Consider the following 72,089-nt stretch of genomic DNA (forward strand, 5'->3'; position numbering starts at 1 on the left):
TACACAAAACTACATTGTATAGAAAATTTATTGAGAAAATTTGTATCAATTAGTTATAAAAGCTAATCTAGTTTATGTATAAGCTTAAAACATGAAATATTTATTTAAACTTATTTTAGATAATAATGTATTTATATATTCACATAAAAAGTATTTTCGACAAAGGTATTTTTCTATATTTAAGCTTTTTGTGTTAAAAGAGTGACTTTTTAGCACGAAATGACAATTTAGCACAAAAAAAAATTTTGCACAGAGTGTCTCTTTTAGCGCTGTGTAACTTTTGCATGGGTTGACACTTTCGTACAGAAGCTATTTTGTACGACTCCTTTCTTAAGCATATATAAAATTTGAACTTTAAACTTTAAAATATAAAAACAAACAAAGCAGTGTGCAAACTGAAATTTAACAAGCTTTGAATGTGTTACAAGTTCAAGCTTCAACTAAAACTTCATGCTTGAATGGTTTTACTAGTTGTTTTAAAATAAACCTTACTTTTTTACTGATAATTTAAAAGAAAAAAGAAAAATTTTGATAACTTATTTTACTTATGAATGTCAACGGAGATATTTTGATGTTTCTAGCTTTTTTAAATCAAACTATTTTTATAAAACTATCTATAAACATGAGCTCTAGATTTCCTAGACTTTTTTTAATAAGCTCAAATCATTTTTAGTTATGCAAAACTTTAAGCATAATTCTTTTTAAATGTTAAAAAAACTAAAAAATAAATATTAATAAGCTAATTACGCTTGTTTTTGAAAACTCTGAAAATTTGACAATCTTTAAATGTTTACTTAATTTATTTTTGAGTTTATAATTTTTGAAATATAATTTTTCAAAAGGATTTTAAGTTCCTAATAGTTTTATTATGTTTAAGTTTCGTAATTTTTTTGGTACTTATCTATGTGCTTTATAATTTATATACAGCTATATACTACAAGGGTAAATATATTTGATTTAATAATTTTTCCTTTTGTTTAGTTTTTTTGCTATTTTTAGTATTTTAAAACTTTAAGACACTGCTTAGTTTAAAGTCCTACTTGTAAAAACTTTAATTTAAATCGTTTAAAGTGAACTCTTTCAAAACTCATTTTGTTATCCATAAGATAGTACTGATTTTTAGCTTGTTGCAACAGCTTTTTAGTTGTTGACTAATTAAAAACAATTTACATGTGCAATTTAAATTTTTTTATTTTACTGTATTATAATTTGTATACTTATAATATACTTATAAGTGTGTAGGGATAAAGAAGTTTGCTTAACTCAAAAAGTTTGCGTACTCACAAGGATGTTGACTGTATTAAGTTAAGTTTTAAACATGATTTTTTTTAATAAAGTCGGAATTACTTAAAAAAAGTATTGATTGCGCTTAAGTAAAGCTTCATGTAAAGGTTGCGCTCCATGCTTAAGTGTCTATACTGCGTGCAAAACTTACACTATGTGCAAAAGTGTCTCTGTGCAAAAGTGGAGCTGTGCAAAATCGACACTCCGTGCTTAAATGTCGCTCCGTGCTAAAGTGATGCTGTACTTTTCAAACCAGCATTTAGCAATAGTTTATAACAAGTAATTAAAAAAAAATCCTTAATTTTTCTGCCCACTAAAATTAAACTTGTGTCAGCAGACCTTTTCTCCAAACCTGGTTTTTATAACCCTGTTATGAGTTTTTGTAAATTTAATTAAAAACCATTTTGTACCGCCAGTTGGCGTTAAGCCTTAATTTTTCAATAATTTTTTTTTTGGAATTCAATATAAAATTGAGGTTAGAGTTTTATTATAAAAATTTGAAATTAAACTTGTACACTAAATTTTATTGCTAAACACAGTTGTAATATTTTTAAGAATAGTTTATTCATTTAATTTGTAGTTATCTAGGTATAAGAATTGAAACCTATATTCAGTATTAATATATTTTTAAGTTTATATTAGTTAAAAAGTATATTATTTTTAAAAGTCTTAAAATAAAACATGTAAGGTTGACATTAGTCAATATAAGACGCTATAGCTATAAATTTAATAAACAAATATATACATCTGAAAATTCTTGCTGGTTTACCTGCAGAGAACAGAGTATCTAATACAGTTTTGATTGAATAATTATATACTGGTTTTTAAAGAAACCATGTTAAAAATTATGAATACTTCACAATTTTTCATAGTACAGATATTTAAATATAGTAGAACTATTTTTTTAAAGAAATACTATCTGCTTTTTCTACATTTTTATCCCTTTCTTCTAATTGACATGGTTTGTAAATATAAATTATTAAAAATATAGAGTACTACAACTTTTTTTAAATTAAATGAAGAGTGTACCATACCATTTGATCAGTAAATAATAAACATTTACTGCTTTTTTCATTGGATACAAAGTAATTTTTTTAGTTAAAAAAATAGTGTTATATCTAATTTTAATTGGTATATATCACTTATACTTTAAAAAAATTTGAGTTTTATTTATTAGTCAAATTATATATTATACTTTTTTTTTAGTAAAAAAAAATTGTACTAACACTTATATGCATTTTATTATATTGTAAAATTTATAATCAATAACAAAATTTTAAAAAAAGTATTTGTATAAAAAACCAAGTTAATTATGTTTAACTAGATTTAATTTTATTATTAAGTATCAAAGTTAATTTATTAAATACTACAATTTTGGTTATTACCACTCTGGAATTTTTTTTTAATAATTACTAAAATGTGGATGCAAAAAGTTTAGGTGTTTTAATAGCTTACTATCTATTCTAATTATTCAAGGTTTTGTACTGTATATAAAAGTTAAAAATAAGACTAACAATATTAAGTATTAAGAGCACAGAATACTGCAGTCTGGAAACAGATAAATATACAAACTAAAAACATGAAGAAGTTTTGTATCTTTTAAACAAATTCAAGTTTTTTTAACTAAATCATTGTTTTAAAAATGTTGAACAACAATTTAAAGATTAATAAAAAGATTAGGCTCCCCATTTCAACAAACAAAAACAAGATGTAGAAATTGATACTCATAGTTTAGTAGATCAGTTTGAAATGTTAATTAATTTATTCAAATTCACCAAATTTATTCATTAACTAATCTTCACCTGCAATTATACTTTTAGCATCAAAAAAATTGTTGTTTGAAAATAATTTTAATTATTTATACTTGTGCTGGCTTGATAGAGTCTGGTTGTAGTTCGAAGGATTATAAATACTTTTGAAGTCAAAATCTAAAAAAATAATATGTAAATAAGCGATATATTTCATTTAAAAAGTTCTGTAAATTAAAAAAAATAACTATTTTATAACAATTTTTTCTTATTTTTTTGCAAACTTTAGAACATGATTTGCAAAATACTTATTCCAGCAACAAAAAGTATTTTTTTAATCAAAAATAATGTATATTTAAAATAAAAACTCATACATAAGCATTTCATCTGTAACCTAAGTTGACTATACTATCTAGTTTCAAAAAGAAATATTTTATCTATTACCCTGCATATTGGAATCAACTTGAATGGCTATAATACAACTTAAAATCTAATTTCTAATGTAGTTTGAAGTATTTTAAGAAAAAAACTAGGGCTGTTTGATAGTTAAGTTATGTAGAAATTTAAACCATTGTTGTTTTGGTTGATTCTCGTTCAGAATATATTAGTTTGTAAGACTTAATGATGGCATTCTTCAAATTAGTAAATTTATTTAACTTTATTCAACTTAATAAAAAAATACAGTAGAGTATTTTTCGATTATTAATTATATAGTGCTTTAAAAGATATCCACACACTATGGCTTCTATAAAAACACAGACTATGGTCACATTAAACTTAAAACAACTCAGGTCAGTTTTTATGTTTCACATATATTACTAAATATGATTTTTTTTTTATACTAACCTTTTTATAAGTCAATAATCTATTTGTAATAGATTTTTCAGCTTTTAAGCTTAATTTAAAGTTATCTAAAAAATTCTTAGATCAGTTGAACTATATTTTTTATCTAACTCAGATTTAATAACTTATGTATCTTACTTACTAGCCAGTTATTTTTTCATCTTCATAAAATACATGGACACTTTTTTATATGTAATAAAAGTTATCTTGATGAGATATTTATGATTTTTTTGAATAGGTAAAGGGTTTACTTTATTATTATTATAATTACAATACACACAAAAATGAGGGAGTGTGCCTAAATGTAAATTTTTTTTGATACTTTTCCTGAATTTTTTTTTCACATTCAAAAGAAATTCATAAGAACTTAAAATGATAAACTACCTTAAAAAAAAAATTAAAATCTATCGAAAATTCAGGCTCAAATCTACAAAAACTGTTTTTTTGTCTTTTTGTGGTTAAAAAAATAATGATGCTGTCTCGATCTTTCAAAACTTGAAAGAAAAAACTCAAGTATAACTGAACATTTTAAATAACTTGTTTAAGCAAAAGAGCCATAGAGCTGCGGTAAAGATGGGTGTTCGCGAAAATGGCGTTTAACAAAAATGGCGTATAACATAAATGGCGTTTAACAAAAATGGCGTTTTCGAACATTGCATATACGCATTTAACGGGTATTAAAAGTGGTTTTTAAGAACTTTCATTATTATATTATCGTGTTTTTATTATATCAATAGTTTTAAAAAACAAAATTGTTTTAATAGTTTGTATCTTAAAGAAAAATTTTTTTTTTGAATCTCTTTTTTTTTTAAGAAACAAATTTTTTAACCTAGAGTTTGAGAAATTTTCAAAAAAAGCTAAATTTTCGAAGAAAAATCTAAAAATCCTTAATATTTAACCTGTTTTTGCATTCATAGTAATGAAAGTTGATTAGATACTAACAATTTCTGAAAATAAAATAATACCGTGTATCATTAAATACGTTTAATTAAAGAATACATTTTTAGTAGCTTTATAGTCTAGATTTCCATCACATTAACAAAAGGACTTTGTTTTTTTTGTGTCGGCTGCAGTTAAATTTTTTTGGAAATATTTTCTTACACAACATTATGCAAACTGATGCAATGTAGATAAATTGATAGCACAGCAGAACATTAAAAAAAAAACTTATTTCTTTTTCCTTAGCCCACCTCACCTAAATTTTTCAATCTTTATCCTTGACCCTGACCCATCTTACCCAAATATATAAAATTAAACCAAAAAAAAGGTTTATAAGTCAAAACTTAAAATCAAAATAAGTAAAATTATGGCCAAATATATGAGACTTTTGAAATGATCGCTTTTTTAATCGTTTATCTTGATAAAAATTATATCCACGTTATTATAAGTGTCCGCTTTTCTATAATTTTTAATCACAAGTTATTTAGAATCATTTAAAAGTTATAAATTCGTCCCAGGCAGAAATTCACAAATTCATTTCCACAATCGCACCTTGTCAAATCAAAAAAAGATATATTTACGCTATATTCAGGGTTGCCACACACTCGGGGAACTCAGGGAATTCAGGGAAACTGAGCGAATTTTAGAGTTATAAAAAATCTCAGGGAAACTCAGGGAATTTTGATTCTTTTTTTTAAACTCAGGTAAACTCAGGGTAATATCTTTTTTTCTAAAAATTTTAGGGAAATTATAAGATTTTTTTTTTAAAATCTCAGGGAAGATTTTTTCTAGATCTAAAATGACATTAAGTTAATCCAGTTTCAAAGTTTTGTTCAAAACAGTCAATTTTATTAATTTTAAGTGCTTATTTAGAAATTTTTAAGCCTTGCGGCTAGTTCTTCAATATTCTTAGAATTAACATTGTAATTTTTTGATAAGTAATAATTTTTTTAAGGATTTAAAAAATTCAGGGAAACTCATTGAAGTTTAAGGTTACTCAGGGAAGTTTCTAGTCACTCCGGAAACATTTTTGACCCAAAGAGTGGCAACCCTGTATATTACCTAAAATATCTGATAAGGATTTCAAATTTCTCGTCACCTATCCCTCATAATCTCTGAACTACTTTTTATTATGGGACCAAAATTTTATATAAAGCTAGTTGTTGCCGCCTTAATATCAATCATCAACTTGCTAAATATCTCTTCTCAATCGCTACAAAACTTCAAAACCGCCCTCTTCCGCCCTTTTTATACCCCTTGCGACAAATTAAATAAAAAACTTCTCGAAAGAGCGGTATCGTCTTATTTGGAAAACATTGTTTGAGGTGACGATGTTCAGTTAAAGGTACTCTATACTAACCATGTAAGTGAAGTAAATAATAAAATTCAACAACAAAATCTAATCAGTTACACAATAAGTAATGAAATACTAAATAAGAGTAATGAAGTTATGATTTATTTCGTAAACTAGTATATAAATATGTTTAATAATTTATTACTTTTGAGAAAAAAAACTAATAAGTTTCACGCAGAGCGGATTTTTAAATTGTAGGTCTGTAGTTTAATAATAATGGTAAAACTGACTACTAATTAGAAATTGGTTTGATTTAAGTTTTTTTACAAAATTAAAATTAAATAAAACATTAATAATAATAGTAACTTAAGAATCATGTTGATGCTAAACAACCTTTAGTTTAAAAACTATTAAATTATAGTCCATAAACAAATACATTTAAACCATGGTATACAGTGGGGAATTGTATATAATGGATTTAAAACAAAAAAAAAACACTTTACAGAGTTAGAAATTATAAAATTGTAAATTAATGTTATTAAGCACATTGTACTAAAATTAATTAATAATGTAATAATGTTTAAAATAAAACATGTGGGTAACACTAGAAAATTTTTAAAAGCAATGTTGTTGTTGTTAACTTAGTTATATTATGATGACACAGAATGAAAAGGTCTCTTTGTGAAATATATTTGTTAAGCGAAAGATAATATGAGGGTTAGACCTAAGATGTTAAACTGAAAATATATATATTCAGTTGAGAAATAATGAAAGAGAGTATAATCTACTAATAATCTAAAAAAAATTATAATAATTTAACTTTTTTAAATAATGGTTTAAAACTAGAAATGGGTATGTTATAAAACACTCACAAATTATCAAATATCTTAATAAAATATAGTTCACTAATAAACTGACTTAAAAAAATATATACATATAATAATTTAAAGTTAATGAAATAAAACTACTAAAAATAAAAATAGTACTAAAGTACATGCACAAATAATCAAATATGTAAAAAAATATACTTTGTGAAATATGATATATAAATATTCGTTTAAGTGATATGGGCATTGGGTTATCAGTTCGTTCCTTTTGTTTAAGGTTTTTCTTTTGTCTGCTAGGGCTATATAAAGTCTTTCTAGGTTACATAAAGTGCATGTTATTATGTACATGCACATGTCAGTATGGTTTATGCTATATGTTACTGATTCTACTATTTTCCATTCAATTTAGTATTTTATATGGTTACTGTTTAGATCGCATAGGTTATTTGCAAGTCTGTTAGAATTGTTGGGTTTGCTTTTAAAAGGTTTTGGGAAAGAGGTTTTGTATTCATCATAGCTAAACTTGAATGTTCTTTTGGTTGAACCAATGTAAATTGTGTGGTCGTTTACGGATGTAGAAACTTAAGCTCGATATATGACGTTATTTAGGCAACACTTGTTATCTAGGGTGCAGTCTATTGTTGATCTACAACAACAAAGTTTTTCGTTTTTATCTAATTTTTTAATAATTTTTTGTTGTGTGAATTTATAAGGGCCATAACATTTGGTGTGCAGCAGTATGATGTTTTTATACTATTTCAGTTAATAATTTTTTGTGGTGAATGCTGTCTTTGTTAAAATGATTATCTATTAATTCCAGGAAAAGCTTGTTAATCTTGGTCTGTACAGATTTACACAAAAGTGGGTTGTAATAAATTCAATTTCCTTTTCTATTTTTAATAATATTTGTACTATTAAATTGTTTGTAGGTTAAATTATATTTAAAAATACTTCTGTTAAATGCATTTTGGTATAAGCCATCGAAGTTATTTAAAGCTTCTTCATTTTTAAATTGTTTGAATAATCTTTATGAATAATTTTAGGTATATTGTTACATATACTTTTAGAATTGTTGGAATTGTTGTTGATAAAGTTATTTTTGGAGTTAGGTTTACGGTAGGGATAGTAGGTGTTTAGCGATAGGTCCAGAGAGACGTCAAGAAATTTTGTTCTAGTGTTAATAATGTCAATTGTGATTTTAAAGCCTATTGAAGACATTTTTTGTTCATTATAAGGTCACCAAAAATAAGTTTTATATTTTTTATTAAGTACGGCAAATAATTGATACATACAGTAACCTCTCACATCTTTACGCACTTATTACGTTACGCACTTTCGTTTTGTTACGCAGTTTAAAGTTCTAAAAAATTCAAAAACAAAACTTTAATTTTTTAATATTGCACAAATTAGGTTTATTGTATACTTTTAATTTATAATATGTTTTTAAATGGATATTTTTGCGGAAACAATGTGCGTAAATAAACGAGAGGTTACTTTACGTGATTTTTTTTTGTGTTAATGTACATCATAAACTTGAATTTTTTCTATATAAGTTTAAAATTTCATTTTTAATTATGAAGCATGTTTTTAACTATATCCAATAAAAATAGATGTATATTCAAACAAATAATGTTCGTTCAAAAGTTCGTTTTAGACTATAGTCAGTAACTATTATAGTTTATTTAGAACGATGATTTATAGATAAAAATTTGCGCAGTTGGTTTAAAGGTTAATATTTTAAATATAATAAAAGTATTTTAGTCCTAAATTTTCAATTTTTTATTTGTTTATAAAATTAAACTTATATGTTTCCATTTAGCATTGCCAAAGGTTGAAAACTGGAAAGAGTATCTGCTTAACATTGTGTATTTTTCTACAAGTTTAGGATGACTCATACTACTTTCTGATCACACATGCTCCAATTTTCGTTTGAAGAGTGTTCTCTGTTACTGTAAACAAAAAACGTTTATACAGACATGTCAGTCACTCTGATACTCACCATATTTCAATCTTACTTAAACTTTTCGTATCTCCTCGGACTAAATCACTATTTTTACCTGTAAACTTTACAAATATTTAATAACCCTTCTATAAAAGCTTAGGTTGACTAAAGCTAGTAAAATTTGTAATTAAAAACTAACGTAATTTATATATTTTTAAAAGAAACAAAAATGCTTAGATGTTGAGATAACTTATCTACATCAAAAGCACACGATCTGAATCATAACATTTAACGTTAAATTTCCTGTAAATTAAAAAATAGTCTTAAAAATATACTTTCTCTTAAACAACTAAATAAGTATATTAAGGTAAAAACGTTTGCAATATATGAAAAAAAAAACTATTGTGAAGCGATAAAAACAATTAACAGTTATTCTTTTTATAGCAAATTTTATTTTTTCAGTTTAAAATGTTTTTATTTGATATTTTTAAAAAGTCAAACATAACGTTTTTTTTGTCAAAGTTAAATTTATACTAAAAATAAAACGATTGTTGTAACAAAAGGCTTTTAAATAATCAGTTTGCATTTCGAATTGACCTTTTCATTATAAGCTTAGTAAGCTTTCCGAACCTTTCTAATAAATCTTATTACAAATAATAAATTATAACGGTGAAGTTAGACTATTGGATCTTGAAAGTTATATTAACGCCTAAATCTTTTGCTCATTTAAGCCTTTTCTATTAATCATTTAATTATTGTTAAAATTAATAGTGAAGAATTTATTTTTACAACCCATGGTTTTATTAGTTTCAAAGTCTTATTTTGGTAAATCAGACTAATAAAACCATATAATTATCAAATATAAAGCAGGATTTTAATAATTGTACTTAGTGTTTTCCATTCAATATTAATTTGAATGGTTGCATTTAAAAACCACAGTAGAAAAAAATATTCTAAAACTAATTTAAAAATAAATTTTACAAAAGTTCTTTGTATAACTTCGTTTAAGTCTGACAGTTTTAGTTGCAGGAATGTCTTATAGTAAATAATATAAATTAAGTTTATAATTAATACCTTTAATTATTTTTACAGAAGTTTATTAAAGTTTTTCTAAAATGGCTCCTTCTCAAAAATCCAGAAAAAAGATAACGGAAAAGAATATTAAGCAAAGGAAGAATAGCATTGTAAGTTTTTATTAATTAGTTTTATTAACCAGTTCTATTTTTTTTATCAATTTAAAAGCTTATAGGAAAATTTTTTTTTTCGGCTGTAAACTTTGACTTATAATTTAATTAAGTTTTATAAAGTTTCTGAAATTTTTTCTTTGTTAATCACGTTTTAAGCATTAATAGTAATTTAAAACCGTATTATTTTATGTTATTAAGTGTTAGATTTGATTTTTTTTCATAATATCAACAATTTGATAAAATAATGCTATTATTAACTATATTTTATCATTTTCTTGTGTTCCGTTTGTAAAAACCAAATTTTTCATTGTAAATTAAATTTTTGTAATTTTTTTCTATACTTGATTTTATAAAATCGAAATATAATTTTCTACAAAGGTAATTTAGCATAGACTAACTAGTTATCAATTATTTGCAAACTATGAATAATTTAATTTAAATTAAGAACCGGTTAGGACTTCATTTTAAATCAAGCTAGAATTAGTCAAAAAATTTCATACATTAAAACTTTAAACACTTAAAAAATGTAATACAATTTTAATATATATTTAATTTATTATTATCAAAATAGGTTTGTTAAGGCTTTTTATCAATTTCATGCCTAAAAATAATTTAAGTTTAATAGTTAACATAAACTTATTATACAAATTTTACATTTAAAAAATCATTACAAAATGATTAATTGTATTTAAACAAGCGACATTAAATAGATAAATTATTGATAAAACCCAAACTTTAAAAAATAAGTTTTAATAGATATTAAAGTTTATAATCTGATAATTTAAAAACCTTTTGCTTTTTGTGCAATAAACTTTTTTTTCTTTAAGTTGAAAATCATTTATAAATTCTTAAGTAACTAATAAAGAATAAAATAAAAAAAGAGAACATTAAAGTGTTATTAGTAAAATAGTCACTGATTTATATTACACATTTTTAGTTCTACTTTAAATTTGTTTCTACATGTTGATGTTTACGTTATTTTATTAATTGAAATGATTTTAATACTTGTAGACTTTACGGCTACTAAAATTTTTAAATATTTAAATCTTAAATTAAATTTTAAAATATTTAAGATGTTTGTAATTCAACTAAAAAATTAAAAGCATAAAAACTCAAGTATATGGAAGCTTGTTAAGAAATAAATAAGCAACATTAAGATAGAGTTAATTACAAATAATTGGTCATGTTATAATAATGTAAACATTTAAAAGTTAATTAAGTTTTATTGTTAATAAAAGTTTAGTAAAGGACTATTAAAAGAGTTTAATTTTTTTAATTATTTTCCTTCTAACTTCTCGAAAATAAATACAAAATTGATTTTGTTTTGCTTTATGAAACTTTTAATAGCTTAAATTTTCATTAATATCATAATAAATAAAATGAAGAGAGTGAAAAATTTAAAACTCATTTTTGTTTGTTGAAATTAAATTAATTTATTAAGACTTTAAAAAAGTTATGTTTTAATTTGTTATACGTTTTGATTTATTATTAGATTATTTTCGTGTTTTTATACCATATGAATGTTAAACTCTTATACTTAAATTTCTATACTTGCAAATAGATGTGTACCTAAGCTTTAATTTTTACAATTATAAAAAAAAATTGTAGATTTTTAATTTTTGTAATTATAAACTTGGCAATAGTTTAAAAAGATCCTCCACTTTAATTAGTTTTGCCCTTTACTCTTTGACTACTGTTTTACTTATTCTGCCCTCACTAATTATTACCCCTTATAACTAACACCTCTACCAAGGTGCCTTGTCGTCCACTCTGGAAAATCAAGATTCATATACCTAAGATAAAAATTATATGAAGTTGATTTTAAAATACCATTGATTGTTTTTGAAAACTTTCTAAACTTGTTGACAAAATATTTAAAATAAATTTATTAAAAACTAAAACTTTTCATAATTTTCCATAAAAAACGCTTTATATATACTTTTAAATACATTTTAGGATTGGATTCCGATCTCCCAAGACTTAGTTGATGCCGCCTTCGGAACAAGCAATGGATTCTGGCTCGCCCACAAACATCGCAGGACTGACAAGTGGAATAACTGGCAATACAAATACACGAGTCCTGCAGGCAAGAAACTCAGGTTTGTTGAACTTCCTTATTAAAATTTTTGTTTATAGTTTTCTAGAAAAAAACTTTTAAGATGAGAATTAAATAAAAACTAAAATATATAACAACGAGACCAGTATGTCTAGGGACATTTTATTTTATTTTTTTCATACACATATAGTGTTAGAAGTTGAGCTTTAAAGGTAGAGATGTTGATTACATTTTTCTTCTTAAGTCTACGCTTTCTATTTTATATGAAGTAAAATAATTAAATTTTTCAGATTATAAACTTTTGGACTAAAAAATTTTGGTTAATTATTTATCTTACTGTCAATTAACTGAAATCCTGTTAGTTATAGTCGTATGCGCCTATACGCTAATGAAATTTGTTTTTTTTTATTCTAGGTATTAAAAAAAAGGTAATTAATACGTTGGTTACGGTCATGTTCAACTTTATCAGATATTCAGATTGTCTATTTAAATAAAATCCTACAACATTACGTTAGTCAACAGAATGACTACCCTGAATAATTTTTTTCTATGAAAAACCCAACAAGCATAAAATTTTTACTGAAGAGTTGTAATATTAATTATTAAACCAAACAGTTTTCCTATTTATGGTAGCATTTTTTTTGGGTCGGTATCAGTTATAAGGTTTTGGAAATTTTTGTTTATAACATCATGCAAGTTAAGTAAAGTGATGATTCAGCATTGTGTTAAATACATAACACTTATTCCTAACCAGACTTAATCAAATATATAAAAAAAACCAAAAAACATAATTAAACCTTAAACTTTGAAAGTGTAAGAAATTATCCAATCAGAATAGCCATTGATTTGCAGCTGACGCGTTTTTTTTTTACGTCACTTATGTTTTTATAGTAAATACTTGTATCCATTGTAATTTAGTTTTAAAGTCCCACTTTTGAAATTCGTCTTGAGATACGTTTGTGTTTGTCAAGTAACTTATTCATTTATTTACTTATTTTATAATTAATTTTTTTATTACAACTAATTTCTGATACATTGATCCACAAACAAAAATTTTGGTAAGTTTAATGCAAACGGTGTAACTCTTGAGCCCACCTTTTTTCCAAAAATTAAATCGTTCAATGTCAAATCCTGTGATGCACTTCAATAAAAACTGACAACGCTTGAGCGACTTAACCTACCATATAAACATTTATATCAAGATTCCACTTCCCACCAAAGAAAAAGTTCGTAGTAAATAAATATTAAATATTAGCCGAATTGATTATTTACTCATACCCTATAGTTCTAAATCACAACAAAGTACCAATTCAATTTTTTTTCTTTTACGACATAAACTTAGTGTATCAAGTGTTAATACAAGTGTTTTATCTGTTTACGTGTAGACCATGTAAATTAATTGAAAGATATTGCATGTCTGAAATTAATTTATATCAGAAATTGTTTAGTTTCAATTGTTTGCTTGATCATAAATATCTACTTTTAAACGATTTATAAAAAACATTCGAAGTTTACTTTTATGTACTATAAGTACGAACGTACTATAAACTTTTAACAAGCATATTTAATCACAGGTCCTTGAAAAAAGTGAAAAAGGATGTTCATCTTGCACAAATTTATAAAGACAACCTGAAGTGTTACAATAATGATTTAACCATGAAACCAAATGCAGTGAAAAGATCAGGTCTGATCAACGAGACAGGAAACGGTGTCGAACAAAACGGTGTTACTAGACGCAACCAAAACCAAATTAACGATTTAGTTGTTCAAGAAGGCATGGAAGTTGAAAATCTAACTGCAGAAGGTCTAACTGCAGATCAGGTTGCTAACAATGATGGCAATGATGATCATCAAGATTCTGACATCTCATCAGTTGCTACCGTCAGTGAGGCTGGTTTAGTAGCTAACAGGAAAAGAAAACCAATCGTGTTGAAGCTTAGGCCTATAAAGAATAGAAAGAAGTCATCTTATGAAGTTGTTTCTGCTTCGGACGACGAAAAAATTGCGGACGATGGAGTTGAAGAAGCTCAACAATACCTTCATCGACAAGCTGGGAACGGGCATGACTCAGGTTTAGAAGGTCACAATGAGCCAGGAAGGCGTGGAGTCATCGATCAGCAAATAGCTGAACAGCAGAACAGTAGCGCTGGAAGAAGCAGAAGAAAGAAAAGACGAACAAAGTTTTTTGGGTTAGTTTAAGTTGCGCTAAAACTAAAAGTTTGTACTTGTTTTTTCTTTTAGACCCTTTTAAAGTCTAAGTGAAGTAAAAACCTTAGTTAGTTTACTTATTTTAAAAGGTTTAGTCTTATTAAAGAGTAAATGCTTTAAGAGTAACTTTGTATAAATCACCGTATTAATGTGCAACATATTAGAGATTACTTAAATAAATAATATTACTAAGCAACAACCAAAATGCTGCGGCAATCAATGCAATGCAAGCGGAATTTAATGATTCAAATGTAAATGAGTTGGTAGGAAATGATCTGGAACGCGTTAAAAATGCTAATACAATAGGGATGGTCAACGTACGGCCCGCAGAGTGAAAATGACCGGCCTCCAACCGTTTTTTAAACTTTAATGGGAAACGGGCCGCAAATGAAAATGATCGGCCCGCAAGCGAGTGATAAACCCGCAAAGGGTCAATATTACAAAGTTTTTTAAAACTTTGCGTCATATTTATACAAATCAAAACTGTAAGAATTTGACTTTAAAAACATGCTAAAAATGACTTTGTAAAATAATGTGTACTAATAAATATACCATTTTTGCCTAATATTTTGTGTTGTTCTAACTTAGTTGGAATATCGTTTTGTCAAATTACCCCTAGCAAAGTGTTTTTAAGTACGATATTTTACATACGTACCTTTGTCAACTACAATGTCAATTGTATTTATAGACATTGCTTTAATATCTGACATGTTTCAATATATATCTAAGTTTTCAGACTTAAGAAAGATTAGTGAATTTTAATGATTCAAAAACGCTATCCACTGTATCAATATAACTAGATTCCGACCGGATCCGAAACTTATATTTTAATTAGAATCTGACCGGATCCGGATCTCGTCTTAAAATTAGTATTCAGTCGAATTCAGATCTAAAAAGTCATTATTCGACTAGATCCAGTAAATAACTAATTAAAAATGCTCCGGCCAGCAAAAGACTAAACATTTCCGGATCCGGCCCGTTGATCAAAAAAAGTTGCTAAGTCCTATAATAGAAGGTTCAATATTTGTAAAACATTAATTTTGAAATAACATCCATTTCTGCAATAAAAAAATGATAACTTAAATAATAAATAGTTAATAATTTGTTTAGACATCAAAATTCTTAATGTAATGAAATCGATGTACAACATATTTTTTATTACCTTTGCTTCTTGTTTAAACATACATTTAAGGAAAAGACAATCTTAGTCTGATACAATAAAAAAAACTCATTTAAATTTAACTCAGTTTTGTTCTGGGAACAAGCAAACTAATGCTTGTCAAGAAAGATACATATGATACTAGTCTCATATAATAAGCCATTAAAAGAATTGTTGATGGAACTTTTCTCAGGAACAAGCAACATCTTGCTGAAACTGATTCCATGCAAATGGAAAGTCCAAATGTGAACCGAGCAAACGAAAAAAATGTTGAAAATAATGAAGCAAGGTTTAACGTTTAAACAATATAAAGCTTAAAACTGAAATATTTTGTATAATATAAACAACTGTAAACCTACTTATTGTAAGTTTAAAACATTAAGACCCTGCAAAAACTGCTATCTAATATAATATGATATTTTGTTCATAAAAATACTAGCTGTACCTAGTATGAATAATTAACCATTCAATAAAAGTAAGCGATATTTATCACGCAGTTACAATCATAGAGATGCGGACAATGTTTCAACCCAAGCTGATCAAGAAGTTCCAAGTGTGATCCAGCATTTACCAAACGAACCAGCTGAGACTCTAGGAAGGTAAAACATGTTTACTGTGTTTACTTGAAATAACACGTTTTACACGACACAAGAAAACAAAACTCTTAGTTTTAGTATTATAAAATTCTTTAGATCACAAAACTTTAAATAAAAAGTTATTTTTTAAGAAAAAAATTTTCATAGGTTTTAATTTTGAAAATTTAAATGTCAATACAAACATACTTTAGCCTAGTGAGTCACGATTAGCTGATCAAAAAAAAGCAAGTTAATTTTCACACAGTTACTATCATAACGATGCGGTCAGAATGCAAGCTGATACTCAGCAAGAAGCTCCTAATGTAAGCCAGCCAGAACCACAGGAACTGGTAGTAGTAGAGAACACGGTAGAACGTCGTGTTACAAGGTTTGATATGTATTTTAGTTTTACTATTTAAAATAAATATGCTTCATACGACACAGTAAAACAAAACTGTTATTGATATAAATATTACAAACAGACTAAATATGTTGCAAAAAGTTTAATTGCATTAATGTAAATATTTACTAAAACTAAGTTTATTTAAGTAATACTATAACTTAAAATTAAGTTTGATACCTAAAAGTATAAATTTGCAGTATTCTCTAAGTTTATACGTGTCTGGATGTAAAAAAAGTGTTTCTCATATAAACTACATATATTACAAAAGTGTATAAACTTTACCATTTAGTACTTTTTTTTTGAAGAACGATTGTATTTATTTTCTGCTTTACCACTGTAACGTAGACTGTAATGTATTTACTTTATTTGCGGTTCGTCATTAAACTACTAATTCGTCTTTTTATGTTGCTTATCTGTGTAATGTTTCATTTGATCATTTAATATGGTTTAACGTCTAGTTTAGTATTATAATGTAATTTATTAATTGATACTACGTTTCAACAAGTTTAACTCAATTTTTCTGACATGAAAACCTTAAATTATTTCAGATCACCTCCAGCAAACAATCTGGTGTTTCTGGACCCTCTCAACGTCCCAAATCAACCCTCCGGACAAAATTATGATCCGGCATATCTGTCCCTCCTTTACGACTCTCTCATGGCGTCCATAAGAAGAAAAGGAAGCATGGCCAACTACCGCAACAACTACCACCTGCTGAGTCACATTGTAGCCACCAATTTCCACCAGAACCCTGGCTTACGCAACTTGCCAAACGACCACAGTGAAGAACGTAGGGTTCTGTTTGCCCCCATTTTCAGGGACTCGTGGAACAAAAAGGGCTTAAAAGGGTAATTTTTAATCGCGTACTGCTCATTCTACTGAGTTTTTTTTATTTTGCTTTTATAAGCCTTTTAAGTGATGCTGATAGCTTGCCTAATAATTATAACGATAAGCGACATGACTTTATTTACGTTTATATAAAGGCACAATTTTGATATAAGAATTTTATAGTGGTTAATTGTGTATTTTCTAAAAAGGTTAATTTAAGCATTTGTGAGCCTTTTAATAGATTATTGATTTTTTTCTAGACCATTTTTCTGTTTAGAGGTTTAAATAGTTTGTTACGTTCGTGATAACAGAATCTGAATAATGTTGATTGCTAATAAGGTCATCTTTTAATTGATTATTAATACTTTTTTTTCTTTTTGACAAAATGTCGCTGTTTTAGTTTTTGAAGGTTACTTAGAAAAAAAAGTTGTTACGTAGTATGAATTCTCAAGTACAAAAATTTATTGTCGATGTTTATAATATTCGTATTTTCTAATAAAAAATGAACTTAAAAATAAAGTTATTTGTAGTCAAACTATAGTTACACTTGCATTTTGTTAAGAATAGTTTAAAACTGTTAGTTTGTTTTTACCAAAATAGACTGTCGTCCATTTATATGTGTTATTTTTGTATTGTTTAAGCTAGGAGAATAAAAACTAGTACGAACTATACTATAAGTTTTTTTTCATCTACGTTTAATATTTTACTATCTTAGCAGAATAACAAATACATAATAATAAATAAAAGCTCTATATATACATGTTCTTTCCATAAACTAAGTTTCACTTTTTTAGCAACTTATTGTTATATTCTAATTATACGCTACTCGCTCAAGTTATGGTAAATAAGAAAAAGAAAATAATACTTTTTTTTTTTGTGATAAATGTTCTACTCGAGTGGCTTATATTTAGATTAAAGCTTTTCGAAAGAATCGATCTGTAAAATATATCATGAATCGGTTTCAAATAACTTTTAAAGCAGTTCAAGGACTTAAAATTTACACAAAAGAAAATTTGTTTTAACAAGTATGTTATAAGGTACAACAAAATTAAAAAACTTACTCTATTAATTCTTAAGTTTTTAGGGAATATGTACCCTTCTTTGGACAACTGTAATATCAGTACACACTACACAGTTCAAATTACAGTTTCTTAAATTTTTATCATGTGGCCCTATTTATTGAAATAAAAATAAATAATTGGCCCCCTCTGACAAAACTTCTCAAAAAACTACCACCATATATGCATAAAACTGTTTTTTTTTGTTAATTAAACTATTTTTTTGCTTTTCAACATCAAATCAAAAATATCTAGTGTAAGTTATAAAATATTGGTTCCCCCTTTTACAGCTGATACCCCTTTAAAATTTCAAAACTTTCCTACATTAAGTTGCAAAAATATCCCTAAATGCGTTTAAACTTTTTTTCCTCGTCATTATCGACTTCAAGATATAAGATAAAAGTTTCAAAGTGTTGCCTCATGCCCCCCTTCCCTTTTTAATCCATTTGCTTCTCTAAGGGGGCCATATGGCCAACTTTGGGCAACCCAGGTCTAAACTCTAAAGAAATTAAAAAAGGTTTTATAAAAAAAGGTGGTAATAAAAATAAAAAATAAAGTAAGAAGTCTATGGAGATTAAAACTGGGGATTTTACAGAGTGACCCTAGTAAATGTCTTTTACGTTTTTAATTTTGAAAAAAAGATTATATTTTATTAATACTTTTTACTTTTTTTACTGTTAACATTAAAAAAGCTACCTGTTCAAATGATTTAAACAACTTATTGTTTTAATAAAAAAAATTTATACCAATTTAAATTTCTTTGTTACATGACTAAATTAACAACAAATTAAACTAACCTATGTTTAGTTTTATGCAGTAAAATAACTAAAATAGGCACACACTTGCCCTAAGCTCTACTTAAAACTATTTAAATTAAGTTTTAGTTTTAGTGCACTCTATTTTTTTTTAATTGATTCTAATTTTTTTTAAATAATTTTTAGCATCAGAGCCGTTATAAATAACAATAAATTAAATGTAGTTCATTAAAAACTTTATTTTTTGCTTTTGTGTGGAAAAAATAAACGCTAGATAATCTAAGTTAATGAAACTGTAGTATTTACAACCGCTGTATTTACGCAACACACAAATCCTGGCAGTTATGCTAAAATTGAATTGTAGCTTACTTTTAGCTAAAGCGCTGTAGTGTTTTTTTGGTAAAGAGCAACAATAAAGAAATATATATAATTACCATGTAGAAAACCATAAATTAAATTTTTTTTTAGATTTTGTTTGGTGTATACCAGGGTTTCCAAAAATCATTTTCTAAATCGCCCCCTTTTCAGAAACTTGAAAAATAATCGCCCCCCACGATTTTATAAAGTAGTTTTTCTCTTGAGTACAAACTTTTAAGCCGAAAAAGTTGTAAACGAAGTGTAATTTAGTCTGGTACTTCTTATGCACGCACTTTTGGGCTGTGTCCAAAGTAGTTTACAGGGCTTGAGAAAATAAGTTACATTTGTTTTCTTTTAAGCCCAGTAAAGTGTATTAAAATACTTAATTATAAAAAACCTTGTTTAATCTGTAATCAATCCTGTTTAGATATGAATTGTTTTGAAACTAATGAAACTTTTAGGGTAGTGGTGGAAAACTTTTGTAGTCAGCAATTCATATTTACTAAAAAATCTTTTCTAGTTTCAACTCGTTAAAAAAATGTAATGACGGGCTGCATAATTTAAAAAAATAACGTATAAGAAAATTAAAAAACTCGAGCAAAATTGTAATAAAATGATGTAGTACTATTTTGATTTAGGAAATATTATTGTGAACTGAAAACCAAATTGAAAGTGTATTTCAAAAAACCAAGTTTTGTTTATTTTGCACAATAGTTTTCAAGTTACTTATCGGGTCGAAATTTGACTGGATCTGGATCGTATGTTACCCATCTGAAATCTTAACTGAAACCTGACATTATAATAATCTCCCATATAACGAATTTCGGACATTAATAAGTTAATACTAAGTAACTTATTTTATCTGCACAAAATACTTAAAATATTTTATAAATAGGCACATTCTAAAATTACTATACCAGAGATTAAAATACTATAAAAGAATGAACAATTTATTTTACACATAATAAAATAAATCTCAAAACAAATTTTCTTATCAAGTTTGAGGAAGTTTGACCGACTGGTTGATTATTTCACATGAAAAGTTGTTTCATCAACAGCTTCAGTTAATGCAGTAGAATTATTATTTTCAATGCTAAGATATATTATAAGCAAATTAGTTGTAAAATTAAAATTTTAGTTTTAAACTTTTTAAACTATATGTTCTGTAGTAGAATACCATTAAATAGTATTTGAATTGAAATAACCTTTAGGAAACTAAACCTTAATTTTATCATTTTCTTTTGTCCTAATTTAAATTCAAAAAATAAATCAAAAGTTTTACAGTTAATTCTGTGAACAGAAAGTAATCGATTAAAAAATTGTTTTAATTAGGTTAAAATTTTGTTTTGTAGCTCTAGCAGTCTATTTGATGGCTTATTTGATACTGTTAAAATTTATTTTTTTTCTCTAGTTATTAGCCTTTAACAATTTACTAGAAGAAAATAATGAAAAACTAAAATTAGAGTTAAACTATTAAAATAAACAACACATTCTAATAGCTAATATATTAAAAATTAAGATAAAACCTAAAACAGCTGTATTAATAATTTAAAATTCCCTAATATATTGATTTTTTAACAATAATAAATCAAGTTAGAAAATAAAATTTAGTTTAAGAATGTTTTAAATGAAAAGTTAAAAGTCATATCAAATATAGAAAACCAAAAAAAAAAATTTGAATTAAAAACTTTAATGGTCATAAAATCTTTTTATTAATACAGATTAAACAAGTAATAATAAAAATATGTCAAATAAATTTTTTTCAAACAAATACTTTAATCACTGTGATACAAAAACTTTTAGTGTAATGTAAAACGACGAATACAAACTACAAAACTAAGCAGATCAAAATAAAACTATTAACAGATTTAAAAAATAAACCATTTAATAAATACAGTAGACTTCCGTCTGAGTTCGCACTTTGAACTAAACCAAAAAGTGCAAACGCAACAATTATTACCATTTATTTTTACAAAATGATAAATTAGAAAATGGTATATGTAATAGCTTTATGAAAAAACATGAAATCAACTAAAACATAAAACAAACATTCAGCAAAAAATAGATCTATATAAGCTATTAAATATTATGTAGTTTTTGTTATATTAATACTTAGTTAATAATAGACTATATTTAATTAAAATTTTAGAAAATATAAATTTACACTTTTTTTGGTAAAAAGTTCAAACTCAATCGGAAGTCTACCGTAATTAATATTTATAAGGCATTATGCAAACCTGTTGTAGAATAAAGAACCCAAAAATTTTGTTTTTATAAAAAGAATACTGAAATACAATACAAACCAGGTTAAATAAGGAGTATTTTAAAAGATCAAATAAAATTTAAAAACTTCTATAAAACAGTGTCTGCTACTGAAGTCTAATTTAATGTGAAGGATAAGGTTCATGACTGCTAGCAAGTTTTTCTAATTTGATTCTTAATCAGTAAAATTAAGCCTTCTTTACAAATATATAGATTAGATCTTTTGCTCAAGATGTTGATAACTGAACTGAAGCTTTCTCAACAACATAGCTAGATATAAAAAACAATCTGAATTCCTCTCAAATGATTGGAAACTTTCGCCTTAGTTTTCGTAGATTGCAAAAGCTTTCATATCGTTCTTTGGAAAAATTTACTTTAAGTTCAAGGTCAGTTTGTAAGTCTGAGAAGGTTTCCTGAAATTCGTTTACTTCAAAATAATCTGCCTCGAAGGGATCCATATTTTTATATATATGATAGCTTTTATGTGTCAAATCGAAATTTTACTACCTAATATGTTGAAATTGTTAAAATTTCCATATTTTTTTAAGTTTTTTTGCCTAAATTGTCAAGTTCCAGATTTTTTCACGTTTTCTAAGTAAATTGGCAACCCTGTATAGTTTTATTTCTTAGTCTAACTTAGTAACTTTTCAAAAAAAAAAGAAATGAAAGAAATATTATGAACTGATAATTAATAATATATAACATAGACATATATATAACATTTACAAACCATTTATGATCCCAAATAACATATATGTCAGGTTATAAAATGGTGAGAGGAATTCCGATCGTCTATGATCTATGTAATTGTTAAATAAGAAAATATATGAATGAAAATATGTAATTTACTTTAAAGTAGGAGTCATAAGTACTTGATTGTTTTCTCTGTACTTCAAATAAAAAATATAAACTTTTTTTGTTTAAGTTTTACCTCAGGGTCAAATATCTAATAGCAAGCTAAAATTAGTAAAATAGCAAGATAAAAAGTAAAAATTTTTTATGACAGCCCAAAATTTTAAAATTGCCCCCTTTTCGCCCCCTTACTAGTTATCGCCCACCCTTTCGCCCCCTTACTAATTATCGCCCCCCGACTTACTAAAATCGCCCCCAGGGGGGCGATATCGCCCACTTTGGGAAACCCTGCTTTACACTCTGACAAAATTAAAACTATTTTTTAAATACTTAAAATAAAACTAAACAAAATGTAATCATTACAGTGAGCAGATAACCTTTAACAAACATAATAAATCAAAAAAAAATAAATATAAAAATTACTAAGCTTATACTCCAAAAATTTTGAAGTCTAACAATTTCAGTGACAATTGATACAATTTGTTTGATGAAAAATTTAAAACTACATAAAATGACCAAAATTGTATATATATATATATAACATTTCTATAAAATAAACTTTTTGTCATAGTTTAAAGTAATTGAAACTGAAAATAAAAAACATTTTTATAGCTTATCAAGTTAATATAACAAAATAATGCAAAATAAAATCTCCACGTTACAACCTGTCCAGCTTGGTAACAATCAGCACTCTTACGCACTGGTCGAAACTCACTGAAGCGGCAAGTCCCAGTTTGTCGCGGTTCCATTCGAGTGCATTCACGGGTTGCGTTGAAACAGTGCAGTTTTGAAGGTAATCGATTGTGCCCGCTACCTTAAATGTTTCGCCTGTAATAAAGTATTGTTAAACACATAGTATTTGTTAGTATTATATTTATTATTATAAGTGCAGTTTTAAAGGTTTTCGATTGTGCCTTCTACACCGAATGTTTCGCTTTTTTTATGATTAAAATAGCATTTTGTATTATTGTACATACAAAATCATTTTAAAAAGTTTAGAAGTTACAGAAAATATTACAAACAACATACTAGTTTTACGTGGTGTTCTCAACACTTAAACAACTAATAATAATAAACCGTTATATAATAATAATTATAATTTAGAAGTTTCACTTTTGCTTGATAATTGTAGTTAAACAAACAATAGTAAAAATAGTATATTAAATAATTCAGAACAAAAAAATATAGCTTACCATTTTCAGTCTTAGTCCTTTTAGCAGGATACTTGTATTTCCACAGACACAAACTTTCACTACCTCCTGTTGTCATGAAAACGTCTCTGTTCTGTGGCAAGTGTCTCGCCAGCCACACTGTTGATTTGTGAGCTTTCTCTACAACTGAAGCAAATCCCTGTTTGTTTATTTTATTTTATTATCAAATATCAATGCAAGTCCCTGAAGTCGTATAAAGGTGTATTAGATAGACTCAAAATGGTAAATGCTTAAAAAACATTTATGTTATTAATAAAACTTTAAATGTTTTCCCTGTTTAAGTTATGCTTGCTGGAGTAGCCATAACTTGCTAAAACACGTATTATCAAATTAAACTACAACCCTGTTATTCCAGAAAAATTAGACTTTATCAATATAATAAACTTTATATCGGAAGAGTTTTTTTTTTAAGTTTCAAAGTATTTAAATTTTTAAATTTGTAGACCAAGTACACATATTTTACTTACAACTCAAATAGAATAAACATTGTCAATATTTATTATTCTCACCTGTTTTGGATGCTTAGTTCTCGTATCAAACACGTGGAATTTACCCTCCAAAGTAGAACAAACCAACTTGTTCACTTTTATGTCCTTCCTATCAAATTGAACAGAGCACACTCCATTCTTGAGATTTGTCTCCCACCTGGGTGTAATAAATTATTATTAAGTTACTTACAATAACTTCACTAAACACTTCTTATTTTATTATAAATATGGTGTTTGGTATAAAGTTCAACCTGTTTTTGCTTGAATTAATAGTCAGTTACAAACAAATTTTTTATAATACAAAAAGGCTTTTATTTGTAACTTGGACTGTTAAAAATTAAACCATATATTTTGATCACTTTGAGGTGTTTAAAGAAAAAAGAAAAAAATCACAAACCCACAGATCATAAGAGTATAGACAAGATTTTTTAAGAAGTAAACTAAAATTGCAATAACGATTAAAATGTTACAGATTTACCACTCTTTGAAGCACAAAAGCTAGATTCATTAATCAAAATTAGCCTGAGTTACATCAAGCTAGCTGAGTTCGTGGAAGTCTTTGAGAGAAAAAAGTTGCAAATCAATTTTAAATACAAAAAACACTAGAGTAATCTGAAAAGAACTACCAAAAACACATTTTTCAAGAAAAAACAGCCAACGATCCAGGAAAAAAATCAAAACCGAGTTTTGGAAGAAAATCTTAAGCAGCCTGTGTATGTAGCAACCGTGATGTAAGCACGTTTAAGAAATAATTTTATACCTCAACGCCTCAGGCATCAATGGGGAATATTATAACATCACCAAAAGTTTTAAATAAGTGAATACTTCATTAATACAAAAACAACAATTTACTAACAAATATCTATCTGTTTATAAACTATTTGGATTTAATAATTAAGCTTATTTTTATTAATACTTAGTTAAACTCAACAACAACAATAACTTAGTTTTGTTTAAAGCTTAAAACTAAATTACTTAAAAAAGCTTGATTTTTATAGTACTTCATTTTTAAACATACAGTCACTCCCTTACCTCAGTGCAATTGATCTCAAATCGAATATTTTGACATCTCCATTATCGTACCCGGCAGCAACACACCTCTCCTCACTTGTATACGGATCACCGAAACATACTGACCAGCAATCTCTAGTGCTAGTGCCTAATCATTATTAACAACTATTTACAAAAATCTATTGTACCTAATTATTTTATCATTATTATAAACATATTTATATATTACTATCATAACCTCTTGCATATTTTTATTTTATATTTTTTTATTTAATGCAATGAATAGCTCTTTGAGCAAAACTAAGTTTGCTAAACAAACTTTTGAAAAATAGAATTAACATATTATTTACTGTAAACAATTAATTACAGCAGTAAAAAATATTAGTTAAATATTTACAACAATATAATACATTCTTCAGGGGCCATCGTGCAAACAGGTTCTCCTTTCTGGCGAACATCCCAAACTTTGACTGTTCCATCCCTAGAACCTGTAGTGAATAATAAAAAAAAAAAAATAGTTTAATAAACTTGTTCATAGTATTTTCGACGTAGAGATGAAGCTGCTGGAGAACAGCATCAGGAGGGAGATGATGGCGAACGAGATGAAGAACAGTCTCAGAATGGAAAGAGCGCAGAGCAGGCTGATGCAGAAAGTGCTAACCAAGAGGCTGAAGAGCCAGTACTTAAATAAATGAAGAGCTGAAGTAATAAAATCATCATATAAAATATGTGTTTTTGTTTATAATACTATACGTTTATTGCAACTTATTTTAATTAAAAGCAATGCAAAATTATATATTTAATTAATCTTTTGACACTTACAAGCTGAATAACTTTCATAAAAAATTTTCAAACAAATGCGTTTTAGTTCTTGGGAGCTCTACCTAAAAATGGTTTTGTTTGATACGTTTTAAAATTTATAACTTAAAGCTCTTTACTACGTTTTAAGAATTTTAGGCTAGTAAAAAACTGATAAAAGCACGTAAGTTCTTAGAATAGCATTCCTTACGCATGATAGTAAAGTAATTTATATAAAAGTTTAATAAACTATAGAATTCATTCAAAGTAGGCAAAAAAAATATTAGTTAGCTTTAATATTACCTCTTTATAATAAAAATTAACGACATAATAATCAAAGTATATAACTTTAAAGCGTTTATTTACAATTGTTACTATGTTGATTGTTGTAGTTTAAAATCCTTACATAAACGTTTTTCAAAGTTAAAGTAACTTTTATCTTTTATTGCTCGTACGTTTACACGTATTATTTTTATAACAAAAGTAAAAAGTAGACCTGAAAATTAATAGCAAAATTTTCGTTGAAACAACAACTTAACAGCAACCAAAGCTTACCAAGTTTTTTGATGAACTATTTTTATCTTGAATTTAGAACGGGAAAAAACTAAACTTTATGTTTCATCAATATAAAAACAAACAACTTTTTCTAAAAAATACACTGTAAAAAAAATAATTTTATTCGTTATACAACAAAAATTGCTTAGCAAATACTTATAATAATTTAGTTAGAATTTTACTAGAGACCATTTTATTAGTTAACTTAAACTATAGATTGGAAAAAAAGTTTTGCCTAACTTATATTGAGCTCACAAGTTAACACTTATTTGGGATAATACATAAATTCATGGAACGGGTAAAATATGTAACGTAGAAACTTTTGCATGATAAGTAAATTTTGCACAGAGGGTCAGTGTCAAACAAAATATTTAAAAAAAAATTAGTAACAAGACAAAACTTTTTTTAAAGTTACTGACCAAGGGTTAACGTTACGGGTAGCAGTGATAAAAAAAAGATTAAAAAATAATTAGTATAAGTAAGAAATGATAAATAAATAAAAAAAGTATAAAAGGTAATACCAATAAACGAAAAGGTTTATAAGCTACAGTGATAGGAAAAAAAAAACTAAATATATAAAACATTATGAAAAAATAGTTACTTATAAAGGGTAAGGTTAGGGGTAACAGTAATAGTAAAACATCAAAAAGAAGAAATAATAGACTCATAAAATAATAAAATTAGATAGAAATTGAATAGAAAATGTTTAGGCCGGTGTAAAATGTCAATCCGTGCAATTGTGTCTTTTTCTGTATACTTGTCACCTACCCATATTTAAAAATTAAAAAATAATAATTTTCTTTATACAATAAAACGGTAGAGTTGTTTCAGTTAAAACTATTACTTAGGTAAAACATAGAATATATTTTCAATTACTGAATTTAGAAAAAAATAAAACTTTAACCTTAAAAAAAGGTATTAAAATATCAATACTTTATAATAATAATAATAAGGCCCGCTATCAGCCGAGATCGGCTATGCGTGTTGTGCACAGAAAAAAAAAATTACATGTTTAAAAAAAAAAAAAAAACATACACAGTGATGCAATAAACAAAACACAAACACACAAAAAAAACAATTAAATTCATTCTGCTTCTTATTTCTTCATCTTCTTCTTCGTTTTTCTAAAATATTCCTTTTCTCTTTCTTGCAGTCTTTTGTGTATAGTTGATCTCCATTTGGCACGGTCATTTGCAAGCAACTCCCAATCATCAGTTCCAATGTTCAAGCATTTTAGGTCGCGCTTGCATACATCCTTAAAACGTAATTTTTGACGTCCTCGGTTTCGTTTGCCAACGACCAACTCGCCATACAATAGAAACTTTGGGATCCGCTCAGTATTCATTCTCAGGATATGACCGAGCCAGCGAAGCCTGCGCTGACTGAGGGTAAAGTACATAGTGGTAAGACCAGTACGTCTCAATACTTTCTCATTGGTGATCTTTTGCTGCCATGTAATTCCAAGGATGCGACGAAGGCATCGTAGGTGGAAGGTATTGATTTTCTTCTCCTGTACGCTAGGTAACGTCCATGTCTCGCTACCGTAAAGCAGAGTACTGCAGACACAGGAACGGTAAACGTTAGCCTTTGTTCGAATGCTTAGCTTTTGGTTATCCCAAACTCTTGCAGTTAAGCGAGCGAAAGTGCCTGATGCTTTGCCAATGCGACTATTTATTTCTTTGTCCAATGATGCGTTTGACGCAACATTTGAGCCACGGTATACAAAGTTATCTACATTCTCGATATCCTTACAATTGATCTTGATTGATGGTAAAATATTTGTTCCTTGACTTAGAATTTTAGTCTTCTTAAGGCTTATAGTAAGGCCGAAATCCGAGCATGCCGAAGAAAACTGATTCAGCAGTGTCTGCAGGTCTTAGGCAGAGTGAGCCACGAGTGCAGCATCGTCAGAAAATAAAAAATCACGTACGGTGACTTTCTTCAGATTTCGCTTAGCTCTTAGATTTGAAGGGTTGAAAAGGTGTCCGTCAGTTCTTGTATGAAGCTTGATTCCAGTTGTTAATGAATTAAAAGCATGCTTTTATAGCATCGAAAAGAAGATTCCAAACAAAGTTGGAGCAAGTACGCAGCCTTGCTTTACCCCACTTTTGATTTCAAATGAATCAGATACACTACCATCATATTGAATGGTTGCCCTTGTGTTTGTATGAAAAAACTTCACAATATTAAATAATTTTGGAGGACATCCATTTTTCAGCAGTATAAAATATAGTCCTTCTCTACTTACCAAGTCAAAAGCTTTAGTGAGGTCAATGAAAGCGATATACAAAGGCATGTTCTGCTCATTACATTTCTCTTGTAACTGACGTACAGAAAAAATCATGTCGGTGGTAGATCTTTTAGACCTAAATCCACATTGAGACTCAGGATAACTCTTTCAGCCAGCTTCTGAATACGAGGAAGAACCACTCTTGCATAAACTTTAACAGCAATCGCAAGAAGAGAAATTCCACTGTAACTATTGCAGTCCGATCTGGAACCCTTGTTTTTATATAAGACTATGATCTTAGCATCACGCATGTCTTGTGGCACTATACCTTCTCTCCAACATTTGGCTAAAGTATTATGTAAATGAGGTAACAAGCATGACTTACATTTGCGGACCAAGTCCGCTGGTATGCCGTCGCTACCTGGAGCTTTCCACGGAGCCATCATATCAATGGCTTTACTAAGTTCTTCAGTAGTTGGTACGCTATCCAGGTCATCCATCATTGGTAGACTATCCATTCTGTTAAGGGCATCATTAGTAACAATATTCTGTGTAGAATACAGAAGGGAAAAGTGTTGAACCCATCTACTCAACTGTTTACTCCTACTGTGTAAGATTTCACCAGTCTCAGATAACAAAGGTGATATTGACCTCTTTGTTGGTCCAACTGCTTTTCTTATTCCTTCGTAGACTGATTTGGTATCTCCTCTACCAGGAACAGCCTCAATACGGGCACTAGCCTTTAACCAAAACTCAGTAACACATTTTCTAGCTGCCCTCCGAAAAATTTTTCTGGCTTCACGAAGTCTATTAAGACACGTGTTACTTGGGTCACGTTGATAATCAACATGAGCCTGTCGCTTTTTCTTTAAAAGAGGAGATAAAATATTGATATTTTCTTCGAACCAGTCTTTTTTGGCATGTTTGTTCTTTCCAAAAGTTTCAAAGCCATTCTGATATATACTTTTTTCGATCCTAGACCAAGACTCAGAAGCAGATGTGTCCGACGAAGAGACAAATGGCATCAGAGTTGAGAACTTTTTGATATTTTCCTTGTCCCGCATTGCACCTACATTTAGTCGAACTTTACGAGCTAAATTGTTTAAATTGTGCATGAACTTTTTTGAGATGTGCATTTTACAGCAGACCAAAGAATGATCGCTGTTGCAGTCTGCGCTTTGATATGATCTAGTTAACAGAACATCGTTAATACGATGGCGTCTCACTAAGATAAGGTCTAATTGGTGCCAGTTTTTAGAACGGGGATGTCTCTAAGATACTTTATGCTGACATTTAGTTTTAAAAAATGAATTGGTAACACGTTTACCATTAGAATTCATTCTTCCAAAACCAAAATTTCCTAGACAAGGAGCCCAGGAGTCGTGATCAGATCCAACTCTTGCATTAAAATCACCAAGAATAACAAGTTGGTCGTTTTTTGGCAATTTATTCACTACGAGATTTATTTTTTCATAAAAAGTATCTTTAATTTGCTCGTCAGTGTATAGCGTATGCGCATATACACTAATAAGGGTCGCTGTTCCTTTTTTGGTGTGTAAACGTAGAGTAGCAATACGTTCGTTTCCGTCACCGACTTCTACATGTTGTAAGAGTGTATTCTTGACAGCAAAACCAACACCATATTCTTTACGTTCTTCAACAGACTTACCAAACCAGAAGAAAGTAAATTTTTTTTCTTTAATTGAGCCTTGACCAGCAAGGCGCGTTTCTTGAAGAGCTGCAATATCAACTTTAAGACGAAGAAGTTCGTTATTTATAATAGCAGTTTTTCTTGCATCATTTATTTTTTCGGGGTCCATACCAGTAGTCATGGTAAGAACGTTCCAGCTTCCCAGTTTAAGAGTGGGTCTCTTTTTACGTTTATGTTTGTCAGGTGACATAGTTTCAGTTTACTTTTCACTTAAAGCTATCCCCATTAACCCAATGAGGAAGGTAAACTGTGGCGGAACAACACCTTATTGGCTGAGGGCTGCTCAGCTTAAGGCAGGCGGTGGTTGTTCAGTGGAACTAAAAAATTCCTCCTACCGACGAATACGACCCCTGGCGCCCATCCTTACGCCAAACAGGATTAGGCTTATCACCGGTAACTGCCGTATTCCGTGTTGTGTCTTTGCGAAAAACCTGCGAAGCTGGAGTAAACCTCTCCAGGCACAAAGCCAGGGCATAACAATGAGATTCCAGCTGTTGCCCATGCAGCAGGATCTCACTCTCCACAGTGAGAAGAGCTCAGCGAAACAGCAAAGCTGATACAGCCAAGATTCATCATTGTCGCAGGAGCTGCCGGAATAACATTGAATACAAAGTCAGACCGCCTACGTGGCTCCGACTACGGCTTTTTGATCAGAGTTTTGCATCTCCTAGAGGAGTAGAACTACAGTTCTTCGGAGTTTCCTCTACCCCCGTGTTTAAGACTTTACCATGTCTGATTTTTCCTCAGGGTTTACTCCCGAAGCCTTTGCTTAGCCAAAAACAACCACAAGGCAGTGGTGGTCGGCAAAGGCTTTACAGAGCTGATGCTAAAACAGCTCCAACCCCAAGGGGTGATCATGAAAGTTCTTCAGGGGTCTTCTGTGTCATCTTTGTGATCTTCCGTGTCATCTTTGTGATCATCTGTGTCATCTTATTCTTTCTTTCTAATTCAATATTTGAATTTTTCTTATTCAATATATTTGAAAGAACTTTCTTTCTATTATCGAGAATCTCTCTCATCTATTTGTAGACTATGAATTCAGCAAGTTGGCTGGACTGTTTTGACATTGATCACAAATAGAATTACTTAGTCACTTATTACTTTCTTATTCAATATATTTGAATCAATGTTTGAACTAATAACTTATTCAATATATTTGAATCACTCGGGATCTCCGGTTTACCATACTACTTTATATATACTTTACCATAATACTTTATAGCCTTTCACTAATATAAACATAATTTCTTTAGAGAATTGAACAAGGGAATTTTTTTAATGAATGTATATACTTTATGTATTTTAAACATTAAACTAAAACTAATTTACAAATTTAACTTTGAAACAGACTTTACTGAAGCTAGTTTAAAAACAATTGGATATTTTATAACTTTATAAAATGTTTCATTATATTCTGTTGTTGATGTGTTTAGATTGTTTTACTAAGTAGTGTAAAAAAGAGCAAAAGTATGTACAGGTTTTATACCCACTAAATTTCACTACATACTTTAAACTATATCTGTTTATTTAATTTCTTAGGTGTATTTAACTATTTTAAACTAGTTTTAGTATTTTAGCGTTATTTTCAACACATTCTTTATAAGCAGGGTTTATTTAGATCTAGCGGTTTTAAAGTTTATCCTTTTTTAACTCTAAAGTTTATAGACTGATCACTCTGAGTTTACTATAATTAACATACAACTATTAATATACAACTGCTATATCTACGTCATTTACGAGTTATAAACACTAAGTACACTTAAAAAATGAACTAAATAGAAATAGATTAAAATTTATTTTTTAAACTAAGTGAGGATTATGAATTTATTTGCTTTAGCTCTTTATAATTAATTCACTATGAAATAATTTAAAGATTTTAAACTACACAAACATCAGAGAATAAAAAGAGACTTTTGTAAATCTAAACAATAGTTTTCTTTTAAATAAGCTTTACCAATGTCTTATATTTAAAGTGTAGTTGATGATTTGATTACTTTTTAACATTCATTTAGTATAGCTAGTGCTAGACATATATTAAAAAAATCTCATTGTGTAAAACTCTAAAAAAAGCATCTGATAATTGTAAGCAACTATAAAATATTGGTATTATAACAGTGTTATAACTTATTTTTAAGTATTTAAAATTCTAAAGTTTTTTAAGTCAGTAGTTCAGTATAAATGCTTGTTTTTAGTTAGGTGACAGTTTAACTTATACAGTTCAAGTGCTTTATTGTAATACAAAAATAGCTACTTCTTTACTTAAGTATAAACCTTGTTTTATTAATAAAATTTTCATGTCGTTCATCTAAAATAGTATTTACAAGTTATTAAGAATTTTATAAAACTAAAGTAATAACCAAGTATAAAAAAATTATTAAGCAATGTAAAATTTTTAAAATTATTTGTAATTTTTTTGATTAAGTCAGTCTATGACATGTTTCACACCCAAAAAAAGTTCAATTCATTCTTTCATTTATCTAACCATGCATACTTCTTAAAATTATGAAAATAAATAGGAAAGGCAAGAAAATGTTGTTTCTATCTCAAAATTTAATGTAAAAGATTCTTAAGTAATTCCCACTAAGTCATGTTAGTGATAACTATTAAACAATTTTTTAATGATATCCATACCCCTTACAACTATTCAGTAAGGAGAAATTGGAAACTATTGATACTAAGAAAAGCAAAACAGAAAATTTATTAAACTTTAAAGTTTTTTTACTTTTATAGAATGGCAAGTATAAAATACATTATATATATATTTTTTCAATATTTCTTTTAAATAAAGACGAAAATACGTGTCACTTAAATTTTCTGATTTTGTAACTTTTTTTGAGTTGTTTAAAACTTCTTTTGTATAATTAAAATAACAGTCATAGCCTTTAAAATATTAATTTAAACTTATTAAAAATATCTCTATCACAAAAACTTAAACTTTATACAATTTTTCAAGTGGGCCTTGTAGAAAGTGATAAAGTTTGAATAATCACTTTATTTTCTATAAATATACATATCTATATTTCTCTAATTATAATAAAACAATAGTTTATACACCTGTTTCATACATGAAATGTATAATTTCATGTACTCCTCAGTAAGCTACAGTTTATAACAATAGTACACAGAAGTTTAGACTTTGAAAACTTTATAGTAGTTTTGACGTAGTAATGATAGAGTTTATTGTACAGTTAGCTGAGTTTGGAATAATACGCTGTAGTTGTTAATTTATGCATTATGGAAAGTTTAGAAAGGTTATTTTAAAAAGTTTTTTAAGCTATTAGATAAAAGTTTTAAACTGATAGAAATAATATTTTAAAATACTCGTGTTTGCGGCTTAAATTCATTTTGTTTTAATATTTAGTTGGTTTTAATTTTGGTAAAAAAATATTTTTGATAATGGATACATATGTTTTGTCTTTCGCTTTTCTTGTTTAATGTTACGTTCTTATCTGATATATCAATTTCTATTTTTTCTAAGTTACAAAGTTTGCAGCTGATATTTACCATTTAATTTTGTAGTATGTATAGTTATCTTTAAAATTTCATATGTAGATCGCTAGTTCTGTTGTGTGTCTTTTGTTAATATTATTGAATGATGGTTTGTGGTAAAAATTGTTTTTTTTTTTGTTTTGTGTTACACTTGTTCAAAAATGAGCCTACGTACAAATTTGTAACTTATGCAAAATCGACCCTTGGTGCAAATTTGTCTTCGTGCAAAAGTATCTTCGTGCAATTTAGATTTCTCGTGCAATTTTGTCTTCGCGCAATTTATACCCCTCGTGTAATTTTGTCTTTGCGAAATTTTGACCATTTCCCGGTAAATATGTTCTGGTTGCTTAATTTAAACTTTGAAAACATTTTTTGCAGAGTTTTTAATCACAAAATGGAAGTAAATAACACTTCTACTAGTGAATCTTATTCTGTACCAATGGAAAATGAATCAGTAAACACTGTCCCAGGGGTGGCTTTAGTTAAAAAAAAATGTTTTGTTTTTGAAGTTCTATCCTAGTAAACTAGTCCAATAAAAACTTTACTTTAAGTTGTTGAAAAAAGGAATCTATTAATTTAATAGTTGAAAATAATTTAAGTAGTATAATGAAGCATAAGTTTAGCAAGGTAAAATATGCAAGGTTATACCAACATTATTTTTTTTTCTACTAAAACTTTTACCCCTATGGCTTACCTTCAGTTAGAAAATCTTGTTTCTTTTTCCTTTTACATGAACTTATTTTTTAATTATTTTTTTTTGTGTTTAACTTGTTCAAAAATTACCCTACGTACAAAATTGTAACTTATGCAAAATCGACCCTTGATGCAAGTTTGTCTTCGTGCAATTTTGTGACCTCGTGCAATTTTGTCTTCGTTTAATTTAGACTTCTCGTGAAATTTTGTCTTCGCGAAATTTTGACCATTTCCCGGTAAATATGTTCTGGTTGTTTAGTTTAAACTTTGAAAATATTTTTTCCAGAGTTTTTTATCACAAAATGGAAGTAAATAACACTTTTACTAGTGAATCTCATTCTGTACCAATGGAAAATGAATCAGTAAACAGTGTCCCATAGGTGGGTTTAGTTTTAAAAAATTTGTTCTATTTTTGAAGTTCTATCCTAGTAAACTAGTGCAATAAAAACTTTACTTTAAGTTGTTGGAAAAAGAATCTATTAATTTTATAGTTGAAAATAATTTAAATAGTATAATCAAGCATAAGTTTGGCAAGGTAGAATACGCAAGGGAATAACAATATTTAATTTTTTTTTACTTAACTTTGTAAAGGAAAAAAATTTACAACATATAAATTAATAAAACAATGTTCGGGTTATTTTAATTAATAATAGTTACCACAAATAAAGTCATCATACTATTTGATACAGTATATTATTTATAACTCTATTATTAATTAGAGACGGAAAGTAAATAAATTTGTAGTAATGTATTTTTTAAAATTTGTTTTCAATTTTTTTTTAAATGTTTTAGGATACAAAAGAGGATTATGGGTAACTGGTTATATCTAAAACTTAGGAGTTTTATATATCTACTGCTGTATTTCTTAAATTATTTTCGTTATATCATTGTTGAAAAAAATCTCAAATATAAGTTGAGGTATACTTTATTATATTTAGTAAAAGCCTTAAAGATATTACAAAATTGTAATTAATTTCATATAGTAACCACCATTAAAACTAATAAGTATGGTTACAGAGCGGAACGGACATTCCAACTGAAGAAGTTCTGTCTTCCAGTTCAAATGCTCCAGTTGCCCAGGTACATGCAAGAGCAACAGTATGTGTATTTATAAATATTTATCAGTTAACATTTTTGTAAAATTATCAATATGAAATACATCCCTTTAAACCTTGAAGTTCAAAGTTTAAGGTTTGTTAAACTCAAATTTTAAACGCCATAATTTTACAAACATTTGCTCTTATATAAAAAACATCCTTTTAGTATATAATTAACCTTATATTTTTATATTACCTTGCAGGGTGAAACTGACCGACCAGCCGAAGAAGTTCTTTTTGCAAGTTCAATTGCTGAAGTTACACGGGCGCCCGCAACTGTGAGGCGATATAATGCAAGGGTAAGATTTTTTTCAAATATTTTGTAGATAATTTATTTTATTGGTAAAACATTTCTGTTTATTAGTTTGTTTTTAAATTTTATGATCTTTTTTACCGGAACATAGTGTGCTGAATCAACTTTAAAATAAATTTTATTTTATATTTTAATGAAAAAGCCTCTTTTTTTTCCAATCGTCAATTTAATATTCTTTTAACTCTTTGTTAAAATACCCAACGTGTACAACATAATTTTAACTAAAAAGATAAACAAATCATTTGGACATTGGACGTAGAAAAATTTTGTTAAGATTTCGAAACCCAAAATAAACTATTTTATGGCGTTTCCTTAGTTTTAAAAATTATGTATTTATATAACAAAAATTAATTACATTAAATGCATAATATCCTGTAAAAATTGCAACTTTAAAAAGCTTATTTTACTAAACTCATGTTTTTTTATCATAATTATAAATGGTTTGGTATATAAACTACCTCAATTAAGTCTTGTTTTTCTAACAAAACTCTTACTTTTAAGGCGGCTCTTAAAAATTTAACTACATTTTACACAACTTCACAATCAGTCAGTTTTTGTCACCACCTGACATAGACGCATACAATACTCAATTTGCAATCAGTTCACTTGATTTTTTAAACTGTCATTTATTTCAACCAACAAGTTTGATTTCTAACTAAACTCCTACTTTTAAAGCAAATTTTTACAGATTAGTAGTAACTCAAGTTTATGTTGTTTCATTATAATAAATAAACCATCAGCGACCTAGACCGCCACACATCATAAACGCATACCATCGCGAAGGCGTTCCATTTCACCGCATTCCACAAAACTTCTTCACTTGGGAAGGGGACGGTGATTCAGACGGTGAAATGCACGAGTTTATGGCGAACGAACTTGGTCTTGCAGACAAAAGTGGAGGTCTTTCAGCGGAGAGGATCGATAGATTTCATCACTTCAACGCGGGCGCTGATTTAGCAGGTGAGCAAGTAAAAAAAAAACTGTGAATAAAAGTTTTTAAACAGAGTTAAACACTGTTCCCGTAAAGAATGTTTAGTTTACATTTTGAATATTTTGGTAGCAGATAATTAGGTTTTAATTCTCTTTAATTCCTCTGATATTATAAGGTGATTCTAATTTATCAGGAGAACAACATTTTTTTATGTGCTTTGGTGATTAGTTTTAATTAACATGTCTTCTTGCTTTCTTAGTTTTAATTAGCATGTTTTCTAGTAATGCTAAAAAACAATTTTCATCAGGTAAACGTTGTCAAATCTGCATGGACGATCTTACAATCGAATCAAGGATGGTCCGTCTTGATTGCCACGAAAAACACGTGATGTGCAAGACGTGCGTGGACAATTGGTTCGGCAACCATAAGACTTGTCCGATGTGCAGGAAAGCTTTTCAATAACATTTGTGGTCCAAGTAGAATGATTAGCACTGCTGAAAAATGAAACGTTTTTCTAAGCTTGTTGCATAGTTTTGTTATTTACGTGCTTGTAACTATATAGTCTAATTTTTGTTTGGTGTTATAAATTTAGTTCAGTTGAATTTTTTCCTCCTCTGTTTGACTGGATTTTTTAGTATAAATTGTGAACTGACAAATAGTTTGAGAAAAATTTGCCAGACACGTCCATATTGCTGGATATTGTTTTATTAGATTTGCTGTTGGTTTAGAGTTTTTGATAGTTTTGCGTTTATTAGATAATAAAACATTTATATAGTTTTCTTAGACTGTTTTCTTTTTTATCTAATTATGTTTATATAGTCCACATTTTCTTTAATTTTATTAATTTATTTAGGTTAAGTATTTAAACACTTGTATTATTCATGCACGGATCGTTACTATTTTGCAAGAAAGAACTTTAACATAGAGCTGCTGGTACATTTTGAGTAATTGCTTAACTAATTTTATAACTTCGGTTTAATTTGAATCAGCATATTTGATAACAAATCATTTCGATAAGTTTTTAAATACTATTAAAGTTTAAACGGTCCATGGTTTATCTAGACCAGGGTTTCCCAAATTCATTTTCTAAGTCGCCCCCTTTTCAGAAATTCGGAAAATAATCGCCCCTTACGATTTTACAAAGTAGTTTTTCTCTTGAGTAGAAACTTTTGAGCCGAAAAAGTTGTGTTCGAAATGTAATTTAGTCTGGTACTTCTTATGCATGCACTTTTGAGCTTTGTTCAAAGTAGTTTACAGGGCTTGAGAAAATAAATTACATTAAGCTCAGTTAAGTGTATTATAATATTTCATTATTAAAATGCCTTGTGTAACCTGTAAATAATACTGTTTAGATATGAACTGTTTTGAAACTAATGAAACTTTTAGGGTAGTGGTGTACAACTTTTGTAGTTACTAATTCATATTTACTAAAAAATCTTTTCTAGTTTCAACTCGTTTAAAAAATGTAATTGCGGGCTGCATAACTTAAAAAAATAACATATAAGAAAATTGAAAAACTCGAGCGAAATTGTAATAAAATGATTTAGTATTTTTGTGATTTAGGAAATACTATTGTGAACTGAAAACCAAATTGAAAGTGTATTTCAAAATATTTAGTATCAAAAAAATAAATTTTGTTTCTTTTGCACAAGTAGCTTCCAAGTTATGTCGATATTTGACTGGATCTTAACCGTACGTTAACCATCTAAATTCTTAATTTAAACCTGACATTATAATAATCTCTCAAATAACGAATTTCGGACATTTAGAAGTTAATACTAAGTAACTTGTTTAAACCGCACAAAGTACTAAAATTAATATTATAAATAGGCATATTCTAAAATTACTATACCAGAGATTAAGAAACTATAAAAAAATGAACTGTTTATTTTACACATAATAAAATTAATAATAAAACATAATTTCTGATCTAGTTTAAGGAAGTTTGACCGACTGTTATATGTCTTCTTCTAGTACAACAAAATAATTTTATCAGGTGAACGCTGTCAAATCTGCATGGACGATCTTACAGTCGGATCAAGGATGGTCCGTCTGGATTGCCACGAAAATCACGTGATGTGCGAGACGTGCGTAGACAATTGGTTCGGCAACCACAACACTTGTCCGATGTGCAGGAAAGTTTTTCAGTAACATTTGTGGTACAAGTAGAGTGATTAGCACCGCTGAAAAATAAAACGTTTTTCTAAGCTTGTTGCGTAGTTTTGTTATTTGCGTACTTGTGACTACATGGTCTATATTTTGTTTGGTGTTTTGAGTTTAGTTAAGTTGTATTGTTTCTTCCTTTATATGACCGGATTGTTTTAGTATAAATTGTGAACTGGTAAAACGTTTGACAAATTATGCCAGAAACGTAATACTGCTGGATATTGTTTGATTAGATTTGCTATTGATTTAGAGTTTTTGGTAGTTTTGCGTTTATTAGATAATAAAACATTTATATAATTTCATAGACTGTTCTTTTTAAATTATAGTTATATAGTCTATTTATTATAAAGATTTTATTAATTTAGTTAACTTGAATACTTAAAGACTTATATAATTCATTCACGGATTGTGCATTATATGGAGAAAAGAATTTAAACAGATCTGTTTCTACAATTATAGTAGTCATTTGATTACTTGATAAATTTGCTTTAATTTGAATAATTATACTCGTAATGAAACATTTTTTTTAATTATTACTAATGTTTAAAATGTCTACGGTTAATGTTTGATGCTATTAATTTAGTTTAGTTAATCTAGTGATATGTTTTACTCTTTAGTAAAATTTGTTAATTAAATTATATTATAATATATATATATTACATATTAATTAGTAAATTATATTGCTGTAAAAGTTAATCGGTATTTTAAAGTGTTAGGTACTATTACCAAAGCTGTAAAAACAAATTATCTTTACTAATTTCTATTATAGACTTTATTTTAAAACATTTACTAACATATCCATTAGAAAATGCTATTACTAAAACATTTTTGTTCAAAACACAAGTGGAAAAACATTATGTTCTGTACCACAATAGAATTCTTTTGTGTAAATACTAATATCAAAGTTTTATTTAGTCTAGTATTACAGTTGATCAAACCTATGTCATTAAATGATTCTATACGTTCTTTGCTTCTTATTTTAGTTAAAATAGTTGCAAAATGAAATATTTAATTTACTTTTGATATTAAGAAGCTGAATAATTTTCCTATAAAATTTCTAAACAAAAGTTTCTTAGTTCTTTGGAGCTCTACCTAAAAGTGATCATATTTGATATATTTTTAAGTTTATAACTCAAAGCTCTTTTCCTACCTTTCAAGAATTTTAGGTTTAGTCTAAACTGATAAAAGCTTATATGTTTTAAGAACATTACATACACATGATAGTAAAATAACTTTATAGAAATTTATAACGAAACTATAGTAATTATGTAAAGTAAGCAAAAAGATAAAAAATATCAGTTACTTTAATCTTTTTTAATTATAAAGATTAACAACTAAATAATTAAAGTATTCAAATTGATAACGTTTGTTTACAGTTATTTCGATTTTGATTATTGTAGTTTAAACTTTTAAACTAACGTTTTTTCAAAGTCAATCCGTTTAAGTTGACTATTTAAACAAAAGTGTCTTTTTCTTTATACTTGTTACCTACCCATATTCAAAAGATAAGAAGTAATAAATTTCTTTTTACAGTAAAGCGCTAGAAATGCTTCAGTTTAAAGTATTACTTAAGGTACACGTAAAGTGTATTTCCAATTACTGAACTTAGAAAATAAAGAACTTTAAGCTTCAAAAAAAGTGTTAGGACACTAATATATTAAAGCCTTTCACTAAAATATTCAAAATTTTTTAGAGGGTTGAACTTAGGGATTTTTTAATGAATGTCTATATTTAGTTAATTTTAAACATTAAAATTAATTTACTTAAAAATTAAATTTTATATCTGACGCTAGCGAAACTAATTTAAAAACAATTAAGTACTTTATTACTTAAAAAAAAATAAATATTTTTTGTTGTCTATATGTTTATATAGTTTAGATTTTTTCATTCTGAATATTAAAAAAGGCTAAAAAAGTACAGGTTTTATACTTACTTAATTTGACTAAAATACTTAAAACTATTTCCGCTTTTTTATTTATTAGGTGGAATAAAATATTTTAAATTTGTTTGATTATTGAATCGTTACTTCGTTTTTACATCGCATTCTTTATGAATGGGGTTTAATAAAATCTAGCGGTTTCAAAAATTCCTATTTTTTGACTCTAAGCTTTCAATACTAAACAATCTGAGTTTATTATAAACTATATAAATTACAAATGCTATATCTACGTCATTTTCGAATTTTGGCAAGTATTTTTTAAGGCACAGTCGTTACCAATGAGGTTCAACTAAAAATAACCGTTTTAACATTTCTTAATTTTGACACGAAATTTTAAAGATTAAATAAAGAACAACTTTGGTTTAATTTAAACAAAACTACATAATTTACAAGAGTCATATTCACGGTATTCAAGAATTGTGCCTTTTGAAATGAGTAAAAAGATTTACTTTAAGAAAAAAATTAAATAGAAATAAAAAAAATCAAGTTGTTAAACTAATTTAGGGTTATAAGTTTATTTACTCAAATCAATACAAAATAATTTTAAGATATTAAACTACACAAACATTAGAGAATTAAAATAAACTTTTTTAAATCTAAAAAATATTTTTATTTTCAAACAAGCTTTACCAATGTCAGTTGTGTATAAAGTTTAGTTTTTAATTTAATTATTTTTTGAAATTAATTTATTGCAATTAGCGCTAGACATCAACTAAAAAAATTCCCTAGTTTAAACCTCTAAAAAATATCATTTTATATTAGTAAGCAACTATAAAATACTGGTATTATAACAGAGTGTTTTTTAGATACTTTAAGTTCTATATAAAGTTGAGGTTAGACAGAGAATGCATATAACTTTTTTTATCAGCTATTTGTTAAAAAGTTTTCATTTATGTTCTTATTCTAGCTTTGAAACTGATTATAAGTTAAAGGAATTTAAATATCATTAAAAGTAATTTGTTTTACTTGTTATTTAGTGGATTAGCAGTTTTTTTTTATGTCTGAGAAACTTAGGTGTTGAGTAGTCTACAAAAAAGCTGTAATTACTGTTGAGAAATATATTTTTAAACCTCAAGTATAATTTCTTTTTACTAAGTTATTCAGGTTAAACAGTGTTTGTTTTATAAAGTATACAAATTTATTTTATTAAGGCTTTTAGAAGGCTTTATAAGTAAACTTTTTTTAACCAAAGTTTACAACAGTTTTAAAGTAAAACGCTTCTTAAAATGTTAAATAGCATTTTTAAATTTATCATTTTTTCATTTAACCAAATTGAAACTTTCGTACAGTATACCTCTGCAGACTTTGTAATTACGAATGGGAGAAAATAGTACTTCTACTGGTGAATCTAGTAATTTTCCAATGCAGGTGAATGCATCAGGCAACACAGCTGCTGAGGTGGGTTAATTTTTTATGTTTTTTAGGCTATGCTATTTTATTAATATTTTATTAAAATGTCCTATTTGAATAACCTTAAGAGTAAAAAAATCCAAAACCTTACTACTGCGACCGACCTACTTATTAACTACGCATATTTTGATCATTAACATAAACAAAAAAAATCTTACAGTTTTCAAAAACAATTGTTGTTCTGACCAAAAAAGCTGAAAGAATACTTCGAAGTTGGCTGAGTGTGCAAAATTTTTCTGATGTGGATGAACTAAACCGGTTGTGTGGGCAATTACGTGAAGCAGTTGAAGAAATGCTACCTCAATACAGGGCAGAATTTAGAGAGAATAGATGTTTATTAGCTATGGTGGTAAGTTGAAGCTCTGTAGCTGTTCAGTCATCATATTTAAAATACAAAATTTATAACAAAACAAAACTGAAAGACTATAAGAACAGCAGTTCTGATTTAAATTTAAATTGTTTTAGCATATTTATGTGAATTTTTTTTTAAGTTTAGGGTATATAAAAGGATTTTTAAGTATTTTTAAGACTTATTATAACCAGGACAGAAAACTATAAATAATTAAATAAAATAACGATTTGAAAAATAAATAATTTACTTTTTAATGGTTTTATTAGCAAAAAAATCATTTGTAAATTTTTATCATAAGTGTGATGGAGTTATTTGATCATCTATTTATAATTTTTTAGCATTTAGTGTAAGCTTATTGCAGGGGTTGGCAATCTTAAATAGACAAGTTAAAAAGTAAAAGCTTTTATTTAAAATTAATAACTGTTTTGAAGTTTAAAATCATTTTATTTTAGTTTTATAACAATGTTAGTACCTAAATGCAAACTAAAGTAGCTTCATACACTAGCGTGCATATTTCACTATTTGGTAAACAAAAAAACTAAAAACTCCAAAACCCATCCCACCTATGTTTCTGATATTTTCATTTAGACATTTCACAATTAAACACATTAAGGGGTGAAAACTCGTTTAAACGACGTCTCATTCATGATAAATTTAATTTCTCTACTTACTCTTACGAATCACAGCGTGCACAAGAAATGAGGCATTGGATCATTATGGTGAGAGAGCTCACACGTGAGCCCGTGAGAAGCGCTTTTCAGACCGACTCTGAAATAAGCGATCTCAACAGCCGAGTTTCAAAGTCACTCAGGTATGTTGTGCGCGAGTTGTCTCGCCAAAGGCGAAAGTTGGAGGTATCGATTGAAGCGGATGTGCAGAGCGGAATGGAAGAAGTTTCGTCTGCGGGTTCGACTTCTCAAGTGAGATTGCAGTTGTAATAGAAAATAATGCAACGATATGTTTGTTTATAAGTAAGTTCTTACATGAAATTTGTATACTTAAGTCAGAAAAGAAATTGACGTGTGAATAAATATAAGGTACAGAGTTGTTAAGGTTCTAACAGTTGTAACTCAGATTGAGCACTAAAGAGTATAAACGTTTAATTTTTTTGACTAGAACTTTACGTTGTAGCAGTTGCAGCAATTCCAGTGATAACAAACCGTTTGTTTACACATTTACTTTGTTTCTAAAGGTAAACATTTTAATTTAACAACTAAATGAAACTAGTTTAAGAAAATATTTAATGTTGTTTAATGACATTTTAAATTTAACTAATGAATGATCATAAAAAAAAGCAAACCCAATGATACGAGTTAACAAAAATAGTTTATTTACAAACATCACAGGACAGCCCGGTTGAAATTATTAATTTTTTATCATCTTCTGAAGAAGACAATGAAGTTGACGATTTTATCAATGATTCCTATGACGTGTTAAGTAGGTCGTTGCAGAGGATCAGAAACGTCAGAAACGAAAGCGAAGACCGTTTTGAAGGCAATCAAGCTGACAATGTTGCCCCACATTCTGAAAACGATCCTTCGTGGGAGAGGATCGAAAGTGATGAAGATTTTCGAGAACACCCCAAAGAACATCTGGATATCTTTTTCAATCGTTTGCGGATGATCGAAAACGTTGAAGATCATTTGGAAGAAAATGGTCGAGTCGGAGGTCGTTTGGTAGAAAATAACCGAGTCGGAGGTCGTTTTGAAGATTTGATTCAAGATTTTGAAGAAGAAGTCCTCCCCTTTACGGACTCTGAAGATGAAGATGAAAATAAAGATGAAGATGATGGTCTTTCAGCGGAGAGGATCGAGAGATTCCATCATTTCGACGCGGGTGCTGATTTAGCAGGTGAGCAATTGAAGATGATCTCTATGATTAATTTTTTTTAAACAAAGTTCTAGCTGTTCCTGAAAGAATGTTTAATTTACATTTTGATTTGTTTGGTAGCTGATAATTAGGTTTTGATCCTCTTTACTTCTTTATATACCATAAAATAACTCTTATTTATCAGGGGCACAACATTTATTTTAGGTGCTTTGGTAATTAGTTTTAATTAACATGTCATGTTTTAATTAGTTTCTTATGATATTATTCTATTCTTATAATATTACAAAATAAAGATAGTTCAGCAATTGAGCAAGTAAAAATAACTTGGTAAGTTATTGTTTAAAACATGTTTAACACTGTTTCTGGTATACAATTTTCTTTTTTTGAAGTTTTTGATATTACGTAGTTAAGCTTTAAACTTCTTAACTTCTTATAACAGTGTAAAGTAACATTAACATATCAGGTGGACAATGTCAAATATGCATGTCCGAAGTGCAGGCAGATACCAGAATGGTCCGTCTTGATTGTCATGAAAATCATGTTATGTGTACATTGTGCACGAACAAATGGTTCGGGGACCATAAAACGTGCCCACTGTGCAGGAAAAGTTTTTAAATAAAAATGTTAGTATAAACACAGTATTTGCTACTTTTGAATGCCTAAATGTTTTTACAATTTATTTCTATTGTTTTTTATTGCTGTTGTTTCCGAATTGTGCAGGAAATAATTAAAACAAAGTTAAAGTTATAATTTAAGAACTAATTACGGTGTTTGGTGGTTTTAGTTGAAATTACTTGCGAATGTAAGAAACAAAACATTTTTATAAATTACTTTACTTAGTTTTGTCTATTTTGCTTATGTTTTAACAGTTCAATGTTTAATTTGATGTTATAAATTTAGTTGAGTTGTGCATCTTACTATTTAGTTACAGTTTTTTTAGGCTTACTTAAAAGGTCGAATAATAAATAAGGATAATTGATACTGTTGTTATAAAATTAATAAAAAAAGGTTATTTAGTTTTTCTCATTAATTTAACTGTAAATGACTTATTTGTACATCAAAAAAGCTATAACGTAAATAGTTGTTCTAAACACTAACTAAAAACATTTTTACTTTTACATTCTACAAATACATATAAATCTTTAGAAGTAACTAATAAGTTGATCTCAATTTCTAGAGTAGACATTATATTCATTACATTCTTTCAAGATATTTTAAAGTAGACTCAGTTTCGGTCAAAGACCTCTTCAGTGCTTATCTAAAAAATATTGTCTAAAAAGAATCTTTAAAATTTTTATAATTTAAAATTTATTTTAAGCAGATTAATATAAAGTGTGGTTAAAATTCTCGAAATTCTTTACATTAAATTTTATTTTAAAATAAGTATAGTTATAAACAATATATTGTGCTAAGTATTTAATAAAACAATTTAGTCTAAACATGATTACTAAAACTATTTGTTCGGCCTCGTAGTTACCTTTGTTGTCTTAGATGTTAGACAGTTTAAGTTGCGTCATATTTTCGACAGTGTGAGTTGCTTTGCTTTTGAAGATTTCATAAACTTTTAATTTAATCAAATAACTTTTATGTCATCAAACGCTAGTCTTTCTTAGTTAGTTCCAGGAAAGGACTCCTCACTTTTTACAAAAAAATTTGTAAGTTAATAGATACATAATATTTTAACTTACAAAGTTAAAATTAGTATGTGACAACCAGATACTTTAAAGTTAAGTTAGAATAAGATTTTTATTCAAGAAGACACATGTTATTTCTACACCTGGAAGCATAATTTATTACTAAAAAAAAATAAAGGAATTTATACTCTGCATGGATTCTACTTTTTCTATGCATTCTTGATCACATTAAAATTTGTTAAAAAGTTGGTGAAATTTAAAAAGCATTACTGTATGAAGAAATTGTTTGACAGGTGCAAATAATTTAGACCTGTTTTACTTTGTATGAACTACACTTCTAGTGTTTTTATGTTCAAAAAAGTCTATATAAGTTAGGTAGAGAGTCAAACTTTATAAACATAATAAAAATATATTTAATTAAATTCTTTAACGACGGCTTCAATATTGTAAATAATTCATTCAACAATAGAACTTTGAATAAACTTTGAAAGCTTTTTTGTTTTCAAGCATGCCAACTAAACTCGACTATTTAACAAACTATAACTATTTTTTCGTTTAACTTTTTATTTCAACCTTCTCTCTTATAAACATCATCATTATGTTTAAGTTAGCTCATTATTGTACATGTAAATTTAGTAAAAATAAATAATAAACACAATTGTTTTTAATTAAGATAATAATCTATTTAATACCAAAACCGAAATCATTTTAAAGCATGTTACTTTTTTTATGTTTAGGATTCTTTAATTAATTTACTTTAATTCTACAACAAAATATGATTAAAGTCTTTAAATAAAAAATGTAGTACTTATAATGATTAAAGAAAGTGGAGGAAAGTTTTATTTGAAGCATTATATTATAAATTAAGTACTTGTTTTTGTTTTTTATTAGCTTCATCATGTTACCACTTACATTTTTTGTGTAGATAAACTTTTCTGCACTAGAAACTTTCATACGTACAGTTTACTTTCTTTAACCTAATTTAAACTTATTCTTTTTTTTTATGTTTTTTTATTTTAGTTTTATCAAATTTTTCTACTAGTTTTGCCATTTTGATTGCTTTTGGTATAGTATTTTCAATACATGTAATAACAAACAAAAACCTTATTTTTTTTTGATTAATTAGAAAAATTATCTCGTTTTGTTCTTGTAGCTTTTCACTACTGACGCTCATGACCAATTACATGCCTTTTTATTACATTTTAAACTTCCTTTAACACATTTTCAAACAAAAACAGCTTGTAATGTCATATTTTGTTTGGAAAAAATTTCTGCTCGAAACCTCAATTTAGTTGAACTGTTATTTACTACTGAAATATTTAGAATAAAAACTATAAAACTTAGTTTTGGTATATCACTATTAATTTGTAGTAGAGAAATAAATTTAGTTTCTCTAATTATTAAATTGAAAATCTGCAAATTTCTCGAAAAAACAACTTTTTGAGCATTCACATAACTTTTGACTATATTTTTGTGTTAAAATATTTTTTAGTACATTATTATTGTTTAACGAATACTTTATTTCGAAAAGAATAAGTTATCTGTAAACTGTCCTTTATTGTAACTGCTACAACTGAAAAACAATAAACATTTAAATTCTAGGTTAAAAAAATTATTAACAAATATCTAAATAATTAATTATCGAAATACTCAAGTAAAACCAGAAAACCAACCATTAAACTTTTAATTTACTTGGTGTAGGTGGAAAAAAATGTTAGCAGCAACCATTACTATAACATAGTGCGAAATTTTGTACAAAAGTTTTTGTTTTGAGGTAGTAATTAGGTATCAATGTTCATTAGTTCTTAAAAAAATAGTATTTGTTTTTCTAATTTGATTACAACTATGCTCGAGACGGGGCCTGTGTAGACATTTATCATTGAGGAGAATTTGTTAATCTTCAACAACAGAGTGTTTTCTCGCAAAGATTTTGATAAAACACTATAATAAATAACTATTACTATAAAATTCCATCACTGTCTAAAACTCTGTAACATTTACATGAAAAAAAAACATGTTAAAACTTTAAACAGTTTATAATACAAGTAAAAAAAATAAATATAACAATGCAATAAATCTGAATACGTAATCCATTTTTTTTTAATTTTTATTAAAGTACTTTATATACAAACCTATATAGTGTTGTTTTAAAAAATGTGAAAGCTTTTGCTTACATTGTAAAGCTGGCACTTGTAACCAAAATTTATATAAGTAAAAAAATAAATTTAAAGTTTTAATCAAGCTTGTAAAATAACTTGTCTATATAACACAAAAACATTTTCAATAATATGTAAGTAATTTACTTACTTAAACAAAATATGTACAAGCTATAAAAAATATTTAACAATTAGGAAATAAAACCTTTAGAGATGAAAAATTGTTAAAAAAATGCTTAAAACATTTGATGTTTTATTAAATGTTGTTTTAAACTACGTCACTAGTTTTTTTATCAAAAAACTTACAAAACTAGTTTATTAATTTATTTTTTTATAAAACATCGAGAGAGAAAAAATTAGTTAAAAACTTGCATTATATATTAACAAATTACCTTTATATTGCGAGGCAGGATGTCATCAATTACGATATTGTTAGGTTGGATAGCTTGAGCTGCTCTTGAATAAGATAACAAGAAACGTTTATTTAAAGTTTTACAGACGTTCAGATTGAACGCCGGCTTAATTTAACATACTTTTACTTACTATAAAAATAGTATTATAAAACTGGTTATTGTTTAGGCACGTGATTTATGTAAATACACAAGATTAATAAACACAATGTGAAATAAATGAAAATACAAATAACTAAAATACCAATGAGTTCTAAAGAGCCCAGTAGGCACATATACTAACTACTAAAAAATTTCTTGATATGGACAGAAAATAGATTCGACGATAAAGTTTCCAATCCTCGTTTAATTACCACAAGTCTTAAATAAGCTTCATTAGCCTTGCTGGCTCACTCGCTTTTCCGTCGTTGTGCCGTTTTCACGTCGTTGTGTGGGTTCTCTCTTCCGGCAGTAATCACCCGAGTCGCGTCTGCAAGCTAAGTTTTAAACTCTCTATCTCAAATTTTCTTAAAACTTCTTTTTATAATTTTCTATTCTCAATACCAATCGTCACGTCACTTAAAACATTGAAATTCTTTAATTTTAACTCTTTAAAAATAAATCGAATCATAAAATGTAATGAGTGGTTCGTTACAAGAATGGCCGAGACGTTAATACGTCGACTGCTAAGCACGGGCGCTCTTTGTAGAGGTATTATGTAGAAGTATCAACAAAGAAATAAAATATACGGTTTATAAAAAAGTAAGAATAAATGATATCTAATCTAGTATTTAATGTAGAGTTGTATCTAAATTAATGACTATATAAGTCAATTAGAATTAAAATGGCAGTATAAAACTATACTTTAGTGCACAATGCATCAAATGTGTTTCACCTATAACTAATTTGGGAGAATATAGTTCAAGCTCTGAGCTTATAAGGATGTAAAGTTTGACCACATGACTTGTGCACCGTCCTTTTTTATTTATTAACTAATGTTAAGTATTTGCACTGTACTTTGTTTTTATGTTGAATAGCTTTTTCAAAATAGTTTTTTTTGTTTTAATTTTTGTATTTTGAAATCTCCAGTATTGTTTTTTTTTAGTATTTACGTTATTTTTACGAAAAAAAAAACACTAAATTTCGTTTATTAGCAAAAACTATCAGCCCGATATCATCTTTTAGTAAACTTTTTTTAAAAACAAATCAATAACAGTGGCTTTTTCCACGCTTTTTCCACTTTTTTTCAGTGGTAACAAAAGAAAAATAAAATATAAGTATAATGTAAGTGATTTTTCATTTTTATGGAAAGTTAAAATTTGGTATAACCCAGGTTGACTTTACCTAAATAAAAGTTTACCAACAGTCTCAAGCTAAATTTTACTGCTTATATTTTACTTAAAGTAGTTTTTTTTTACATATTAGTTTATCCGTTATTTTTATCACATATTCGGTATTCAAGGTTATGTAAAAGTTATTTTTATTTTTATTTTATTATTTACTCTTTGTTTTTATGCCTCTTTCTTAACTAGCCTGATCACACTTCTTAAAACGAATTGATTTAATTATAAAAGCATAAAACTTTAATTTAAAACAAACAAAATCAATATGTTTCAGTATTCAATTGGCATTGGAATGGTACTAGAAGCATTTAGACAACTTTGGTTAAAAAAATGTAAATACTTAAGCGTTGAATATCTTAGTATGAAATAAAATGCTCTAGTTCAATTATGTTAATTTTTTCACTGTATTAAATAACTTATTTATATTGCTTTTATTAACTTTTGTAGTTAAAACCTTCACATCCTGTTTGTAAAATAAAATAACAAAAGTCAGATTTATACTTTGACATCACAAGTTTCACATTATACTTATACCTTTTATCTATTTAGGTGAATTTATTTTCAAAAGGTTAATTTTTAATTAAATTTATAGTGGAAAAATAATTATGTATTTGCTAGATGATGAAAAACAAATCTCATGTGCCAGTCTAAAATACAGATTACTTAGACTAGCTTAGATATTTCTACTTGTTCTTTTGCTTTAAAACAAAATGTTTATATATTAAGTCAATTTGTTAGTTTTTTAGGACTTTGAATAGTCAAGCTAATGGATTTTTAGTGTTAATTTCAATGTGTTATTCAATTAGTCGAATATTTGTTAAATATTAACTTATTTGTAAAACTAAATTAATAATAAAAATATAATTAGGCAAAGTTGATTCTAAAAACTTAGTTTTTTTTATTAAGTAAAAAACTTTAAATAAATTATTTGATTGTTTCTAATGTATTTGAAATTTTGTGTATAGATGGTTTGTAAGTAAGAAAAAGCTTTGAAAAAGTTCCAAACAAATAGAATTTTACAGAAACTTAGAATTTAATGCATTTTAAAATTTCAAGAGCTCGTTCACTTATCAACATATAAAAACATTGACAGTTGAAAACATATAAATTAATCAACAAAACTTTAAAGTTTCGAAATTTAAGTTTTAATACGCATCTTTTTTTTTATTAACAGTTATTTGAATGAATTTTGAAACAAAATTTTTATAAAAAATATTATTTAATAAAATCTAAATATCTTTTATCAAAATATCTAATTAGTACAACTTTGTTTATCTGAGCTACTTTTTCATAAGTCCAAAAGAAATTTGCAATTAAAAATACTTTTGAAAGTGTGATACTTCAAACTTACATAATGTCTGTTGTAAAATTACTTTTTTTGAAAACAGTTTGCAATTAGGCATAATTACCAGTTTAAATTACCACACACACTTGTTTATTTTCGTTTGAATTTGTTCAGCGCCATGCAGCTTAGTTATTTATAAATTGATGTTTTTGATGAATTATCTTCTTCAATTATTTTTGGTAATGAAAAAGAGTGATATGTAAATGTAAAAACGAGCTTATCGTGTTGAGATCGAATAGCGACAGGCAGTTTTCACGCTTTGCACTTAAAAACAGCTTGAATGTTTTAAACTAAAATATTGTTGTTAAATGTCCTGATTTTTCTTATTGACTTTTATTTATACATAACAAACAATTTTGATAATACTTAGTCAATAGTTTTTTAAAAAGATTGGGTTCTGAAGAAAAAGTAGTTAGTCAGTTTAATCAAAATTTTTTGTTTCTTTTTTACTATTGTTAATAAACCGTTAAAAAAAAAATTTTCTTTGAGTTCTTTTCATACTAAATTAGGTTTTATACTTAATGGATCTAAGAAATATTATTTTTTTGTGACCTGATTGAAAATCCTGGAAATCTAATAAACCTTGAGTTTAATAATTTAGGCAAAAGAACACAAAAAAACATTAAATTTCTGAAAAAAAGCTGTAAAACTTGAAATTTTGTTTTAAGATTATGAAAATCCTTGAATAGTTTTAATTTACCTTTCAAAAAATCTGCAAACTTTATCGTTTCTAGACTTTAAACAGTAACATTTAAGTCGGCTAGACTTATACAGAGAAACATTGAAAACGAATGTAAGAAAAAAAAGAGCTTTTATTTAAACATTTTGAACTTTTTTAACTAACTAATCCATCAGAAGTCTATCAAACTTTCTGACTCGTTTCAATATATCTAAATAAAAACATGTACCTTGAAAAACAATGAAATGAAACTTTATTAAATATAAAATACATTTAAGTGTAAATGAGGCTTAAATATTTTGCTTGATTTTATCTAACCAATGAACTGTTTATACATCAATGTTAGTATTATTAATGTTACAAATTATCGTATAGCTTAAGATTTAATAAGTATTAAACTCCCAACTATGAAAATTAGATTAAGTGAAGCATGCAATGATAAAGTTTTAAGTAGAATTTTAATGACTGTTTCTATTGTTTTTATTTTAAACGTTAAAAAACAGGTTGTAATTAAAGACTAGCTTAATATGAATATAAAAAATTAGACAAAAATAGATAGAATAATAAACTTTATAAAAAGTTTATTTTAATTGTAATACTTATATTATGTATAGTATTATTAATGTATAATATGTTATGGTATTAAGATAAACTAAATTAGTAACTAAAACACTTATCATTTTACAGAAACTTGTTTAAGTAATCTAAAATGGCTCCTTCCAAAATTTCTAACAAAAAGTTGCCTGCAAAGAAGCAGCGGAAAAATGCTATCGTAAGTTTTTGTTATAATTACTGATATAATTAATGAATCTAAATTATCATCATTTTAAACAGTCTAGACTAAAGCAAATTACTATTCTTTTTAAAACTATCGAAATCGTTTAAAAGTTTTTTTCAGTAATAAAACTATTTCTTATGTTAATCACGACTTTAATACTACTAATAATGAAACAGTTAATCGTTTATCATATCAAAGACTGTTTGTGTGGTTTTTTAAAGAATTAGTAAAAAAAATGTTCACACTTAATAGTGTATCATTTTTAGTAACTATATAAAAAAACATTTACTGTTTTTAATATCTTTTAACCGAATTTAATTATAAATAAAAATTTTAGTTCACACACTTACTTGTCTATAGAAAATTTTTTCCATAAAGAAAATTTAGCCTAAACTAATGACTATACAGCTATATTAGTGCTTTCTTGGTGGATAAAATAGAGACAGATTTTAATACTTTTTTTTACTTAAACATGGCCAGAACTGGAACAGAATCTTATTAAACAATGAGATATTCTTCGTTAAAAATTTTAACGTGTTAAAATTTTCAAAACTATCAAAGTTACTAGGTTTTCAAATCTCACTCATAAAATTTCTTAAAATAAAAAAAATATAAAAGTACACAATCTTACCCCTTTTAAAGATTTTACCCTTCCATAACCATTTGTTTTTTTTCTCCTTAATATTTATTACCATCTACACACAAAATTACAAAAACATGAGAAACAATCAAATAACTTATGTACACATTTTCTTCAATTAATTAAAACCACCATAAATGTGCACAGCTGCCCATTTTAGCATATCAACACCAACAAACATTAATATTCACCAAGACAGAAAAAATTTAAAACTAGATTGTGCACGCATAAATTTTAACTATAAGCAATTTCTGCGTAAGTGAAAACTTATAAATCACTCGAAACTTGTTGTTAAAACAAATAGTGAGAAAAAAAACATTTTAATTATTTTTTATAATAAACAATTACGTATAATAAATCTGAATACTTTTATCAGGATTGGATTCCCCTCTCTCAGAAATTAGTCGATGCTGCCTTCGGGACAAGCAAAGGAACCTGGCATGCCCACAAGTACCGCAGGACTGACAAGTGGAATAACTGGAAATACCGATACACCAGTCCAGCTGGGGCAAAACTCAGGTCTGTTGAATTTCTTTGTTAAAACTTTGTTTATCATTAGCCCATTTAAGTAGGCTTTTAATAAGTTATCAGGGGTCCAACTTATTAGATACGGCTTACAATAATTTATACTTTCAGGCTATGTGTAGTATCTAAAATGATAGTCTAACAAAATAAAGTTTTCTATATATAATAAAAAAGTAGTACAATTAAATGAAAATGTAGTAAGCCCGCGTTTGCTAGGCATAAAATATAAAATAATTAAACCTTTATGAATTAGAATTTTTTTGTTTTGGATTTTTTGCTTTTATTGAGATATAATTATACGACGTAAACATTAAAGGTAGATTGTGTTGACTATTTTCTTCTGTGCATTCTTCAGGTCTACGTTTTCTATTGTTTGGCAAGCACTTCTTAAACAGGAGCTATAGAATGTTTTAGTTTTTTTCCAGATTCAAGACTTTTTGTTACCTCAACATATTGCTGTCAATTAACGGAAAACTTATCAGTATGATACTAAGTTTGGATAATGTTTTGGATACTGAGAAAAACCTACTAGAAGGTGTGTCAGAGATTGAGTAAAAAAAAATCTAAACCAAAAAAAGTCTAAGATATGACATGTGTTTTTAGTGGGAACGTGTCAAAATTGTACAAAAACAAATTTGCACGAAGACAAATTTCTACCAAGAGTCGATTTTGCACAAGTTATAGTTTTGCACGAGATTAAAAATAAAACATAAAATGTATTAAAACATAAACTAATAAAATCATAAAAAGAAAAAAAAAAGTTGCTGACTGAGAGTAAGGACTAGGGATAACAAAGATAGTAAATATTAAAGAAAATAAATTTAAATAAAAAAAAAAACTAATAAACGAAAAAAATATACTGACCAAGGGTAAGATTTTAGGCTAACGATGGTTTAATAATAAAATAAAATTAAATTAAAGTTATTCTAAAAACTTAAATTATATAAAATCAACCCGTGCAAAATTGTCTGCTCTTGCAGTTTTATTCCCTCGTGCAAAAGTATCTTCTTGAAGTTTTGTGCCCTGGTGCAATTTCGTCCCCTTGTGCACGTTCGTGTAAATTAGACAGCTACCCATTTTCAGTATGCTAGAGTATCTAAGGTTTTATCTTAATTATTTCGTAAACATTTTATAAGACCCCTTGTTCGGTTTCGTTAAACTTCATCATAAATCTTTATCCAAATAAAAAAAAATGTTAAATTATTGTAGCCACTATAAATGCAAACTTAGTAAAAATTAACACAATTTTATTTAATTACAGGTCGATAGCAGAAGTAGAAAGAGATGATCATGTTGAGCAAAGCTTTAAAGACAACCTAAAAAATTTCAATAATGACCTGACCCTTAAAAAGAGCGCTGTGCAAAAGCAAAAGACAAGACCAGTGAAAAGATCAGGTCCAATCAACGAGACAGGCAATGGTGCTGAACAAAATGGTGTTACTGAACGCAACCAAACCAGCCTTTCAGTTTTTGAAGAAAGCATGGAAGCTGAAGATCTAACTGCAGTCCAGGTTGCTAACAATGATGGTAATGATGATCATCAAGAACCTAACGTCTCATCAGTTGCTACCGTCGGTGAGGCTAGTCTAGTTGCAAGCAGGAAAAGAAAACCAATTGTATTGAAGCTTAGGAATATAAAAAAGTCTAAGAAGAACTCTTATGAGATTGTTCCTGCTTCGGACGACGAAAACGCTGCGAATGAGGATGGAATTGAACAACAGAATCTTCCTCAACAAGCTGAGAACGGGTGTGAGTCAGGTTTAGATGAACAAGGAACGCGTGGAATCATCGATCAGCAATTAGCTGAACATCAGAACAGTAGCGCTGGAAGAAGCAGAAGAAAGAAAATACGGACAAATGTTTTCGGGTTAGTTTAAGTTGTGCTAAAACTAAAGTTTGTGTTTTTTCTTTGCTAGCCCCTTTAAAATTTTTTACATTTCACAGTAAAGTATCAATGTAATCAAATTCTTAGAGTAACTATGTATAAACTACCCTATTAAATTACAAACTATTGGAAGTCATTCACATAAATAATATTACTAAGCAACAACCAAAATGATGCGGGTATTAAAGCAATGCACGCGGAATTTAATATATTTGTATTAATAAAAATGCTATTACAAGATTTAATATTTGTAATACAGTGAATTAAAATAATAACTTTTTTTAAAACAAAGAAAATTATTTTAATTTAAGTAACAAATGGTTATATTTTTGTTACGAATTAATATTTTAAATAGGTCAAATTTATGTATAAAATGTTTTTTATGTTACCGTTTTTGTTAATACCTTTCATGGGACACACATTAAATTCTAGTCTGATAAATAAGTTTAAAAAACACAAATTTATTTTCAATCAAACTTTAAAAAAAAGTATATTTTTTTTTCATAAAAGTACTAACTGTACCTAGCATGGTTAAATTAACAATCAATAAAATTAAGCGATTTTTTTCACGCAGTGACAATCATAGAGATGCAGACAACGTTTCAACCCGAGCTGATCAAGAAGTTCAAAATGTGATCCAGCAATTACCAAACGAATCAGCTGAGACTCTAGGAAGGTAAAACATGTTTACTGTATTTACTTGATATAATACGTTTTAAACAACAAACGAAAACAAAGCTGTTATTTTTAGTATTATAAATTCTTACGATACCAAAACGTTAAAAAATAGTTATTTTTTGAGAAGAGAGTTTTTTTAGGTTTTAACTTTGAAAATTTAAATGTCAATACAAACATACTTTAGCCTAGTGAGTCACAACTAGCTGATCAAAATAAAAATGCAAATTAATTTTCACACAGTGACTATCGTAACGATGCAGCCAGAATTCAAGCCGATACTCAGCAAGAAGCTCCTAATATAAGCCAGCCAGAACCACAGGAACCGGTAGTAATAGAAAATCATGTTACAAGGTTTGATATATAGGATATCTTTACTAATTAACATAAATCTGTTTCATACGACACAGTGTAACAAAACTGTTTTTGATTTACATATTAAAAACTAGACTAATTACGTTGCAAACATTTCATTTGAATAAAAATATTTACCTAATCTAAGTTTATGTAAGTTATACTATAACGTAAAGTTTAAATTTATACCAAAAACTAAAAGTTTGCAGTATTTTCTAAGTTAACACGTCTCTGGATGTAAAATTAAGTTTTTCTGATTTAAACTGCATTTATTACAAAAGTGTGTCAACTTCATCATTTTGTTCTTGTATTTAATTTCTGCATTATCACTGTAATGTAGACTGTAATATATTTTGTCGTAAAACTATTAAATTGTCTTTTTGTGTTGCTTATCTGTATAACGTTTCATTTAACATGGTTTAACGTCTAGTTTAGTATTATAATGTACCCTTTTCATTTATACTACGTTTCAACAAGTTTAACTCCATTTTTCTGACATAAAAACCTTTAAATTGTTTCAGATCACCTCCAGCAAACAATCTGGTGTTTCTGGACCCTCTCAACGTCCCGAATAAACCCTCTGGACAAAATTATGATCCAGCATATCTGTCCCTCCTTTACGACTCCCTCATGGCGTCCATAAAAAGGAAAGGAAGCATGGCCAACTACCGCAACAACTATCACCTGCTGAGCCACATTGTATCAACTAACTACCACAAAAACGCTGGTCTACGCAATCTCCCCAACGACCGCAGCGAAGAAAGGCGCGTTCTGTTTGCCCCCATTTTCAGGGACTCGTGGAACAAAAAGGGCTTGAACACGATTTAATTTACGTCAATATATAGAGATTATAACAGTTTTCATTGTGTTTGTTTTGAAAAAGCTAAACTAGGCAGCTGTTATCCTGACAATAGATAATTGAATTGTAGTTAATTTTTATCATTATTAGAGGTTTAAATATTTTATTACGTTTAATGATAACAGAACTTAAATAAAATTTGATTGAACTAAGTACATTTTTTAATTAAATACTGATAAACGCTTTGTTTTAGACAAAAGACCGCTGTTTTGATTTTCTGTTCTACTAGTGAAAATAATTATTACGTACGTATGATTTCTCAAGTACAATAGTTGACTGTTGATGTTTATTTTATTCGTGTTTTTTAATAAATATTCAGCTTGAATTTATTATTAATGAAATCAGTGTATAATTACATTAGCATTTTGTTGACAATAGTTTAAAACTCCTATTATTTTTTATCAAAATAGCTTTTCATCCATTAACATTAAATAATTCTTAGTGTTTATATAAAAACAACAGGAAATGATACATAATTTATTTGTTTCATTTACGTTTAGTGTTTTACTAACTTAACAGGGTTATAAATACAAAGTTATCAATAAAAGTTTCGTATGTTTATGTTATTTACTTAAACTTAATTTCTCGCGTCATAGTAACTAGGATAAAAGTGTTATTAAAGAAAAAGGGGAAAAATTAGTTTTTTATATTAGTTTTTTGATTTAAAAAATGTTCGACTTGAGTATCTTATGTTTAGCATAAAGCGTTTTGAAAGAATCTGTTAATTTTTTAAATAGTTCAAAAGTCAAGATTTATAAGAAACGGCCCCTTTTATAAAAAATAAAACTATGGCCTCCATTACAAGATTTTTCAGAAAACTACCATTAAATACACCTAAAACCTTTTTTTATGCTCTTCATTATCAACTCCAAATTAACTTGTATAAATTTCAAACTATGGCCTTGTGGTTCCTCCTTTCACAGCTGATGCCCCTCTGAAATTCGGAAAATTTTCTACAATTTTGAGTATAAGTTTCACATTTACTACTATTTCGTTTAAGACCTTTTTTTTCATCGTCATTATCGTCTCCAGAATATTAAATGCAAGTTTCAAAATGTTGCCTCATGCCTCCTCCCTTCTGTAACGCCTTTGCTTCTTATGCCCCTTAAGATAAAACCCTGGTCTTAACTCTAAACAAAATTAATTTAGAAAAAAAAAATCAAACCGATAAAAATTTAGTTTCTCTAATTATCAAATCAAAAATCTTTAAATTTCTTGCAAAAAGTTACTTTTTGAATATTCACATAACTTTTAAATAGATTTTCGTGTATAATTCTTTAGTATATTACCATTGTTTAAAAAATATTTTATTTTGAAAAGAATAACTTATCTGTAAACTGTCCTTTATTGTAACTGCTACAACTGAAAAACAATAAACATTTAAATTCTAGGTTTAAAATAGTACTAACAAATATCTAAATAATTAATTATCAAAATACTCAAGTAAAACCAGAAAAAAACGGTTAAACTTTTCATTTAATTGGAATAGATGCAAAAAAATGTTAGCAGCAACCATTACTATAACATAGTGCGCAATTTTGTACAAAAGTTTATGTATTGAGGTAGTAATTAGGTATCAATATTCAGTAGTTCTTAAAAAAGAGTAATTGTTTTTCTACTTGAATTATAAACACTTTCAAAAAAGGGCCTGTCTAGACATTTATCATTGAAAAGAACTTTATTTCTTCAACAACAGAGTGTTTTCTAGCAAAGATTTTGATAAAACACTATAATTAATAACTATTACTAGAAAATTCCATGACTGTGTTAAAGTCTGAATTTTTTTCATAAAGAAAAACATGTTAAAACTTTTAACAGTTTATAATACAAGTAAAAAATAAATAAACATAACAATGCAATAGGTCTTAATGCATTGTCCAGTTTGTTTTAATTTATATTCAAATACTTGAAATACAAACCTATTTAGTGTTGTTCTTTACAATGTGAAAGTTCTACCTTACACTGTAAAGCTGGCACGTGTAATCAAGATTTATATACGTAAGAAAATAAAATCAAAGTTTTAATCAAACTTGTAAAATAACTTGTCTATATAACACAAAAACATTTTCAATGATATGTAAGTAATTTACTTACTTAAACAAAATATGTATAAGCTATATAAATATTTAACAATTAGGAAATAAAACCTTTTAAGATGAAAAATTATAAAAAAAATTGCTTAAAACATTTGATATTTTATCAAAAAATTTTTTAAACTTCGTCACTAGTTTTTTTATCAAAAAACTTACAAAACTAGTTTATTAGTTCATTTTTTTATAAAACATCGAGAGAGAAAAAAAATGAGTTAAAATTTGCATTATATACTAACAAATAACCATTATTTTGCGAGGCAGGATGTAACCGTCATCAATTACGATATTGTTAGGTTGAATAGCTTAAGCTACTCTTAAATAAGATAACAAGAAACGGTTATTTAAAGTTTTACAGACGTTCAGATTGAACGCCGGCTTAATTTAACATACTATTACTTACCTTAAAAATAGTATTATAAAACTAGTTATATTAAGGCACGTAGTTTATGTAAATACACAAGATTAATAAACACACTGTGACATAAATGAGAATACAACTAACTAAAATACCAATGACTTCTAACGAGCCTGGTAAGCACATATACTAATTGCTAAACATTTTGTTGATATGGACAGAAAATAGAATCGACGATAAAGTTTCCTATCCTTGTTTAATTAACACAAGTCTTAAATAAACTTCATTCGCCTTGCCGGCTCACTCGCTTCCACGTACTTGTGTGCGTTCTCTCCCCCGGCAGTAATCCACTCGAATCGCATCTGCAAGCTAAGTTTTAAATTAAATTTTAATTTTTCTCAAATTTACATCAAGCTTCTTTTTCTTATTTTATGTTCTCAATACCAATCGTGACTTCACTTAAAACATTGAAATCCTTTAGTTTTAGCTCTTCTGAAATAAAACTTATCATAAAGTGTAATGAGTGGTTCGTTACAAGGATGGCCGAGACGTTAATACGTCGACTGCTAAGCACGGGCGCTTTTTGTAGCACAGAGATGTTATATATAAGTATCAACAAAGAAATAAAATACAGTGCTTATTCACTTATCTGGACTTCACTTATCTGGACGCTCACTTATCCGGACAGTTTCGGTCACACGAAAATTAAAAAAAAAATTCAATTTTGAACACTAACAATTTTGTTTGATACAAATATTAAACGTGAAAAAACTGAAACAAATGTCTATTTTTTCTTGTAGAAGTAAAACTTCCAATAAAAACTTGTTTGTTAGGAGTGATAGTTTCCGTTAAATTGAACCTAAACTTCGTCAAAGTTTTTCCAGAAGTTTTGTCCGTTAGCTATCCGGACATGTTTACAGAAAAATCTTGCCCAACGTGTCCGGCAAAGTGAATAAGCACTGTATGTGGTTTATTAAAAAGTAAGACTAAATGATGTCTAATCCAGTATCTAAAGTAGAGTTGTATTAAAATTAATGATTATATAAGTCAATTATAATTAAAATGACAGTGTAGAACTGTACTTTAGTGCACAGAGCAGCAAATGTGTTTTACCTCTAAGTAATTTGTTTAAGCTCTGAGCTAATAGAATGTAAAGTTTGACCACATGACTTGTGCACCGTCCTTTTTTATTTATTTACTAATGTAATGTACTTGGACTGTATTTTGTTTTTATGTTGGATAGGTTTTTAAAACTATTTTTTTTTACTTTTATGTATTTTCAAGTTTCCAGTACTATTTTCACGTTTTTACGTCATTTTTACGAAAAAAATACACTAAATTTCGTTTATTAACAAAAAGTAACAGCCGGATATCATATTTTAGTAAACTTTTATTAAAATAAAACCATAATAGTGTCTTTTTTTACGTTTTTTCCTAATTTTTTTCAGTGGAAACAAAAAGGAAATATAAGTATAATGTAAGTGATTTTTCATTTTTATGGAAAGTTAAAATTTAGTATAACCCAAGTTGACTTTATTTAGATAATTTTTTTTCCAATAGTCTCAAGCTAGATTTTATTGCTTATATGTATTTTAAAGTAGTTTTTTTGCATATTAGTTTAACCTATTATTTTTATCACGTGGTATTTAAGGTTATGATAAAGTTGTTTTTTTTTTTTGTTATTTTATTGTTTATTATTTGTTTATTTGCTTTTTTCTAAATTAGCCTGATCATACTTCTTAAAACGAGTTGATTTAATTATTCAAGTTAAAAACTTTAATTTTAAACAAACAAAAATCCATAAGTTCAGTACTCAATAGGCATTGAAATGCTACTAAAAGCATTTAGATAACTCTGGTTAAAAAATGTAAATACTAAAACGTTAAATATCTTCGTATGAAGTATAATGCTCTAGTTCAATTATGATAATTTTTTCACTGTATTTAATAATTTATTTATACTGCTTTTATACACGTTTGTATTTATAACCTTCACATCCTGTTTGTAAAATAAAGTTACAAGAGTCAGATTTTATATATAACATACTTTGACATGACAAGTTTCATCTTTTATTTATACCTTTTATCTATTTAGGTAAATTTTAGTTTCAAAAGGTAGATTTTTAATTAAATTTATTGTGGAAAAATAATTATGTATTTGCTAGATGATCAAAAACTAATCTCATGTGCCAGTCTAAAATGCAGATTACTTAGACTAGGTTAGATGTTTCTACTTTATATTTTGCTTTAAAACAAAGTTTTTTTATATTAAGTCAATTTGTTAGTTTGTTAGGACTTTCAATTGTCAAGCTAACGGATTTTTAGTGTGAAGTTTAGTTTTTAATTAAATTAGTCAAATATTTGTTAAATATTAACTTATGTGTAAAACTCATTTAATAATTAAAATATTGTTAGGCAAAGTTGATACTAAAAACTTAGTTGTTTTTTCTTAAGAAAAGAAAGTGTATATAAATTATTTGATTGTTTCTGATGTTTTTGTAATTTTGTGTATAGATGGTTTGTAACTAAGAAAAAAGCTTTGAAATAGTTCAAAACAAAGGGATTTTTACAGACACTTAAGATTTAATGCATTTTAAAATTTCAAAAGCTAGTTCACTTATCAACAAATAAAAATATTGACAGTTGAAAACATAAACTAATCAATAAAACTTTAAAGTTTTGAAATTTTTTACCACACTTTTTTTTTTATTCACAGTTATTTAAATGAATTTTAAAATAAAAATTTTATATAAATTGTAATTTTATAAAATCTAAATAAATTTTATTTAATTGTCTAGATAATACAACTTTGCCTATCTGAACTAATTTTTCATATGTCCAAAAGGAATTTGCAATAAAAAATACTTTTGAAGGTGTAATACTTCAAAATTTTATAAAGGCTGTTATCAAAATGACTTTTTTGAAAACGATTTGCTCTTAAGCATAATTATCCCTTTAAATTATCACACACTCTTGTTTATTTGCGCTTTAATTTGTTCAGCTTGTTAGCAGCTTAGTTATTTATAAATTGATGTTTATGATGAATTATCTTGATCAATTATTTTTGGTAGTGAAAAAGGGTGATTGTTAATGTAAAAATAAGCATAATTTGTTCGGATCGCATAGCGAAAGGGTGGTTTCACGTTTTACACTTAGAAACAGCTTGAATGTTTTAAACTAAAATATTGTTGTTAAATGTCCTGATTTTTCTTATTGGCTTTTATTTATACATAACAAACAATTTTCATAATACTTAGTCAATAATTTTTTAAAAAGGTTGGGTTTTGAAGAAAAAGTAGTAAGTCAGTTTAATTAAAATTTTTTATATTTTTTTCTACTTTTGTTAACAAAAGCGTTTAAAATCCTTTTTTTTGAGTTCTATTCATACTAAATTAGGTTTTAAATTAGCGGATCATCTAAGAAATGTTTGGTATTCTTGTTTTGTGACCTGATCAAAAAACATGGAAATCTAATAAACCTTGAGTTTAATAATTTAGGCAAAAGAACACAAAAAAACATTAAATTTCTGAAAAAAGCCGTAAATACTGAAATTTTGTTTTAAGATTATGAAAATGCTGAATAGTTTTAATTAACCGTTCATAAAATCTACAAACTTTATCGTTTTAGACTTTTAACAGTAACATTTAAGTCGGTTAGATTTATACTGTGAAACACTGAAAACGAATGTTTGAAAAAAAAGCTTTTATTTAAACATTTTGAACATTTTTAATTAACTAATCCATCGGAAGTTTATTAAACTTTTTAACTCGTTTTAATATATCTAAATGATAACACGTACCTTGAAAAACGATGAAATGAAACTTTATTAAATGTGAAATACATTTATGTGTAAATGAAGCTTAATTATTTTGCTGAAATTTATCTAACCAATGAATTGTTTACAAATCAATGTTAGTATTATTAATATTACAAATTATCGTATAGCTTAAGATTTATTAAGTATTAAGCTCCCAACTATGAAAACTAGATTAACTGAAGCATGCAATGATAAAGTTTGAAGTAGAATTTTAATGACTGTTTCTATTGTTTTTATTTTAAACGTTGAAAAACAGGTTGTAATTAAAGACTAGCGTAAAATTAATATAAAAAATTAAACAAAAGTAGATAGAAAATTGTACTTTATAAAAAATTTATTTTAATTGTAATACTTATATTATATATAATATTTTAAGTTGTAGAATATGTTATGGTATTATGATAAAATAAATTTGTAACGAAAACACCTACCATTTTACAGAAACTTGCTTAAGTAATCTAAAATGGCTCCTTCCAAAATTTCCAACAAAAAGTTGCCTGCACAGAAGCAGCGGAAAAATGGAATCGTAAGTTTTTGTTATAATTACTGATATAATATATGAATCTAAATTATCATCATTTTAAACAGTCTAGACTAAAGCGAAGTTTTATTCTTTTAAAACTATCACAATCGTTTAAAAGTTTTATTCAGTAATACAAATATTTCTTATCTTAATCACGACTTATATACTACTTTAATGAAACAGTTAATCGTTTATCATATCAAAGACTGTTTGTGTGGTTTTTAAAAGAATAAGTAATAAAAAAAAATTCAGACTTTTTTAATGTTTTAATTAAAGTAACTATATTTAAAAAATTTGATTTTTTTTTAATATCTTTTCACCGAATTTAATTGGGAATAAAAACTTTAGTTAACACACTTACTTGTCTGTAGAAAATTTTTTCAATAAAGAAAATTTAGTCTAAACTAATGACTATACAGCTATATTAGTGCTTTCTTGGTGGATAGTATAGAGACAGATTTTAATACTTTTTTATACTTAAACATAGCCAGAACTGGAACGGAATTTTATTAAACAATGAGATATTCTTCGTTAAAAATTTCAACGTCTTAAAATTTTCAAAAGTATCAAAGTTACTAGGTTTTCAAATCTCACTCACAAAATTTCCCATATTGCAAAAAATTAAAAAGTACACAATCTTACCCCTTATAAAGATTTTACCCTTCCATAACCATTTGTTTTTTTTTTCTCCTTAATATTTATTACCATCTATACACAAAATTACAAAAACATGAGAAACAATCAAATAACTTATATACACAATTTCTTCACTTAATTAATACCACCATAAAGGTGCACAGCTGCCCATCTTAGAAAATCAACATCGATAAACACTAATGTTTACCAAGACAAGAAAAAATGTAAAACTAGATTTTGCACGCATAAGTTTTAACTATAAGCAATCTCTGCGTAAGTGAAAACTTATAAATCATTCGAAACTTGTTGTTAAAACAAATAGTGAGAAAAAAAACCTTATAATTATTTTTTATAATAAACAATTACGTATAATAAATCTGAAAACTTTTATTAGGATTGGATTCCCATTTCTCAAGACTTAGTCGATGCCGCCTTCGGAACAAACAATGGATTCTGGCTCGCCCACAAACATCGCAGGACTGACAAGTGGAATAACTGGCAATACAAATACACGAGTCCTGCCGGCAAGAAACTCAGGTTTGTTGAATTTCTTTATTAAAATGTTTGTTTATGGTTAGCCCGTTAGAGAAAGCTTTCAATAATTCATCATTAAAATTTTTCGAGTAAAATTATTCAATAGTGTTTATAGTAGTTATGTACTTTTGAACCTTTTTTGTTTTCATATTTATAAATAAGGTGAACAAATTCTTAAATATGGGAAGTTCCCAGTCTGATTTTAACCAGAAGCAATATCCAAAAAACCGCATTATTATAAGTATATTTGGTACCTTTTGTATCTTTATGATCTCTCATATCTTTACGCATTTTTTTCTGTGGACACAATGTACGTAAATAAGCGAGAGAATACTGTACTTCTAAATGATTTGTGTATAAGGTTTTACGTTTAAACTATCTACTATAAATACAAATGTACTATAAACTTTTAAAAAGTATATAAAATCACAGGTCCTTGAGAAAAGTAAAAAAGGATGTTCATCTTGAACAAATTTGCAAAGACAACCTGAAGTTCTACAACAATGATTTAACCATGAAACCAAACGCGGTGATTAAGAAAAATAAGAAAGCAGTGAAACGATCGGGTCTGACCAACGAGACAGGAAATGGTGTTGCTGGACTCAACCAAAACCAAATTAACGATTTAGCAGTTCAAGAAGGCATGGAAGTTGAAGATCTGAATGCAGATCAGGTTGCTAACAATGATGGTAATTGTTATCATCAAGAACCTGACATCTCATCAGTTGCTACCGTTGGTGCAGTTGACGAAACTGCAAATAACAGAAGAAAACCAATCGTGATCAAGCTAAGGACTATAAAGAAAAGGAGAACGACTGGGCAATACAGCGATTACGAAATTGTAGCAGCTTCGGACGACGAAAACAATGCGGACGATGGAGTTGAAGAAGCTCAACAAAACCTTTCTCAACAAGCTGAGAACGGGCGTGACTCAGGTTTAGAAGGTCACAATGAGCCAGGAAGGCGTGGAGTCATCAATCAGCAAATATCTGAACAGCAGAACAGTAGCGCTGGAAGAAGCAGAAGAAAAAAAAGACGAACAAAGTTTTTTGGGTTAGTTTAAATTACGCTGAAACTAAAAATGTTTGTTTTCAGTTAGACCCTTTTAAAGTCTAAGTGAAGTAAAAACCTTAGTAAGTTTTCTTAGTTTAAAAGTAGTCTTATTAAAGGAAAAATTCTTTAAGAGTAACTTTGTATAAATCAGCGTATTAATGTGCAACATGTTAGAGATGACTTATACAAATAATATTACTAAGCTACAACAAAAACGATGCCGAAATTTTAAATGTAATCAAATCGATTTACAACATATTTTTAATTACCTTCGCTTCTTATACAAACTTACATTTAAGGAAAAAAATCTTAGTTATAAAATCATTTAATTTTAACTTAGTTTTTTCTGGGAACAAGCAAACTAATGCTTGTCAAGAAAGATACATGTGATACTAGTCTGATATGATAAGCCATTAAAAGATTCATTAATGGTATTTGTCTCAGGAACAAGCCACATCTTGCTGAAACCGATTCCACGCAGGTTGGAATGGAAAGTCCAAATGTGAACCGAGCACACGAACACACTATTGAAAATAATGAAGAAAGGTTTAACGTTTAAACAATATAAAGACTAAAAGTGAAATATTTTCTACATTAAAAACTACTGTAAACCTATTTATTGTAAGTTTAAAAATTTAAGACCCTGCAAAAATTGCTATCTAAGCATATAATATTTTGCTCATAAAAATACTAGCTGTACCTAGTATGATTATATAGCCATTCAATAAAATTAAGCGATTTTTTCACGCAGTGACATTCGTAGAGATGTAGACAATGTTTCAACCCAAGCTGATCAAGAAGTTCCAAATGTGATCCAGCAATTATCAAACGAATCAGCTGAGACTCTAGAAAGGTTAAACATGTTTACTGTACTTACTTAAAATAACACGTTTTACACGACAAACGAGAACAAAACTGTTATTTAAGTTTTAAAAAATTCTTTAGATACCAAAAGGTCAGAAAATAGTTATTTTTTGAGAAAAGAGTTTTTTTAGGTTTTAACTTTGAAAATTAAAATGTCAATACAAACATACTATAGCCTAGTGAGTCATGATTAGCTGTTCAAAAAAAATGCAAATTAGTTTTCACACAGTGACTATCATAACGATGCGGCTAGAATGCAAGCTGATACTCAGCAAGAAGCTCCTAATATAAGCCAGCCAGAACCACAGGAACCGGTAGTAATAGAAAATAATGTTACAAGGTTTGATATATAAGATATTTTTACTAATTAAGATAAATATGTTTCATACGGCACAGTGTAACAAAACTGTTTTTGATTTACATATTAAAAACTAGACTAATTATGTTGCAAACATTTCATTTGAATGAAAATATTTACCAAATCTAAGTTTATGTAAGTTTTACTATAACGTAAAGTTTAAATTTATACCAAAAACTAAAAGTTTGCAGTATTTTCTAAGTTAACACGTCTCTGGATGTAAAATTAAGTTTTTCTGATTTAAACTGCATTTATTACAAAAGTGTGTAAACTTCATCATTTTGTTGTTGTACAGTACACTACCGCTTAAGTACGCAAATTGAAACCGACCAAAAAGTGCGTACTTAGCACGGGTAGTGCGTACGTTTTGACGACATAGTATAATATGAAATTTAGTTGTTTGTTTTCTTTCTTACAACTAGCCACCAAATAATTAAGCCAAACAAACAAGTCTTTTTTTTTAAATAACATTTAATATATAATTCTAATTTGTAAAATCTTTTTATAAATTTTAAAATGACTTATTTTTTTTATAAAAAGTTTCTACATAATTAATACACACATTTAATATAGAAAGTAAATGTCAGTCAATGATTTGAAAAAAAATATTAAGCTACATTTTGTTTTGTTAGAGGAAAAGTACCAAACTACATAGTGTTTACCAAACATTTTCAAAACATCAATGTATGTACATTTAAATTAATTTATGACTTAACTATTTTGTATTTGTAGGTTTTTTTAACTTTGTCATCTATATTTGTTTATTTTATAGCATTACAGCTCAATTATCATTATTCTTTTTACTTTTCTGCAACCACTACATAAGTATTTAGTTTATTAACTTTTATTAACAGGACTGTCACAATCTCAGGTTACTTTAGACTACTCAGGTTTACTTAACCTAGTTTAAAAGTTGTGAAAGTCTCAGGCTAACTCAGCAGGTTGGCCATTCTACCTGGAAACATAAAATAATCTGGAAAAACTTGATGATTGAAAATTTAGGCAAAAAAACTGGAATTTCTTATAAGTTCTAGTATAACATCCTTTACTTTGTCTTTCTGGATAAGTGCGTACTTAAGGCGTGATGCGTACCAAAAAAAGTGCGTACTTAAGCGGTAGTATACTGTATTTAATTTCTGCATTATCACTGTAATGTAGGCTGTAATATATTTTGTCGTAAAACTATTAAATTGTCTTTTTGTGTTGCTTATCTGTATAATGTTTCATTTAATATGGTTTAACGTCTAGTTTAGTATTATAATGTACCCTTTTCATTTATACTATGTTTCAACAAGTTTAACTTAATTTTTCTGACATAAATACCTTTAAATTGTTTCAGATCACCTCCAGCAAACAATCTGGTGTTTCTGGACCCTCTCAACGTTCCGAATCAACCCTCTGGACAAAACTATAGTCCAGCATATCTGTCCCTCCTTTACGACGCCCTCATGGCGTCCATAAGAAGGAAAGGAAGCATGGCCAACTTCCGCAACAACTATCACCTGCTGAGCCACATTGTATCAACTAACTACCACAAAAACGCTGGTCTACGCAATCTTCCCAACGACCGCAGCAAAGAAAGGCGCATTCTGTTTGCCCTCATTTTCAGGGATTCGTGGAACAAAAAGGGCTTGAACACGATTTAGTTAACGTCAATATATAGAGAATATTTTGATAAAGATTTTAATAGTTTCATTGTGTATGTTTTAAAAAAGTTAAACTAGACAGCTGTTATCCTGACAATAGATAATTGAAATGTAGTTATTTTTTTTTAATTAGAGGTTTAAATGTTTAATGTTTAATGATAAGAGAACTTTAATAAAAGTTTATTGATATAGGTACACTTTTTAATTAAATACTGATAAATCATTTTGTTCTAGACAAAAGACTGCTGTTTTGATTTCTAAAGGCTACTTAGTGAAAATAATTGTAACGTACGTATGATTTCTTAAGTACAATAGCTGACTGTCGATGTTTATTTTATTCGTGTTTTGTAATAAATATTTATCTTAAAAGCAATTATTATGTAGTCAAAGTTTAATTACATTCGTTAGCAATAGTTTACAACTGTTATTATTTTATCAAAATAGTCTCTCATACATTAACATAATTTATTTTGTACTGTTTATATTAAAACAAAAAAAAGATATACATTTCTTTCATTTACGTTTAGTATTTCACTAGCTCAGCAGAGTTATAAACACAAAGTTATCAATAACAGTTATGTATATACATATTATTTACATAAACTAAATTTCACGCGTCATAGTAACTAGGAAAAAAAAATATTAAAGAAAAGGGGAAAAAATAGTTTTTTATATTAGTTTTTTGATGTAAAAAATGTTCGACTTGAGTATTTTATGTTTAGGTTAAAGCGTTTTGAAAAAATCGATTAACTATTTAGATAGTTCAAGAAGTCAAGATTTATACTAAACTAAATTCGTTTCAACAAGTATATTATAAAGCGCATAAAAGACTTATCTTCTATAATATTTTAAGCATTTACTGAATATGTTCTTATTTTTGACTTAAACTTCAGAACATAGAATCAGAGGTTCCCAAAAACTTTTCATAAAACCCCTTTATGAAAAACAAAACTATAGCCATTTCCGACAAGATCGCTAAAAAAACTACCATTTAGCACACTTGAAACCTTCTTTTGCTCTTCTTACATAACACAATACAATTACTATACTTTTAAAGTGATAAGTTATACTTAAATTTTATTTAGTCTAGTATCACAACTACACAAATCTATGTCATAAAAAATTTTCTCGATTTATTTCTGCGACTTTTATTTGAATACTTTTTTAACATTTTAGTATAAAAATATTACAACTGCTTGACTAGATGGAGAAAAAACTGTTATTAGTTATAATCAAACTGTCAACAAAACCCTCAATTTTTGCTACTTTAATTACATTTACTTAGTTTTATAAGACTAGATAATATAACTTTGTTCATCTGAACTACTTTTTCATATGTTCAAAAGGAATTTGTAATTAAAAATACTTTTGAAGGATTAATACTTCAAAATTGCATGATGGCTGTTGTTAAAATGACTTTTTTGAAAACTATTTGCACATAATTATCCCCTAAAGTTACCACATACACTTGTTTATTTTCGTTTTAATTTGTTCATCGCCATGCAGCTTAGTTATTTATAAGTTAATGTTTTTGATACAATCATGTTCTACAATTATTTTCGATTGTAACGAAGCGTGATATTTTAATGTGAAAACAAGCAAGTGTGCATAACGTATTCAGTGTGTTTAGTGTTCAATTTGTATAGCGCCAGTGAGTTTTCACGCTTTACACTTAAAAACAACTTGAATGTTTTAAATTAAATCATCATGCTCCTGTGACTAAGTGAAAACGATTATTAAAAAAATCAGTCGTTTTCTAGAAATTTTTAGTTTCCGTGTGGTTACATTTAAATTGTCAGACCTATAACTTATTGCATTCAATATATTATTTACTTAATGTTTGTAAATTACACTCAACAGTTCGAAGTTATATAGTAAAAAGCGTTATTTTCCTGAAGCCGAACTTTAGAAAAATCAAAAAAAAATGCATTAGCATAATTCAAAATTCATATATTTGTTTAAATTTTAACTTTAAACGTTCAAATGAAAATTTTAATGGTTTATAAAAATCATTAAAACAATATGATATAATGTTTATCTTTAATCTTTGCAGGTATGTTTTCGATTTATAAATTTCAAAGAAAAAGTATTATATATTACTAATAAAATAATTAAATAAAAAAGTACCAATTATTAACTTTATTTACA

The 72,089-nt window shown here is 27.3% G+C and overlaps 2 protein-coding genes across 2 annotated transcripts; both read right to left on the reverse strand.

Annotated features, from left to right (window-relative positions):
• Positions 1 to 23,235: 23,235 nt before the first annotated feature.
• Positions 23,236 to 28,984, reverse strand: LOC145834451 (dynein axonemal assembly factor 10-like). Its single transcript, XM_082941888.1, has 7 exons — positions 28,889 to 28,984; positions 27,826 to 28,399; positions 25,698 to 25,775; positions 25,309 to 25,435; positions 24,298 to 24,433; positions 23,771 to 23,927; positions 23,236 to 23,405 (listed from the first exon to the last, which is right to left on the reverse strand). The coding sequence occupies exons 1-7, from the start codon at positions 28,982 to 28,984 to the stop codon at positions 23,236 to 23,238; spliced, it is 1,338 nt and encodes a 445-aa protein (XP_082798014.1).
• LOC145834461 (uncharacterized) lies at positions 28,981 to 30,771 on the reverse strand. The gene is made up of 2 exons (XM_082941900.1): positions 30,198 to 30,771; positions 28,981 to 29,939 (listed from the first exon to the last, which is right to left on the reverse strand). Exons 1-2 carry the CDS (start codon positions 30,769 to 30,771, stop codon positions 28,981 to 28,983), a joined length of 1,533 nt encoding a protein of 510 aa, XP_082798026.1.
• Between the last annotated feature and the right edge of the window lie 41,318 nt (positions 30,772 to 72,089).

This window comes from Thalia democratica, chromosome 1 (genome assembly GCF_965202585.1).
Source record: "Thalia democratica chromosome 1, ktThaDemo2.hap1.1, whole genome shotgun sequence".
NCBI lineage: Eukaryota > Metazoa > Chordata > Thaliacea > Salpida > Salpidae > Thalia > Thalia democratica.

Excerpts from the sequence above, each read along its gene's own strand:
- LOC145834451 (XM_082941888.1), bottom strand. The coding sequence starts at position 28,984 with ATGATTTTTTCTGTACGTCAGTTACAAGAGAAATGTAATGAGCAGAAC. Across the intron at positions 25,436-25,697 it reads CACGATGGCCCCTGAAGAAT|GCACTAGCACTAGAGATTGC; the intron begins GTATTATATTGT and ends AATAATGATTAG. Across the intron at positions 23,928-24,297 it reads GAACTAAGCATCCAAAACAG|GGATTTGCTTCAGTTGTAGA; the intron begins GTGAGAATAATA and ends ATAAACAAACAG.
- LOC145834461 (XM_082941900.1), bottom strand. The coding sequence starts at position 30,771 with ATGTCACCTGACAAACATAAACGTAAAAAGAGACCCACTCTTAAACTG. Across the intron at positions 29,940-30,197 it reads TGGAAGAATGAATTCTAATG|GTGCAATGCGGGACAAGGAA; the intron begins GTAAACGTGTTA and ends GACTAAATGTAG.